Source organism: Alosa sapidissima, chromosome 1 (assembly GCF_018492685.1).
Source record: "Alosa sapidissima isolate fAloSap1 chromosome 1, fAloSap1.pri, whole genome shotgun sequence".
NCBI classification, from domain to species: domain Eukaryota; kingdom Metazoa; phylum Chordata; class Actinopteri; order Clupeiformes; family Clupeidae; genus Alosa; species Alosa sapidissima.
Genome location: NC_055957.1, coordinates 42,643,499 through 42,715,587, shown reverse-complemented (window position 1 = coordinate 42,715,587; position 72,089 = coordinate 42,643,499). Strand labels below are relative to the sequence as shown.

At 44.2% G+C, this 72,089-nt stretch overlaps 3 protein-coding genes across 6 annotated transcripts in view; all 3 read left to right on the top strand.

Moving 5' to 3' along the window:
- The first annotated feature begins 11,667 nt into the window (after positions 1 to 11,667).
- ralbp1 (ralA binding protein 1) lies at positions 11,668 to 23,854 on the top strand. Of its 2 annotated transcripts, none has more exons than XM_042095943.1 (10): positions 11,668 to 11,729; positions 12,919 to 13,282; positions 15,265 to 15,753; positions 16,387 to 16,736; positions 17,319 to 17,480; positions 17,706 to 17,837; positions 18,046 to 18,156; positions 19,231 to 19,352; positions 21,023 to 21,143; positions 21,353 to 23,854. In XM_042095943.1, the coding sequence occupies exons 2-10, from the start codon at positions 13,036 to 13,038 to the stop codon at positions 21,659 to 21,661; spliced, it is 2,043 nt and encodes a 680-aa protein (XP_041951877.1). In that variant the 5' UTR covers positions 11,668 to 11,729; positions 12,919 to 13,035; the 3' UTR covers positions 21,662 to 23,854. The 2 variants fall into 2 exon arrangements, with proteins under 2 accessions (XP_041951877.1, XP_041951868.1); XM_042095934.1 differs by having other exon boundaries at positions 20,918 to 21,143.
- Positions 23,855 to 25,104: 1,250 nt separating this feature from the next.
- LOC121712362 (ras-related protein Rab-31-like) lies at positions 25,105 to 44,638 on the top strand. 2 transcript variants are annotated; one of them, XM_042096624.1, is made up of 7 exons: positions 25,105 to 25,300; positions 26,014 to 26,093; positions 30,120 to 30,201; positions 35,147 to 35,218; positions 38,727 to 38,833; positions 39,251 to 39,360; positions 41,117 to 44,638. In XM_042096624.1, the coding sequence occupies exons 1-7, from the start codon at positions 25,262 to 25,264 to the stop codon at positions 41,212 to 41,214; spliced, it is 588 nt and encodes a 195-aa protein (XP_041952558.1). In that variant the 5' UTR covers positions 25,105 to 25,261; the 3' UTR covers positions 41,215 to 44,638. The 2 variants fall into 2 exon arrangements, with proteins under 2 accessions (XP_041952558.1, XP_041952549.1); XM_042096615.1 differs by having other exon boundaries at positions 39,251 to 39,423.
- An 8,498-nt stretch (positions 44,639 to 53,136) lies between these two features.
- Positions 53,137 to 72,089, top strand: part of LOC121712433 (vesicle-associated membrane protein-associated protein A-like) — a 26,617-nt gene continuing 7,664 nt past the window's right edge. Inside the window, exons 1-3 of one of the 2 annotated variants that reach the window (XM_042096641.1) lie at positions 53,137 to 53,359; positions 69,556 to 69,708; positions 71,727 to 71,830. In XM_042096641.1, coding sequence (XP_041952575.1) covers positions 53,302 to 53,359; positions 69,556 to 69,708; positions 71,727 to 71,830 — 315 coding nt within the window. In that variant the 5' untranslated portion in view covers positions 53,137 to 53,301. The remainder of the gene's footprint in view (positions 53,360 to 69,555; positions 69,709 to 71,726; positions 71,831 to 72,089) is intronic. The other variant, XM_042096642.1, reaches the window with a different exon arrangement.

The window sequence follows — 72,089 nt, the reverse complement described above, 5'->3', positions numbered from 1 at the left end:
TATACACTTAGCTGTGGTCCCACCCATTTTTAATGATAGGTCATTTTTGACTCAGGAACACCAAAGATACAAAAAAGTTGAAAATGTAAATTATCAAAATTTACTTTATGTTCAGATGCCCTGTGTGAACAAAGTTGTAATACGGTTCCCAGGACAACAATCATCATATCAACTTCTTTGTTCAAAGGTCACAACATGTTCTTCTAAAAAAATGTTGTCTTGTTCCTTCTGCTAGATGCCATCTTCCCTTCTGCCAGATGTTTCAGGTTACTGTGTCCTGAGGATGGCTTTGTGTGTCTTCCTCCTGGCCCTACTCCTCCTCATCCTGTCTCTGGCCTGCAACAAGACCCTGTGTGCTAGTGATGTTAGCAAGCGTGTCATACAGGTGATGATACACATACACAGACAGGTTCAAGTTCAAGGTGTTATGGCATAAATGTGACATGTTTTGTGTATGCCATGTCACTAAAACTGAAATTAATTGCACTCACAAGGCCCTGATGTTTCTTAGAAAGTGGCTATTGCCGTTAAATCCACACCCATTCTCTCTCTCTCTCTCTCTCTCTCTCTCTCTCTCACTCTCTCACTCTCTCACTCACTCACACACACACATACACACACTCATTTATGCGTTCACTCTCTTACACACATGCACACATTATTCTTTTGAAAAAATATATAATGTCCGCAACACTGCTTTTGACTCCCAGATATTTAATGCACAACAGGCAACGTTTCGACCCTGCTGGGTCTTCTTCAGGCAAATGGTGGACACATTTGATGAAGGGATACAGTATATGTAGGCCTTACAATCAGCTGACCTACCATGTGATATCAACTGGTATGATTGGGTCTAAGAGCCCCACTAGTCACTCAATTAAGAGAACACTTACATACAGGTATTACACAAACCTATACATTTCAAAAAGGGCATAGAAAAAACAATAGCCGCAAAGGAGTACATGGCATTGCTATCAACAGAAAAGAAAGAAAGAAAGAAAAAGAAAAAACAATCAGTGGATAAACAGTTCCATATGTACAAGCCTACCCAAACAATGAAAGGACATTACCCCCACAGTCATAAAACCTGTAAATACAGACAGTTTCTGACCAAAATATACTACTACTATAGGAACGTTTTTATATCAAATTCCTCATTAAGACCATGGGGAGACATTGTATTTAAAAAAATGAATCCAAAAGGTTTTGTGTTGGAGTAACCTCTTGTCATGATCACCCCCTCTAGGTGGTTTATTGACCCGCTCCACCACAATATATCTGAGGGCGCTGACATAATGTCCGGCTAGTTTAAAATGAGCAGCAACAGGACTGCGCTCATCCCCTGTTCTAATAGTGCTCCTGTGCTCACTGATCCTGGTCCGAAGCGCTCGCGTTGTTTTGCTCACATATGCTAGGCCACAAGGGCAGCGAATCAAATAAATAACATGTGTGGTGCAACATGTAATGACACCGCGAATGGATAACGTCTTGCCAGTATGTGGATGATTAAAACTTTTACATTTATGTGTGTACGAGCACTGGGCGGAATTGCCACATTTATAGTTAGAATCAGGCATACTCAGAAAGGACGTCATGGGTTGCGATGTCATTTTTGACTAGGCGGTCTCTTAAGTTAGGAGCACGCTTAAAAACCAGCTTAGGTTTTTCTGGAAAAACTCTCATAAGTTTAGGGTCTGAATCAATAATATGCCAATGTTTGTGGACAGCTTTTCTGAATTCTGACACAAGCGGAGAATATTTTATGCAACATAAAGGGGACTTACTTGGATCTTTAGTGTGCTTTTTTGATCGAAGACACTCCTCTTGTGTTGTGTGATCAAAACGTATTTTGGCCGAATCAACCCAGTCTTGTTTATAACCTCTATTGAGGAATCTTTTAGTCAAGTCTGCAGCCTGCGCAGAGTAGGATGTATTGTTGCTGCATATTATTCTTTCCCACATGCACATGAAGGGAACATCCATCAAGTAGACCTTGCTGTGTCCATCACCACGGGACTGGCTACCAGCATTTTGAGGCATGTTTGTGTGTCTAGTCCAAAGAACACACACACACACACACACACACACACACACACACACAGAGAGAGAGATGCAGAGGGAGAGAGGTTTCTGCTCAACATCCTGCACACACACACACTCGCACACAGCTTTCTGCACACACATGCAGTTTTTTTGCTGAGCTTTACACACACACACACACACACACACACACACACAGAGGTTTGTGCTCAAAGTTCCCTCCATCTTTAGGGTGGGACTGAAAGCTTTACATCTTTACATTTGTGATACATAATGGTATATTTACTCCAATCAGTACCACTTCTAATCTCTGATAGATTCTTTCTATACAGATGTAAATATAGAGCTTCACAATTCCATGGAAAATGCAAAACAACTATCTAATCTCAGACATAAACTTGAAAGTGTCTTTTGTTCAATTTCTGTAACAGAAATTCCTGTAGAAATTCACAAAAGGCTCAACCATGAGATCTTCTGATCTGGCTCAGGTATACTGTGCTGTAGAGTCAGTGTCTGTCTGGGGTGTTGAAGGAAACCAGCCCAGGTGTCTGAACAACAGGAGCCCAGCTGTAGCTACAGTGGAGAACCTCTGGGAGGCTGTGTCTGTGTCACACACACTTGTTTTCCTCAGAGACACACACACACTTGTTTTCCTCAGAGACACAAAAGTGGTGTAACCGTTGGATGGTCAGAATTATTTATTTCAAACACACACACACACACACACACACACACACACACACACACACACACACACTGTTGGATGGTCAGAATTATTTATTTCAAACACACACACACACACACACACACACACACACACACACAAACACACACACACTGTTGTTCCATCTGTGATTTTCTGTTCTCTCCTTCAACCATCTCTTCCTCCTCCTTCTTCCCCTTCTGTGTCCTTTCATCTTCAACCAATTGGCTTCACATACCATAAACATACACACATTCTGGATCTCTCGCTTTCATACACACACATACACACACACACAGATACTCACACACTCACTCACACACACAAACACACTTACTTATACACTCACAGACACACACACACTTACAGAACAGATACAAACATACACATCTAGCAGCTGACCTCTATTTTCCCCAACCACAGTCCCTCACCATAATGACATTAAAATGTTCCACACACGTCCCATAATCTTCTCCTACATGCTGTCATCTACATGCTATTTTGGTAAATGTTACCGTATGTGGTGTCTCTCTCTCTCTCTCTCTGTGTGTGTGTGTGTGTGTGTGTGTGTGTGTGTGTGTGTGTGTGTGTGTGTGTGTGTTCCACTCAGTGGCTCAGTGTCAAAGGTTAGGTTTTGGTGTGCAGCAATGCAATATTGCTTGACATGAAAGTCTACAAGAATACTCGATTGATTTTGTTCCATTTTTAAATGTTTATAAATGACAAAGTTGCCATTGTTAAGGCATCAAGCAGCATATCTTCACTAAAAATGTAGTAAGTACTTTTTAAATTAATATAAAAACTGAGTGATTATGATCACTTGCTACACTTACTGCAAAATGTTATTGTATGGCCATGTAAGTATAAGCAGTAATGCAAAGGCAAAGCGCAGTATAGCCTATAAAACTACCAAATTCTGCCTAAATGTCAAAAAACTAAATGTTTAATATTCACCTCACTTTGATCTATCTAATGATACCCCTTGTTGTTGAATATAATTTGATGCTTATACTTGGTGTAAGAAAAACACAAAAAGCTGTTTTTCTCAGTTTGGCATTTTTGCAGATACTGCTCTTTAGCTTTGTAGGGCTGCTTGCCACATAAGTCCCTGCAGTTGTTGTATTTTGCAAATGTCATATTGTCGCATGTTTCATTTCATTCGGGAAAACTGAACAAACAAAACCGGCTTGAGCTGTACTGGTGTCGATAGAGAAAACCACTGAACAGTGGGAGCCACAGATAGGTGTCCTTTCACTAGGTTCCGCCAGCTGACACAAGAACACTGTCATCCGCTCAGGTTAAGACTTATATCTGATGAGGTGATGTAGGCCTAAAGCATGTAGGGCTAGTGTATAGGATTAGAGGTTAAAGTATTCTAGAAAAGGGGTTTTGTTAAAAATCTGACCTTGTTAATCCTGGGATGAAGGAAACTCTGGACTTTCTGTTCCAGTATGAAACTTAACTCAAACTCTGGGTCAGTTACCGTGGTAACTGACACTGTGAACCTAACCTGATTGCTAGCAGGATTTCTTTAATAAACCCAGTGTTGCTCTGTATCTCCTCCCTTCTGATGAACAGCTATTGGACATGGGTTGTCATTTTCTCATCTGTCTGTCCGATGCATTAATGCTTTATGCATTCATTTGCATAGTCTATACCCGGGAAGAGATTCCAAATAGATATGCCGCCATCCATGATAACTAATCAACGTTACCATTTGTAAATTGAAATTTACTCAGTAGCTGAAAAATGTCACCACTGTAAACTGTTCATCCTGTAAACTAGTATCCTACTAAAGCTATTTGAAAAGAATCTACTGCATTCAAACTCATTGACTGGCACAGCAAATTAATAATCGTAGGCTATCTTATTACAATTTGTGCTGGTTTGTGCCATAATAGGGTTAGATTTTAAAACAATTAACAGCACAAATGATAATTTTTACAGCACAAACAAATAGGAATACTTTTAATAATTTTCTGGTGATATGGAAAACCACTAGGTCCATATAAGTCTGAACTGTAAAATTGAATAAACAAACAATATCCTAATGGCACTGTACCTTTGAACCTTATTGTACTTGAACTGTAACTTTATTGTACCCTTATTGTACCTTGAATGTTGTAAGTCGCTTTGGATAAAGACGTCAGCGAAATGACGAAGCCCTTATTTGGACCTTCCTGTGACTGCTCCCCTTCTACCTCACTCCAGACAAAGATGCATATTCTATCAATATATCTGACCACGAGTCCTCTGGCTCTTGGTTCATTGTCTTGGCTTCACTTTGCGCTGTGCTGTGCATGGAGCAGAGGCCATAAACTTTGCTGTAATGATCTTCATCATCTTCATCATGTCTGAAGAAACATCCAATGGGGAGGGGGTTTAGAGAAGGAGAAGACACTGTGCCATCAATCCAAGAGAAGATCTTTCAACCAATTGAAGAAGCCCATGTAGACCAAGGTCTGCAAGCACCCTCAGGGATTATTCACCATGGCAACTAATGATTCCTGTTACAGTGCCGGATATGGCCGGGACATGCAGGAACCCCAAATGCGGTACGTAATCAAAAGATTGAGGAACTACTCACCGTCTTGGTTGTTCTGCCTGTGTGATCTGGGTGTGCCGTTGCCCAAGGCACAGTGGTGAAAATTAAGTATTAAAGGAATTATCCGGAGTAAAATGCACTTTAGATCAATTTACGGATGATTGGGAGTACATACGTTGAGTTGACATCAAAGTCATTCGGATGTGTTTTGAGAAAGTTCGATTTTACCGTTTTTAGTCAAAACTCGTTAGCCTGGAAGTGACCAGGTCAAGTCATTTCGCAGCTACAAAACGCTATTTTTATACGTCTTCTACAGTTCCAAACAACATTACACTTACGTGGTAGTGAGTAGAGGGTCCCTAAAGCCAAATCGAAGTATCCCGAGGTCTTTATGTGGTCAGATAGAGAGTCCAGAATGAATTTCATCAAGCCAGTACCTTTCCGGAAATGTTGCTGCTGCAGCTGGCGTCTTTAGGGGAAAGTCCGTAGGAGTCGATTGCCGAGTGTGGAGTAACACGCTCTGGAAATTCACAATTTCGTTGCCGTTTTAAAAAAAAAAAAAAAACCCATAGTCCAGTATTTCTTTCAAAATTGAAATGAAGTTGTATGGACTGGACTATGTTTTTTTTTTTTTTAAATGGCGACGAAAGTTCTCAAGTTCTCTCCGTCCTCAAGGCACCACCTCCTTGCCGCTCCACCTCTGCTCTGCTCCGCAGCCAGGGCCACCGCCAACTCCAGCCTTAAGCTGTCCGGCGGGGGCAGGGGCTCAAGGTCTTGTGTCAAAGTCAGTGCCCAGGCCAGCGTCACTACTTTATTTTCCAAGGCCGCTTCCTCAGACCGCTCTCCCAGTCGCGTGAAGTCCTTCTCTGCCGTGGCCACTGCATCGAGACCCTCTTCAGGCAAGCATTTCTCCCGTAGCTAGGCCCAGGCGACGGCTCGTTTCCTCCTGCGGCTTCTACTGAAGGCCTCTGTAAGCTTTTTAGTACCCCTTACAAGGGCTCTCTTCGGATCCTTTTGCTTGGGCCTCCACCTAGCGGTGAGCATGGACGGATTATGAACTTTCAGGCCCCTGGGCCCAGATGTATTAAGGGCCCCCCATTAATTGTCGCATATGTGGAAGGGGGGTTTGGAGGTCCTTCCTCAGAAATGTTTTAATTTGTTTGATGTGATTTCCTGTATTCTGGTGCATTTTGGGGATGGCCAATACTAAATTCAATCAGATTCATAGCCTACATCCTGATGTGTTGATATTGAGGCAATGATTTCATGCAAAGGCTTGGGCTTCAGGGCCCCCTGACCCCTTGGGCCCCTGGGCCGGGCCCGGTAGGCCCATGCAGTAATTCATCCCTGGCGGTGAGGTCTCCCACTCTCCTCCAGCACTGAAGACACTGTCTCCTACAGAACGCAACTTGCTCCTCCATGGAAAACGTGCCCATCTACAGGTGCTGCTTTGGAAAGCAGCAGACCGTCCTGATCCACCGGCTGTGGATATAACCGCGTTTGGAGGGAGTTAGAAGACAGGTATGAAGAAAGGAGAGGAACTTGCCCACCCTCGATTCAAGTCCTGTTCCTCCTCCTGATTTGTTAGATGTTATCAGCTGTAACTGCAAAGCTGGGTTAACACTGTGTATACATGTATCTGGAAAGTGCAGCTGTGCAGCTGCAGGCCTGGCCTGTACTAATTATTGTTTCTGCAAAGGCAGTGATGTTACATGTGGCAATATATTTACACAGCAAAAACAGCAGAAGGACAGGGATGAAGAGTCTGGAGAAGATGGCGACAGGACAACGGATGAGGACAGTGAGGAGTAGTAGAGGCTAGTTCTTCCCTTTGTTACTCAATTGTGGCCAGTGAATAGCTATTTCCAAAATGATTGTGGAATTCAGAAATAACTTGAGGATCCAAATTATTCCTAAACACTGAACATTTTTATCCTCCAAAAATCCGTCTAAATCGCCCCCGAAAACTCAGCAAAATCATCTAAATGAGAGTAAAAACGTGACCAAACCAAGTTTAAATAGTGATTTTGAATCTTGAAAATGTCAGATATGGACTCCCTAACCCCTAAAAACATACTAACATGGTCCATTTTGGCCAAGCAGCTCTTATAATATGATCAATATAGGTGATTATGCTAATTTATGCTAATTAGCTCAATTACACAAATTGCCCAACATATGCAAATTAGCATCAGGCAGTTTCTGCATGCTGGGAACCCATACTATATATTTCCATCATAAAACTTTGGTGTACTCAACATTTCCGGGTTCACCTTTCTGTCCACTGGACTACTATAGTGTATACTGGAGCAAGCTCTGTAGTGGTTGATCAACGAAAAATATGGTCTCCACGGCCTATTTGATGTGTTTTAATGCAAAAAAACACCCTTGGGTCAATTTTTGTTGCAATTACACTTTAAGCATGACCATAAGCTAGAGTCATGGACGAGGGGTGACCATATCCAGACCAGACCCATTCCGCACTTAGCCAGTTTTTACCGATTCTTCCATAGCGCTATTAGCGCTAGCAACAGGGCAGACTTATCAAGTCTTCAATTCTTCATTCAAAATGGCGTTGCCCTGAAAACAAGTGGAAAAGTTACTTCATGTAATACAAACTGTCTTCTAAATAAACTGTCAGCACACTTATAATGTTGCCAATGCCTCGTTTTAAATGTTAAGAACCTAATTACACTGTGGACGAAGTGTGGAGCTCTTGTTAGCCTTGTAGGTTAAATAAAAGATTTATGTGCAGTAGAAATGCCCTGTTGCTAGCGCCAATAGTGCTATGGAAGAATCGGTAAAAACTGGCTAAGTTCGGAATTCTTCAAGTCTGGATAGGGTCACCCCTCGTCCATAACTCTAGCTTATGGTCATACTTAAAGCCCCCCTGTGTAAGAATCTAATTAATTAATTAATTAATGACATACTCTGTGATTAATTCATCTAAATTAATCACATATATAATTTTTGCTGTGAAAGTATTTTAAATATTTAAATTCAAATGAATCATTGAATAATTAGCATTAGTGACATTAAAGTTCAAAAACTCTTTTATTATTATTTTAACTAGATGTACCGCATAGCGGTACAAAATATGACCGCCGCTCAGTCCTGTACATCCATTCCGCGAAAATAAATCATATAAATGAATTTGTCTCCATCTTCTACTCCATCCCCCACTCTTGAAACTTTTGTGTATGCTTGTTTGGAATGTGTGTTTGCGGGCCGCACACAAAGTAGCCTACTGGCGCTGCAAAGGTGAATAGATTTGTAGCACTTGCCAAAAAATGTGTAGCATTGTTATAAAACCTTTAAAATATCTAAACAATCACAAGTAGGGCAGTTCATCACAGTCCATCCATTGCAACTGGACTGATGAAAGGTACACCTTTAGGCTACATTGTATTTGGGAAAAGCAGAAAGTAGCAGCATAATGTATTTATTTATTTATTATTAAACAAAACAATCCCTGTCAGTTCCATGCAGTTTTCAACAGCTATCAAGAAGAGAGGTCATGTTATGGATTGTTGTGAATGTTTCTACATATGCATAAGTTTAGTCATCTAGTTCATATGATATTAAGCTTTATTGTCAATGCACAAATTAAATACCAGTAGTCTAAAACAAAATGCCGTTTTACCCAGTGGTGCAAATAACTGACATGTCCAAAAGGGCCTTCATGAAATGCGTTGCTAGACTGTTCATACACATTTTAACGGGCCAAGTTGAAGAGCTACTGTCCGTTATTGTTTGTGCAAATAATATGCTGATTCATGTTCCCTTGCATTTTGCAACTATGAGGTCCATGGTTAGTCTGGCTTTTGCCAGACCAAGCTCAATCTTTTAAGAAATTGAAAAGGAATCGCCGGCAGATCAGGCTGAGTTCACCCAGCCTAGTCCATTGTAGGCGCCCGATAGAAATATTGTTTAATTTTGCAATTGAGATATCCACGCACTGGCGCCCCCGCGGTTTCAGAGCTATTCTAAATGCAAAAATGCATAGAGGGAGTTATGACAAAACCGTGACTGTTAACAAACTATAAGCTATATAAGGTAGGCCCTATGCTAGGCCTATTATACACAACATAAATTGTCACTAGGCTATGCTGGCGACCCAAATAAAATCTCCTTTGGGAACCAATGGCTTACAGTATCAAGCGGACTTAAGCTGTCACCTCTTAGCGAAAAGTTAATAGTTTTGCATATCAGTAGTAATACATTTCACGCAGCTGTGTGAATCACGGAAAGCGACACTTCTAAATGGAACCCATCCCACTGTACAGTAGCTCAAGGTCTATGGCTAAAGCAGCCATAATGAAAGCGTTATCATTGTTTGGATACTTCACACACACGTGTTTTTTAATCACATAGACTACTACTACCAAGCTGGAATCAAAGCACATCGACTCCTCTCTCACACCCTAAACACGCACTTCGAACAAACAAAAAACGTCTCAGTCTCACGGTATAGCAATAGGCAAAACTGTATTGGACCGGTGTAACGTAGATCACGGGTGCGTTAATAAATCTACATTGCGGCGAGTTGACACAAATTATTCACTTTGACGAATTGATGTAGTTTCAGTCCTAGTTCTATCGAGCTGCCATTGAGAGTGCTTTCTCAACAGCACATACTGCAGAGCCATTAAATCTCTAAACAGCTTTCCATCCCTGAACCAGTATACCTCATGAAAAAAGGTTCTCCTAACAAGCCTAATTTGCACATCTCTTTACACTATTTTTACAATACTCTTCTATATGTTTTTATGCCACCCATAGTTTTATTGATCTATTTATTGTAGTTTGTGGATTTACGCTCTGCATCCCTATGCATCATGTCACTTTAACCTGACATCTCTCACTCTAGCCTCCTGGACTGTCATCCAGGTATGTTGTGAACAGTGTGCCTTTTTTATCTGCCTGTGTCAAGTGTGATCCTGTGTTGGATACCGTATATTATTTATATGTTCTATGTCTTTTTTTGTGTCTTTGTTGATGTCCTGAGCACACTGAAGCCAATCCTTAGCAACTTGCACCCAGTTGTATGGCAATAAAGTATTGAAAAATGGGCAAGCGTAAGGATTTGAGCGACTAGAAAAGGCTAGAAAATATGCATTCTGACTGTTCTGACTATTTACATTTTATATATAGTCCCATAATAATACAGATCAAATGTTTATTCATCTCTTTTTCGACTTTGACTTAAGTACTGGTTCCAGTAAGAGCAACTTGAGTGGCTTGTGCCATTGTTGACAACTTGTCTGATATCAAAGCATACAGCTGCTGACATCTTGGAAGTTTATTGTGATAAACACCTGTCACACAGGGTCTACTATGTAGCAGCGACTTCTGATAACATGTAATGGTATAGTGGTCTCATTTCCGAGGGAAATATTTTCACCCCTACCCCTTGCCACTTAGTTTCATGGGATTGGCTCTACGAGGTCTGATGGCCTTAACATTGCAAGCACTGAGTGGTCGGGGGGGATGTTTGGGGGCCCTTGCACAGTAAGCGCTAAAGGGGTCTTGGGGCCCTAGGGTTAGCTCACGTTAGAAGCACCAGAGGCCTTTCGGGCCTACTCAGAGCCCCGATGTTCAACCTCCTTCAGACAACTTGGGCATTTCAATGCTTGCGGCCTGTGGCTTGGAGGCCCTCTCCCAGATAGCAAAATTCGTCTGGCCCACATCTGGGCTACACCCTTGCTCAGTGTCCTCAGTGTTGGCCCACTTCTGGCTGGGTGCCCGGCTATATACACTGGCTCACTCACTGAAAACTGCCTCGCATGGTTTCTGTTGGCCCAAGTCCGGCCAATACACTGTGAAATGACTCTCATGGTGCTGGAGTTTCATTGACTGACATGGGATTTTCCAAATTAAAAAGCTGATAAAAGCCATTCCCCACTGGAACTTCACTTGCTTTTTGAACTGGCATACCACCCTAAAAAGTAAAATGATCCGCTATGATGCCTAATTCTATAGGTAACCTACACATGCTGCAGTCTGTTGAATGCAAATTAACCAAAACTATGCATAACACTATTAAGTGCATTAATTATATGTCCCAAAGTGTGCACATGTTGCACTTACAGGTACACTGTGTGTACTAAAAATTAACTTGCCCCTCATAAGATACCGCTAGAAAGCGAACCAAAAAGTTCTGAAATGATGTTTCAGTCTCTGGATACATTTGTTTCTTTCGGCTTACAGTTGTTACTTCGCTTATAACTCCTTGCACCAATCAGAGACAGTTTAAATTAATAATGGATGAAGGGAGTTGTAGTTAAACATGGCGACGGTGTGGTCTGATAATAGTGCAACAAAGCATTTGAGGAACTACATTTCCCGAAGGTGATCTCGGGGTTGCGAACTGCTCACGCTCTGAACTGATAAGCACGTAAACAGGCGTCAGGAAGCTTGTCTTTGAACATTTCCTAACAGGTTCGTATTTCCATTTCCTAAACAGCCTCGGCTATTCACGAAATAATAAACCTAGCATCGAATGTATTTGTTTAATTTCAATAATATACAGTTTAAAATTACCTGTGAGTTGCTATTCCAAAGACATCGTACTGTTAAGCCTTTACAAATGTTGTTAGCATACAAGCTGGCTAGCTGACGGTGGCTTAACTTACTCATTGACTTGCCATACTTATCGTCAGCTAGACTGCCAGGAGGCAAGACAATCAGCATATCTGGCCATATAAAACGACTATGCCAATCTATGACTTCGTGCTATAGTATGCCAATAATATGTGCTCTTCTGTAGGCTAACGTTGCTTGGTCAGTTACTCAGGCTCTCTGGGCATTTCCTGCATGTTATCGGACATAAAGCTAACATGCCTACGAATCCTGTAACACAGCATTTGCAAATAGCGAACCGAATTTTGGAATGGAATGAGTTATTTTCTATATGGACCGACACGTGTCGTGCTTGTTGCAATTCATTCAAGTCATTTTAGACCAATTTTCTGCACATTTGCTGGTAACTTAGCAAAAGCTATCACAAATGACGCTTAGTGGCTCTTCCTTTTGACGTCTCCATTTCCTCTTCAGTGACAGTAGAGAATTGATAGCAGGAACTTCCTTTTTAGCACTTAATGACACTGTAGTTAATAACGCATTCCGTCGTTATTACCGTGAGAAAATATTACGTAACTTGGGCTAGTTGTGTTTCCATTGAAATGGGTTGTTATATCAGGTACGCTGTGTGAATCTATCCACTGCATCTCTGGGAAAAGTATATACTGTAAACAAAGGATGCTAGGGTGTTGACATGTAGCTCCATCTGCTGGTGGAGGCATAATCATTTGAAACAGATGCAGGGGCTTCACACAGCACGGATAGTGGAGGGCTTAACACTAGGTGGCGATGTCGTTTCCTTCTGGTAGGCTTCAGGACAGTGGGTGTTTTGCAATTTTATGTTCCTGCTATTGGACTAGAAAGTTATGTACCAAATCTTGTCACAGTATTGACCTTAAATTTACTGATGTGTTCATGGCTGCTACTGCCTCTGCCTATTTGATCAGTGTGATTGTGCAAATACAGTATGTTGGTGCGTGGGCGGTGGAAGCATTCTGTATGTTCTGTGTTTGTTTATATTTGTATCCCTTCGTGATTGTGTCTCCAGGTGTCATGGCAAGGTGATGCCCTCCTCAACCCCCCCCTCCCCCTCCCCCGGTTTGAACCCTGATCTTTTGAATCAGCCAATCCCAAAGCAGCATCAGTGTCTGGCCAGCCAGCAGCCATGACTGAGTGCTTCCTGCCACCCAGCAGCAGCCCGGCGGAGCAGCGTCGCTCCGAGCACCCGGGCGGCGTGGCGCGCACGCCCAGCTCCGAGGAGATCAGCCCAACAAAGTTCCCAGGGCTCTACCGCACCGGCGAGCCCTCACCCCCCCACGACGGCTCCCACCACGACCCCCCTGACGCTGCGTCTGACGAGGACAAGGAGCACAGCCGCAAGAAGAACAAGTTCAAGAAGAAGGAGAAGAGAAGTAAGCAGCAGCAGCAGGGCTAACTCTGTGTGCCTTAACAGAGCTTCTTATGGTCTATTTAATGTTTTAAATATGACGTAGATCACGCCAGAACTAAGCATGTTGGTTGACAATGGAGTCATGACTCATGAATACGATGTGCTTACTTTTCACCTGTCATCTTTCTCCGGCTTGTTGGTACAGATTTGCAGTACTTTTTCTGGTGATAGTGCAACAGCAGTAAGATCACCGTAATATATAGACTGCCCTGACCAGGCATGTCTCAAATGGCTGAGTGATTGCTCCAGAAGATCTGTTAAAGACAGAAAATAATACATACTGTATAGTAATCTCATAAGAAAAAACACACTTGTTGTACTGTAAATGCAAGCTATTTTTAAAAACAAACTAGACAGCTAGACACAAGCTGACAGTTTGGTGGTTATGTGAGCAACACAACACAGAAACACCATACTGACTGAAGCTTATGGGGACGTGGACAAATCCTCTGTTTATGTGAAAGCATTGAGTACTGGACACTGGCACATGTTTACTACCACTGAGCCCAGCAGTCACACTGGGAAATTCTGTGGTTATCTTAAAGGTTGTCAAAGCATTGTGCGCACATTGCTCAGTGTAGGTCCTGTTTATCTTAGCCTTATCCACTGCCACAGAGTGTTTTTACATTTGGCCAATTCTTGTGCTGTGGGCTGCCAGCCAGCCTGACTGTAGTACACACCATCCCCTCTCCCCAAACATGGGGTTAGGCTCCCCTCCCTCTGTGCAGGTTTGCCTCCCAGCTAGCCAGCATTTCCTGCTTTATCAGGCTATTAGTTTCTACAGCTTTATTTAGCCCTTACCCCCTCCCTACTGCAGCCAATGGCGTCAAGGGAGGAAGCTGATTGACGTTTTTGGGGCACACCCAGGCCCCAGGGCTGCAGAGACGCTACAAGGTGTGTGTGTGTGTGTGTGTGTTTTGGGGGGGTGGGGGGGAGGGGTTTAGAGGCTTGGCCCAACCCAACCCAAACACAGGGATACTGTTTGGTCCAGCCCTGCCGGGTCCCAGCCCAGCCCCCGCTGGACTCCTGGACCAGCAGCCGTGAGCGGAGGATGGCCTGAGGCAGTGCTGGGGCTCCTGCACTCTGATTAATATTACTGATCGAGTCTGCAGCACGGCACAGCAAGACCTGCAGAGTGAGAGAGGGAGAGGGGGAGGGGAGGAGGAGAGATGGATGGATACAGGAAGATAAAGAGGGAGGTAGTGAGGGATGAAGGATGAAGGGAGATGGGGGGGGGGGGGGGGGGGGGTCAGGCTATGGTGGAGAGAGGATCACTATAAAAAGGACTCGGTACTACAATGTGGGCCCTGGGAATAGAGCTAAATTTAAGACTGACCTCTTTTTGCAGTATTCCCTTCTTTCTCTCTCTGTCTCTCTCTCTTTCTCCTTCTCTGTCCTACTATTGTGCCCTTCTCAGTATGTTTATCAGCAGATGGAGAGAGGGAAGGACAGAGGTGTGAGGTAGAGCATCTCTTGCTCTCTTTCTCTCTTCTCTCCTCTCTCTTTCTCTCTGCTTGGTTCAGAGTAGAGAATTATTTGAACACTTAACTTATCTTCTCTCCTTTTCTCTTCTCCTCACCCACAATCTCCTCTCCTTCTCTTCTTCATCCTCTGTTCTTCACTCCTTTCCTTCTCTACTCCTCTTCCTCCTCTCCTCTTATCCTTTCCTCCTCATCCTCTTCTGTTTTCCTCTCCCTCTGTCTACTCTCCTCACCTGCTATCTCTATTCCTCTCATTTTCTCCCTCTCATTACTCTTTCTCCTTCTCTTTTCTCATCCATTCCTCTTCATCCTCTCTTCTCCATTCTGCCTCCCCTCCTGACCTGCTATTTCAACTCTTCCTCCTTCCTGTCCTTTTCTCTTCCTCTCCTCCTCATCCTCTCTCGTACTCTTTTCCCCGTTTTTCTTTACTTCTTTCCCCTTGTCTCCCCCTCTCCCACCTCAGCGGAGGGCTACGCAGCGTTCCAGGAGGACAGCTCGGCAGATGAAGCGGAGAGCCCGTCCAAGATGAAGCGGTCTAAGGGCATCCATGTGTTCAAGAAGCCCAGCTTCTCCAAGCGCAAGGAGAAGGACTTCAAGGTCAAGGAGAAGCTGCCCAAGGACGACAAGAAGGACAAGGAGAAGGACAAGGACAAGAAGTCCAAGGACCTGACGGCCGCCGACGTGGTCAAGCAGTGGAAGGAGAAGAAGAAGAAGAACAAGAACAAGAGTGGCAGCGGCGGCGGCGGAGCGGTGGTCAGTGGAGGCGAGCCGGAACCGAGTGCCCCGGAGACTGTTGCCACAGCGATGCGGCCCATTTTCGGCGCGCCACTGGATGAGGCGGTTCGGCGTACAGCGCTCTATGATGGCATCCCGCTGCCTGCCGTCTTCCGCGAGTGCATCGACTATGTGGAGAGTTACGGCATGAAGTGTGAAGGCATCTACCGCGTCTCAGGTACACAGCACATACACACACCACATCTCTGACTACATACAGACACACACACACACACACACATAGTCCACATTGCAGACCACACACACCACACCACATTACTGTAGCTGAATTGATTTGTTTGTACAGTGTAGTTAAATGTGTATAAATGAACCCCTGCTTTGCTACTACTACGTTGTTATGATATGCTACAGTATAGTGCTGTAATATTGAGAGCTGCTGGCTTTTTTTCGTGAAGTATTTTCTATTCAAACTTAGTTCAGGATGGAAGATGCCACATTTTGTTTGCACTCATAATTCACAGAAGCACAGTGTTATTTTCATACATTCGTTCATGAAAAGAGTACGTTTGACTAGCATGACTATAAGACGACTTGACTACAGAAAGTCACAATTTATGTCTGGAGTGTTCTTGTGCTCTCTCAGCTCATTCTATTAGAAGTAAAATAACACGTTGGGCTGTTAGCTTCACTATGAGACTACTTGACTACAGACTACAGAAGTCATTCATACAACATTGATTCATGAAATGTGTTGTTGTCGTGGTGACCTGCTCATCCTGCTATGACTGACTTTTGATCTCTGATTAACCTCTGACCCCTCCCTCCCCCCCACCCTCTGGTTCATCACAAGGCATGAAGTCGAAAGTGGACGAGCTGAAGGCGGCGTATGACCGCGAGGAGTGCCCATGCCTGGAGGAGTACGACCCGCACACAGTGGCCAGCCTGCTGAAGCAGTACCTGCGCGAGCTGCCCGACGGTCTGCTGGGCCGCCCCGCCGCCGCCCGCCTGGAGGAGGCCTGCGGCCGGCCCGCCGAGTCCGAGCGCCTGGCCGAGTGCCAGCGGGCGCTGGCCGAGGTGCCTGAGCCGGCGCGGCTCTTGCTAGCCTGGCTGGTCACGCACATGGACCACGTGATCGCCCGCGAGGCTGACACTAAGATGAACATTCAGAACATCTCCATTGTGCTCAACCCCACCGTCCAGGTACATGCCAAGGGGGACGACACGCATACATACATACACACACACACACACTCACACACACACACACACACACTCACAGGCCAGTGAGTCAAACAACGTCCAGTCTGGGAGGGATGTAGAGAAACTAGATATCACCTTCACTCAGAGAGAGGGGGAGAGAAAGAATGAGACAGGCTGAGGCTTAACCCAGTATTTATGTGTTTAACCACTGCAAAACAGTCCACAAGTATTACATCCTCAACCTAAAAACAGACAGACCATGTAAGCATACAGATCATAGTGCAGCAAGAGAGAGAATGCACAACTCGCACCAAAAAGTTAACCTGAGAGACAGAGAGAGAGAGAAAGGAGGTAGAAAAAAGAAATTGGAAAAGAAGGATCATTACATGTAAATTTCTGCAGTCCTTAACCTTTTTCTTCACTGCCTTGTCCACCCCATCTGCCATCTTTTCTCTCTGCACTCCTTGCATCTCTCCCCCTCCCCCCCCTCCATCTCTCCCCCTCCATCTCTCCCCCTCTCCATCTCTCCCCCTCTCCCCCTCCATCTCTCTACCCCCCCCCCCCCCCCCCTCCCCGGTGTAGATCGGGAACCGCGTTCTGTACCTGTTGTTCACACATGTGCGGGAGCTGTTTGGGGAGGTGGTGCTGAAGCCCGTGGTGCGTCCGCTCCGCTGGTCCAACATGGCCACCATGCCAGCGCTGCCAGAGACGCAGGAGAGCATCAAAGAAGAGATCAGACGACAGGTAAACAAGCACACGCAAACTTACACACAAAAGCTTACACACATTCACACACTTAGACTCACACTTAGACTCATACGCAAACTAACACACGTACACACACTTCACTTAAAGGGAAAGTCAAATTTTGTCTCAGTGCCCATCTTGCGTGTGTGTGTGTGTGTGTGAGTGTGTGTGTGTGTGTGTGTGTGTGTGTGTGTGTGTGTGTGTGTGTGTGTGTGTGTGTAGGAGTTCCTGTTGAACTGCCTGCACAGAGATCTGCAGGCCGGAGTGAAGGATCTGTCCAAAGAGGAGAGATTGTGGGAGGTGCAGCGTATCCTCACTGCACTCAAGCGCAAGTTACGAGAGGCCAAAAGACAGGTACACATACACACACACACACACAAATACAATCAACCCTAAAACGAGTATGGAAAGAGAAGGTCAACAGAAGGCTATGGAAATACAGAAAAACAAAAAAACTAAAAGTTACAGTGGGCACTACCCTCTAGGTATGGAAATATGCACGAAAACACGCACTGTGTCCCTCATTTCCTGTGTGTGTGTGTGTGTGTGTGTGTGTGTGTAGGAGTGCGAGACTAAGATCGCACAGGAGATCGCCAGCCTGTCCAAAGAGGACGTCTCTAAAGAGGAGATGACCGAGAACGAGGAGGAGGTCATCAACATCCTGCTGGCGCAGGTCAGGACTCAGACACACACACACACACACACACACACACACACACACAGCTCTAGTCTCTTCCCTTCTCTTTTCTTCTATTCTCCTTTTTTCTGTCAGTCTGTGTGTGTGTGTGTGTGTGTGTGTGTTTGTCTTTTCAGCTTTCTCTCTCTCTCTCCTTTCCTTTCTGCACCTCTCGTTTTGTTGATGTCCTAGTTTTCCCACCTCTCCTGTTTTCTCATTTCCACTGTCTTAGTTATGTCTGTGATTCCCAAAGAGTGTGTTGCTCTTGTGTTCAGTTTCAATGTGACCATACTCCATAGATATCTGACGGTACGTTTCCACACAGCGAAACACCTTGCAAATTTCACCCAGTGAAAGGGCGAAACAGCAAAACAGTATTGGCTGCAATCGGTGCCAGGCAAGGTATCAGCTCGTTCAAAAGTTACAGGGGTCTTTATGCCTCAACTAAGTTTATGTCGCCTATAAACATCAATTCATGTTCATAGAAACAACGTCACAAACACAATATATTTCATACCTGTGTTGTAGCATGTAGCCTAGCCACCTGGCCAGGCTTACAATGAAATGCAATGTCCGGAAATGCTAGCGGTTGGCCTGTCGGCTACCTGGAAAGTTTTGAGTGTTTAACTAACATCTAGAGTGGTTTATTAGCCATGACTAAGTTTGTGTGACGTATGAACCAGAATATGTCTTGATACAAGCACCAATGTTCGTCCAGAAACCTTTTAATCACATAGCCTACATGTTTTCATGTTACAGCTGTGGCAGCCTCCAGTTAGACTCAAGCACCATACACAAACATGCAACTGATTGGTTCTCGAGTGGTCCTTTCGCCAACTTTGTTTCGCTTGCCTCGGCCATTCGCTCTCATTTCGCCCAATCAGGGTGAATTTCGCCTCCATGCAATCTCAATGAGAGCGAAGCGAAATTTCGCTGTGTGGAAACGTACCGTTAGATGCTGTAGGCAAGGCTCCAGGGTGTGGTTTATATTGGCACTGCCATTTATGTTGGCATCACTAATGTGTTTGTGTGTGTGTGTGTGTGTGTGTGTGTGTGTGTGTGTGTGTGCAGGAGAATGAGCTCCTGACAGAGCAGGAGGAGTTGATATCTCTGGAGCAGGTGCTGCGGCGACAAATCGCCACGGAGAAGGAGGAGATTGAGAGGCTCCGTGCAGAGATCGCTGACATTCAGAGGTACCCACAAACACACACACACACAGAGTTGGGGATGGAGAGAGTTCACACACACACACACACACACACACACACACACACACACACACACACACAAAGAGTTGGACAGGGTTCTCACGGGTCATGGAATATCTGGAATATCATGGAAATCTGATGAAGTCTATTCCAGACATGCAAAGTCAAGGAATTTTATCATTTGTGGGGCAAAGTCATGGATTATCAGGGAATTTTGTTGTAGCAGTTTTAAAATGTAAATCAGGTCTTTGAACCAGAATTATTTCCCAATTGGTTTGTTCCGAACAGAAACAGTATTTTAACGTTTCCGGTTTTCGGTTCAACCCTAAAATGGACGTTCCTGAACCGGTTAGAACAAAAAATAAAGTTCCCGAACCGGTTAATAACGTTCCATGTCAGCTGCGGGACATATAAATAAGTAGGCTGATCATTAGGACTTTAAAATTATATTGTTAGTTTACATAATTTTCCTTAAGTCTCTGTCCTGTCATCAAACAATAAAAATCACTATAGGCTACATTATGTAAGCGGCATAACTGTAATTCTGGCATGCCTACATTTCAGTATTAAAGCCTACATGAAGACAAGGAACATTTCTGCCATGTTGTTTATTGGCAAACAACTGAACATACCCATTATACTTTTTACATAGCTCAATTGGTGCAAATGACAAATAGGGCAGGCTGTCATTGAGAACTTGACCAAACCTGGCCAGGGCCCAATCAATGCATTTGTTTCTCTTGTGTCATCAAACAATACAAAACCACCAAGCATTACAGAAGCATCACTGTAATTCTTACATCCATCCAAAATTCTGTGCAACTCACTTAGCTAAATCTATGCAAATACTGTAACTGGATTATGGTAGGCTGCCATTGTGAACATCAATTGGCCAAACCTGGTCAGGGCTCAATCAGTGCATTTTTGTCTCTTTATGTCATCAGACAATATAAAACCACATTGGTGTGTACATAGCTGCCATTGTGAATATCAATCTTATAAACAAATGCCTAAAACCATGTCAGGGCCCAGAGGGAAATGAAAAATAATTATGCCTGTACAGCTGACGGCAAGCTTCTCTATAACATTTCTCTCGATGAGTGAACGACCGGAAGTGAACCTCACCAAGTCATATTGCACAGAAATCTTGTCAAAGAACGAAAAAATAACGGTATTAACCGGTTACCTTTATTTTAGATAAACGTTTCTGTTCCGGAACATAAAAAAATGTAAAGTTTCTGGGTTCGTTTCTGGTCCTAGCAAAACATCAACGTTTCTGGTTTTCGTTTTCGTTTCATGAACCGGTTCAAAGCCTTGATGCAAATATATTTCCACACATTATTGGTGTATATCTGGTAATTAGATTTACTGCTTGCTTAAACTTTGTTTATTCAAAGCCCATTTATTCATCTCTCACTCTAAAAAAAAGTCAAAGATTCTTGACCGCTACGTGGCTGGTATGTTGTATGATTCATTCTATAGTAGGTCATGGAAATTCAGGTTTTTCGTCATTGAAAGGAAAAAGTCATGCAATTTTACATCTGACTTAGAGTGGGAACCCTGGTTGGAGATGGAGAGAGTTCATGCATGAGATTGCACCCAGAAGTACACAGACACTCACACTCATGCCCTCCCTCCTGTCTACACACACATAGTCGTCAGCAGGGTCGCAGTGAGACAGAGGAGTACTCCTCGGACAGCGAGAGTGAGAGTGAAGATGAAGAGGAGCTGCAACTCATCCTGGAGGACCTGCAGAAGCAGAACGAGGAGCTGGAGGTGTGTGTGTGTGTGTGTGTGTGTGTGTGTGTGTGTGTGTGAGAGAGAGAGAGAGAGAGAGATGGTATCATCTGTGTGACTGCATAGGTATGTGAATGGATGTTTAGGGTTGCCTGTATTTGTCTCTGTCTGACTGTTTGTGTGTGATGATGATGATCAATCTGTTCAAATAAGTGTTCTGCTGAATGACTGACTTTCTGTGTGTGTAGAATAAGAACACCCATCTGAACCAGGCCATCCATGAGGAGCAGGAGGCCATCTTGGAGCTGCGTGTCCAGCTTCGTCTCCTCCAGAGTCACAAGCCCCTCTCAGCCGCTGAGCAGGCCCCACCTACCCAGCCCAGCCCTGATGACGCCATCGCTGCCCCATCTGTCGCCATGGCAGCCAGTGCCACCCCAGGGGTGGGAGGGGTGGTGGGCGAGGGCGTTGTGGCAGCTGTCGCTACGGTGAATGGGAAGCCAGTGAAAGATAGCCTGAAGCCATCGCCTAGTAAGGACAGGAGAGAGAACAACATGTGAAGCACTTCAGAAACTACAAGACCCATCATGCCCCAGCTTAAAAAAAGTTCCTCACCTGCCTCCATTCTCCTGCCAAGCCCCTAATACACACACATACACAGTGTTTTGTATAGGAAGGCAGAGATGAATGGGTGATTACACTGATGGCCACCTCCTGAATGGAGTGTGTGTGTTTGTGTTTGTGTGTGTGTGTGTGTGTGTGTTTGTGTGTGTGTGTGTGTGTGTGTGTGTGTGTGTGTGTGTGTGTGTGTGGAAGTAAAGTGATTATCACTGTGTTCACTCTGTGAGTGCAGGTGTTTTGGAGGGGACCGATCCAACTTGTTTATGTTGGGTTAGGTGGCCTGTGTTGGTGCCTGTGGGTCCAGCCTCGGGGTTGAGACTACACCTTCGAGCTCTGAGATTCAGCAGCTCACTCTTGCCTCCTAGCACTGGTGCATCAGCATTAGAGCGCCAGAGAATGGCATCTTTCCCCCAATTGAAATACTTCCTGTGATTCATTGATTAGCTCAGCTTGCCTGCTACAGTGGAACTCACTTCTTTTTAGGGTCAGTGAGTAGTACCCCCACCCCCTGTGGCTCTTTTAGCAGAATAGGCCTGATCAAGTGATCACAGAATTTACAAACAGACAAAGCTATGAGATCCCCTTATGATGATTTATGTAAACCACTGTGCCATAAACAATGAAGACAGAGAGAAAAAAATGCACAATAATGACCCTTAAAAACAATGAAGAGATCCTTAACTGACTGCAATATGTACTTAATCAAAGTAATCTAAAGATAAATCAATTTTGTTGATGTATTTGTATAAAATAACATTTTTAGAAGATATATATATATCTATATATATATATATCATTAACATATATGAATATAACTTGCTGTATAACCTATATACTTATTTGGCGCCATTCCTAAAGTGAAATGAAGCTCCAAAGTGAAATGGGGCCATTTGTAGTTTAAGATCTAAATGATCCAGGAACAGAGAACTGATGTTTTTCTTTTGTTTTTTTGTCTGGCTGCATACCTAATGTCTCACAATCAATGTGTCATTTGTCATTTCATGTGTTTCTGATGCACTAGCAGCATTTAAAGTGAGAAGTAGTGCAGTTAGTAAGAGCATGAAGTCCGTCTGTGATTATCTTCTCATCTTTACTGTTGACTAATGATGACTCCCAGATAGCTGTGACCCTTGGGTAGGATCATGTAAAAGTTAACTTAGACTAAGTGGTTATCTGAGTTAACTGAATTAACCAGGCTTGTCACTGAACGGTATACCTGGAATACTCCCAGAACTTTGGGCTGTCCATACGAGCCTGGTGATCATCTCAGCTGTTACAGTGCATTAATGCATTGGTGACCAAGTCCAGTACAGTTTCTGCTGCACCTAAAAAAATCTAATCCTTTCAATGCTTTTCTCACACCTGATCAATCCTGCACTTAAACAATATCCTGTGCTTTTCCATTATGATTTTCCATTCAAAGGGCAGCAGTTGAAATGATCAGTCCTGGCTTGGCCTGGATGTGCGGATGAGAGATGGCTACGCCCTGTTTTGTTGTGTCCATACATTTGCTTTCTTTTGATTGTTTCTGTTGTTTAGTGTTCCTTTCTCTTTTTTTCTTGCGGGTGAGCATGCAAGTCATGAAGTGCGCCATGACTCTGCCTGTGTTTCTACTGGAAGATATCAAACTAGAATGATGCTTTGTTGTCACTAATGCTGCGTAGCCTGCTGAAGAATCTCCTGTATGTATGTATGTATGTATGTATGTATGTGTGAATAAATTGACGCAAACTGCATGGCTGAGTGGTTGACTTAAAATGGGTCGATTTTCTGATGCTGGTCCCGAAGTGGATCCTGGATGGATCAGAACAGAATTCAGTGTATTGCTGCCATTGTATGGATATCTGTGTTAGAGACATACTGATCGACTAACTGTTAAAAGTATTTTTTTTTTGCTAGCCCATCTGGCCGATAGAATAACATTGTCCATCTCTGACAGAGCCCTTAAGAACCCTTGATGTTTGTCATGGTGATTGTATGACAACTCATTGCAACTGAAATTACCTATGCTGTGTTAAGATCTTTACTTTTTTTAAATTAATTTTTCATAATGTTTTTACTGGCTTTTTGTAGCTTCTCTGTTTCCGGTGATGACTTTACAGAGCTGATGAATAAAGTGTATGTCTGAGAAATGCTGTTTTTTTGTTAAGTTTAAAAAACAAAAACAAAAAAAAAACAATTAGATTGATGACAGTGGGTTTGAAAGCTGTTGTATTTCTGTGTGTACTGTGCTTAACTATAGCCTTCTCTTGCAAAGGCAGACCTATCCAGCACATTGTCATTGAATCTTATTATACAATGGCATGGGGACATGACTAGATCCAACAGCATACATCTGTTTGAGTTTCATTCAGATTTACTAGGGAATGGTCGCCATTATTGTGTTGGCCTTTGAATGAACCCAAAGAATGCTGCACCCAAAGGATAACCAGACCAGTGTGGGGTGCTGCACTGCACTCTTTGATGGCTTTCATGGCTGCTGACTATCAACATGATTTATTTGTGAATCATAATCACCTTTATCTATGGAGAGCCTCCTTAGTAGGGTAGACCTGCAGTATGTGAGTTTATATGAACTCACTATATGGCTGTTATAATCTGTAATGTTCAGCTACTCTAACTGTCTTATGTTTTTATAGTTTATAAAAAAAGTGGCAGTAATATTGATGCTCAAATGCATTGCTAATGAAAAACGAAATTCAACCCTGATTGAGAACTAATATTTGTATTTGGTGGTGCTAAAGATGCGTCAACCACTCTAAAGGTAACTAGGCTACTCTATGGTGGGATGAAGACATGGGGACACATTGATGTAAATCCATTATTGAAATTCCTATCCAAACATGCTGTCATGCAACTTTTACGAAAATGACCCCTGATACCCATCCTATCTAAGCTGATGTATGCGCTTTGCGTAAAAGTTGGCCCACATATGCGCGCATGGGTTATCCAAAAAAGTGATCAATTGCAATCGAAAAAACACCAAAAACAAACAAACCACAAAATCTTTCTGTAACTGACTGAGAATTTTCACCTGGCTGCATCACACGGCCCTTATGTGACCTACTTTTATTAAGGCTACAGCCTGCTTTATGTCTGCATTCCATATTGCTGACCGCTCTAACCTAGTGAGACGACCCGCCGCTTAGGAATGCGGAATCGGCGCTCAGGCTAACTAGGGTTGTCATATAGTTAATGGCAGAAAATAATTCTAAGACCAACAGAACTTCTGTATAATTGCAATAGGTTTTCTCTTGCTTTTAGACCATTACCTAATTTTCCACTATGTCGCCCGTTTATCTTTTTTCTGACTAGTTCTTTAAGTTGGAGAGAGGAGAGGCACATGCATCACGTGACTGACACCGCTTCGAGTGACTCCAACTGGTTTCCGTTATATTTGGGAAGATGGTCAGACAAGTCGCTCAGGGGCTGGGTTTGTCGTTTAATAGCGAAATGTCGTTGTATGCATATTTGCACTGAACCAATAAAACGTATACAACGCGGACGAAGAATGCGCCAGTCTTCGCAGAAAGTCTAAAATGGCCATAATAAGGGAACTTAAAGTCTGCCTTCTCGGGGTAAGTCGAGAAAAAACTTCCTCCGCCGGATTCCTCGCAGATTTCCCGAGTCTGCGGTTCTGTTGTTCGTTGCGTCAGGCAAACATGAGCGAACGCTGAGCTGGTATTGTTCTCGGGAAACTGGTTAATTCGGCTATTCTCTGTTTTACTTGTAATTTAAGATCAGAAAAAAACTTTAAGACTATTTCAAAAAATCGTACTGTTTACTGATTGAGTATGCTATTTGGTAATACCCGGTCGTAATTTCCTAACGTCAATCTATTTTTGGAAAAACATATTTGCTTTCCGATCCCGTGTAACATTCGTACACCGCACAACCAGTAATCAAAGCCGGTGTCTCTCTGCTAGGCCCCGACATGTTTCTCTGTTCATTCAGATGTCATTTTCTCCGATTGCATAGCGATGCCAATTCAACATCCACAGGCAGGCATTACGTCACATTGTCAGGCTGCTGGTAAATGGACAGCAGCTCTAAGCGCATAGCGCTTTTGTCCCCATAAATCCAACATTTTAGGAATAGTTTCGGAATTGAAGTGTTTTGTCAACATTGTCCTTCTGACTACAATCTACAATTAGGCTATCCACATATTTTCCGGTCATTCTGAAAGTGTTTGTCCCCGGATGCTTGGATAACGAATATACACGTAAGAATATTTGTTAGGATTGGCGAAATTACTTAACCTGAAGCCTACTCTTTTCCCCTTGTCTCATAGGATACGGGAGTCGGGAAGTCTAGTATTGTGTGCCGCTTTGTGCAGGACCACTTCGACCATAACATAAGTCCAACTATTGGGTAGGTCACACTGTCAAATTCACATGCGAACTAACTGTCTACACATAGTGCCAGCTCATTTGTAATTTAAAAGCAGAATATGAGTCAGTTGTGGTTTTGTCTAGGAGCGCGAAAGAGCTTAGCTCATCTTTTTTAAGAGGGAAAGAATGTGTCTGAGGCCCTTGAGACAGCACTTCACCAACTGAATTGTTATCAGACTGTAAGACCGCTGGCCAACAAGGCAAAGTACAGGATTCCTTTGGAATTGAAAAAAAAAAAATGTTATTCACTTTTATTTCTATAATAGCCTGTAGGGATCATGGCAACCCAATGTCAGGGGCTGTGTGACACTGTCTGGTTTAAAAGGCCTTTGGCCTAATTTGCAATGGAAAAGGGAAGATTATTTAAGTCACAAGAGGGTTACTGTTGTTGATGATGCTGCAATATTCAGCAAGTAAGCAGCTTGCTGGAGTGATGTCGTCTTTGTATACCATGGCTGCTGTTTTAGCCTAATATTGGTGTTATCTTGTGGTATCAAAACGTCTACTAAGTGACTAGGTCTTGGACAGGTAGATTTTGATTGGACATAATTTAAATGACCAGTAGATTAGTAAATCCTAAGAAGGGAAGCCTCTAGATTATTGTTTCTCTGGCAGAGATTCCCCAAGTAAACAGTTCAGGCCTGTTGTAGAACCCCTGAGTTGATGCGGCTCTAGGAAGAACAACAGAATTGAACAAACAGAATTCTGGAATGACTGTTCTGTAGGACCACAGAGCAGTGGCGGTTTTAGCTTGCATGATACCGTTGGCGAACCCCCCAGCACACACACACACACAAAGGATGGTATATTTGTTGCCCCCACCCCCCACCCCCAAATGCACACTGAACCAATATGTGATTGTTTGGGTGAAATTAGATCTAATTTTTGCTAGTTCAGTTGGACTGATAACTGAATACTTTCCTATAATACTCACAAAGATATGACATAATAAAGCATTGCCTTTGTGTTTTGCTGGTTTAGACCTTATCTTGTCCGTTTGTTTTAATTTGGCACTAGAGAATCATCTCCCAGCACTGTCAACCAAGAGTTAAGACTAAACCAATTCACCTGGGTGGTGTGCAGACTAAAGCTGTTTTCAGACACGTCCTCCGAGGTACATGCAGAGCTTTGTCAAACGTAGGTCCGACCCTTCTGGTCATTCAGATATGATGCTGACATTATGCGGTCATGTAGATAGATAGATAGATAGATAGATAGATAGATAGTTTATTGATCACCGAGGGGAAATTCAAGTGTGTGAACGACACCGACACACATTAACAGAATCTCCGTGTGGTTGAACAGGTTGAACGTGGTTGAACACGCACATGAACAGAATCTCAGCATGTTCCTCGCTTCATTCAGACAAAAGTTCATTTACATAATGTCCGTCAGAAAGAGAGGGGAGTAGTGTAACAGCCGGCTAAGTTCGGAATTTCAAATGGCCGAAGGGTGCCTGCTCAGACCCACATGGTGACCAGATAATTAACACGAGGTGCAAATGACCGATAGAAAACCAATTTCGCACAAATGAAAAATAATAAATATTCAGTGTTTTAGCTTCCACACACACACAAATACACAGGGCGGGGATGACACAGACCCACATTGGGCAACTATCACACACACACACACACACACACACAGACACACACACACACACACACACACACACACACACACCAGAGGCGGACAGAGTACACAGCTTCATTACTTGAGTAAAAGTACAGATACCCTTTGCTAAATTTTACTCAAGTACAAGTAAAAGTACAACAGTCAGATGTCTAATTAAGTAAAAGTACTGAAGTAATTGTTTTTAAAAGTACTTGAGTATCAAGAGTACAAGAATACATTTTCTAAATATTGCATTACTACTGGCACAGTGCTTACATTTATGTAGGCTACAGAAACGTCCTACATGGAGTTATGAAAAATGTTAATGTTAATACCTTGGAGAATGCAAAAGGAATTGAAAGTAAAATCAAGTCATTTTCATCTTTTTACCATGTTGCCAGGGATGGGCAGTATTTCTAATACATGTATTTAAAATACGTATTTCAAATACAAAATACTATTTTGTAATTGAAACACTTGAAGCGAACACTATCATTAACTTGTTCAGAAAATTGAAATAGTCTGGCGAGGTGGGGCCACGGGTTGGCACATTCCCGGGATGGACCTGCTGCGTCTTCATCCATTGTTTCGTCCATGGTTTCGTGTCTTATCTAAATCTGACCATGGAGTTGACTTTGGTGGAAAGCTGAAGGGGATTGCTGATAGGCTGTCCCAATCAGTGGCGCCTGCACAATCCAATCACGTTTGAGAGGGAAACAACAAATTGAGGGTTTCCGAGATTTTTCTTTTTTCCTTTTTTTTTTTTAGAAGAAGTAACAGGTACTCACGGTTATGGATAGAAATGTAGTGGAGTAAAGAGTACAATATTTGCCTCTCAAATGTACTTGAGTAAAGTCATGAGTACTCCCCAAAAATGATACTCGAGTAAAGTACAGATCCCTCAAAATTGTACTCAAGTACTGTACTCAAGTAAATGTACTCTGTTACTGTCCGGCTCTGACACACACACACACACACTCACACTCATCCCATGCTTCTCATTTGCACACACACACACACACACACACACACAAACACACACATGGGGCAGTTCCAGTGGGGTTGGGTGTGGGGTGGCGTGGAGATGTGATGTGCTGCCTCCCACCAGATACTGCCCTGAACGGCCGCCATTAAAACACACTTCTGCTACAGAGGTTCCGCTTGGTACCTATTTCAGGCTATGCTATTTGCATAAGCAGAGATCTTGATTATTAACAGGAACATCTGAATAGCAACATATTCCTGGTTTGCCTAGAAAAGTCTAGAGTTTAAAGTTTTACAAGTGTGTCACCAGGCATTTTTTGTGGAAGGAGGTAAATACATTATTACTCAAATATAGTGAGCAGCTTACACCAACATTGACACTGTCAGTTAACCCTGAAGCATGTGTCTGGCCCACAGCAGGCATGACATGCTTGTGTTTAAAAAAGTGCCTATTTGAATTCCAAATTCACCACAAACTCACGGTTCAAGCCTGACACATTTCACAGCTGTGGACCATTCTGGTGTACGAGAGACAAAATGAGGAGGGTAGAGAATGAAAAAAGCCCTATGTTGTTTTTGTCCAACTCATTTTGATGGTGCACTAAATTACAACAGGGAGAATGGCGCCTCTGCCATTTCCACCTGGACCGCCTGGTGTTGCCCCTATGTAGCACTGCTACACTATTGCCCCTATGTAGCACTGCTACACTATGACCCTTTTGCAGAACTCTTTTCATTACTTTTTAATGCCCTAGGTACCTGTTTGCCATCTTTATCCAAAGTGCAGGGCAGGCCGATATACCTTCAAGGAACACTGCATGTTGAAAAACAATGCCATAAAGGTTTACCCATTTCATTGGAGCCAATGGCAAAGGGGTAAACACCAGTTAATACACTGTGTTGCTTTCACTATGTGGGTGACTTAAGTACCCCAGTCTGATAGTGTTGGCATTAATTTGCTTGCGTTACACAAAGAAGGGCATGGAAGCAGCTTAGCGTTGATCCAGCAGTAAGGAGAAAGGGGCTGCAATGTTAGGAGTTATTTAGGGCTAATCAGATTAGAAACTAAAATAAAACATTTGAGAGGAGAAAGGAAAACAAAATGAGATTAGCATGAGGAAGGCGTAGGGCAGCAGTGTGGGCACTAATGCGCAATGTTCACAGCTTCTCTCTGCCCATCCACCTCAGACACTCTCTCTCTTTCTCCCCATCTCCCTTTCTCTCTCCATCTCTCTCTCTGTTCCCCATCTCTCTTTCTTTCTCTAACCGATTCTCTCTCCCCATCTATCTCTGTCACCCATCTCTCTCTCTCTCTCTCTCTCTCTCTGTATGTCTCTCACACAATAATGTGTGTGTTTGTGTTTTGTCTGCAGTGCATCTAATGTGTGTGTTTGTGTTTTGTCTGCAGTGCATCTTTCCTGACTAAGACTGTCCCATGTGGGAACGAGCTCCACAAGTTTCTCATCTGGGATACGGCTGGCCAGGAGAGGGTGGGTAACAGAAGAGCACACAACAGACAATCCACAGACGGGGCACAGACACAGCCCCCTAAGGCCTGGAATGCAATAACAGTGCTAAACTAGTTGGGCAATTGGAGAGTACAGACCTCCACCAAGGTCAAGTGCAATATCTCGCAACAGTAGCGAAATTGAAAGTACATTTGTAGAGGCAGCCCATGAAGCTGATCCACTGAAAGTAAATCCATCGCCTTGTAAGCCGCTCCATGCTACACCTTTCCACCACAGAGTCATGAAAATAGGACCGTCATTTTTGCACAGTTCTGTTTACATAGAGACTACCAGTCAGGATGCACTGAAAACATAGCCTCCTTGGCGTAAAAGCAATAATAATATCACTTGCTGCCCTGCTAGAAGCTGATTCCAGATCAGATCTAGCCTAGAAATCTAGACGCACCCTAGCGGCGGCAAATTAATTTGCTCAGCCTGTACGTCTAGTAGCAAACCATAGGAATTTCTATTGGCGAACATTGTCGATGTTATCCAATCACAGCGCTCTATTTTGTTAGAGAGTCTTAAGGCGGGCTTAACAGGATAACGACAGTCCTGCGACGGTGAACAACAAGGAAGGTGGCTATGGCGAACGAAGAGCGGTTGTTTGAATCGACGTTGGCGTCAACTTTGGAGGAGTTGCTTTTCTTTGAAAGTTGAGCAACACAATGCACTTAAGTCATTCCTTTCGAAGAAGGATGTATTTGCCGTTTTGCCTACCGGATACGGATATGGTCGTAGCGCTGGCCTATTGCATGCCTAGGCAGTTTGAAAGACAATTCTCTGCCCGCCCCTTGGATTAAGCGAGGTGAATGGCTCGATTCCAGACTATACATTTCAGTGATATAGGATGGCCCGCCAGGCTAGATCAGATCTAGTTCTGATGAGAAACAGCAGCTAACAGGGGACAGCAGTGATGACCACAGATGCAGTAGCACCTTTTATCTGATGGATAGAATCAACAGCACTGCATATTCTGTATGAGACAGCATAAAGTCAAACAAGCCTTACGGATAAAGACTACTCAAACAAGCCGCAATTCAAAATCCATTTTCAGACAGGAAGCGACTAGCAGCGATGTAGCGATGAGAGACCAAGAAATTAATAAAATTCACAGATTTGTAGCAATGATAGACAAAATAGATATTGATGAAGTGATGGACAAAGCGAATACAGCATGCACACACTTCCATTGACACACTGTCAAAGACACACACCGGGTTGGTGGTGAGTTGAATACTAAAGGTGAACATATAGTATACTGTACACTGTATAAAAAGTATAGAATAGTCAAGTCAAATCAATCATATTTATCCACCTTATTCATAAGCCATCAATGGGCGTCGGCAGTATTCAGTACTCTGAAATCCGGTTTTCTGTTTCCAGCCGAAGCTGATTTTAAGCTGCTTCATATGATTGACTAGTTTGACTAAAAGACAGTACCTGATGCATCCCAACTAAGTTAAAAGTTATAAACAGAATGGACCGAAAATGAAAACCTGAATGGAAGTAGGTTTCTGGAACAAGGTGGATATAGCACATTTAAAAACAACATGAGTTCTACATAGCGTATTTCGAAAAAGAATGGACTTTGTTGTTGAAGTAGATTTGGTGCTGTCGGTGCGGTTGCATCTGCTGGCCCTGGGTTGCTGGGACCACCCAGCAGGCTGTCCTGCACTCAGAATGTATGGACTGTCTTTCCAAGTCAGACGACTGACCTCGTCACACCTCCACGCCACCCCCACACCTCTGCCCAACCCCGTGTCTCTGTGTGTGTGTGTGTTTGTGTATGTGTGATGTCGCTGCCCTCTGTGTGTATGTGTCATCCCCACCCTGTGTATGTGTGATATAGCTGCCCTCTGTATGTGTCATATCCCTGCCCTGTGTGTGTGTGTGTGCGTGTGTGTGTGTGTGTGCGTGTGTGTGCTTCCTCAGCTTTTGTTCCTCCTATCTTCCCATGTGTTCTGTCACACTACCTCTCTCCCCTTCTTGCTTGTTTTTCACTCCGTTGCTCACTCTCTCCTGCTCTGATTTCTGCCATGATCTCTGTACCATTTCCCTTTGTTTTCACTCTTTTGTTTCTTTCTATCCCTCTGTCCTTCTCTTCTCTTCTCTCTTTCTCTTTCTGTTTTTCACTCCCAGTACTCCCTCTCTCCAGTCTCCATGTTCTCTTTATCTGTTATTTCTTTGTTTCACTGGTGTACTCTCTCTCTCTCTCTCTCTCTCTTTCTCTCTCTCTCTATCTCTCTTTCTCTCTCTCTTTCTCTCCCTCTCTCTCCTCTCTCTCTCTCTCTGGACAGTGTGCACATCATTCTTTCCGCTGCCCTGTGTTCACACAAACAGGGTCACTCTGTGATGCAGGCTCTGTGTGTGTGTGTGTGTGTGTGTGTGTGTGTGTGTGTGTGTGTGGTGTGTGTGCGTGCGTGTGTGTGCATGACACCCGGATGTCAGGACAGGGGTCACTCACAAGTGTAATGACTTGTGGGATAACGTGGAGTTGTGTGTGTGCGTGGGTTTAGACAGTAGATGTGTCTCTAATAGTTTAGTCTAGGCTAATTAGATTGAGGCTGATTGTGGTTTTACATATTTTTCATTACTTCACATTACTTATTTTATCCCCAATCTCATTGTGAGCAGAAATTTTAAATCTGTTTATTTAAATTAGACAAATGATGTGTCTTTTTGTTTAGGACATTTCTGTGTGTGTGTCTGTGTGGGAAGTTTGTTGCTGAATGAGCGTATGTGATGGTATGTGTTTGTGTTTTGTCACTGTGTGTATGTTTGTGTGTGTGTGTGTGCGCGCGAGTGTGTGCGTGGGTTCATGTTGTTTTTGTGTGTGTGTGTGTGGCTGCCAGTTGTGTTTGTGCCAGTGTGTGGGAGGTTGCTGAGCGAGCATGTGTGCCATCACTGCATTGCAGAGCTTTTCTGTGCGTGTGTGTGTGTATATATGTTTGTTTGTGTGTGTGTGTGTGTGTGTGTGTGTGTGTGTGTGTGTGTGTGTGTGTCAGTGAGTGAGTATAAGCCATAGTGTGAGCGAATATGTTGCAGTGGTAAGGGATGTGTGTGTCAGTGTTTTTACATTTGACACACTTTGAATGTGAATGTAAATGAGAACCATGGTGTGAGAGAGTGAGAGTGTACTGTGTGTGTGTGTGTGTGTGTGTGTGTGTGTGTGTGTGTGTGTGTGTGTGTGTGTGTGTGTTAACCTGGCACTGCCAAACATGCAGTCAGGAAAAAGTGTGTCACCACTGCCTGTGGGTCAAAGTGGCCTTAACATTTGGCCAAGTTCCCTGTCCCCATGGTGACATCACTTCCTGTCTGTTCTGCCTCTGCTGCCTGTCAAAGGGAAGAGAGAAGGACCACTCTGTGGATGAAGGCTGGAGGAAAACACTCTGAGGAGTGGATTTTACTCATTACCCCAGTTAGAAATAGATCCTTACCCTCACACATGAGTGGGAGGGAGAGTGTGCTTTAATCAGGTCCGTGTGTGTTTCCATTTGCATTTCTGACTGGTCCTATTTACTTCAAATTGTTGAACAAGGTACCATATCTCAGTGTCCTACATGATGATAGTGATCCAGATCAGGATTTGGATGCAGTGAGGGACTGCAGTTGCAGTCATGGCATTCCTGCAGGACAAAAATATCCCCATTTCCCTCATTGTTCTCACGGCTCAAAAAAGAACGTACAAATGTAATGGCTACTGGAATAGCAACAAGAAAGCAACCATGGACAGATATTATCTAACTATTAAGGGGTCTGGAATAACTACCAGTTTCTCCCTTCGGTTACTTTTACTGTCTGCTTGTTTGGGCAACCATTAAACAGTGACAAACAGTGCTCGAGGAACAGTGTATGCTGCCTTTAGTTTATAGTAACCTCAGGAAGCATTCGAGTTACACAGTTAGAACAAGTTTTGTGCCCAACAGGAGACTCTGAAATGTAACTCATTCTGGACTCTGACGTAATGACCGACGGAAGACAGACATGACCCACCAGCTATAGTTTACCTGTGCAGACATGTTTTGAATAAGGAAGGCCCTGGGATCAGCATATCTGTACCCTGTACATTTCTGACGACATTGTTAAGACTTGCCTGCCATACCATACAGGTTTCCACTGTTTTGGATTCCCTGACACCATTTTGAACTTAGCCCCAGGCTCATTGTCATTGTCAGCGTTTAGGATTTCGAGTGAAACCAGGCACACTGTCCACACAGCCTACAGCCAGAGCTGAGCACCAGAGCATGGGCTTCCAAAGGCACACCCAAAAGCAGCACTTAAACTGGGAGTCTGGATGTGAACTGGCTGATTAGAGTCCAGCGGAGTGCTGGTGTCACCATGGTCACATGGCACTGGCTGCTTACTGACTCATGGATGTCTGTCCCCAGGCTGAGAAAGGCCAAGCCAGGTCATTTGGGTGTAGCTTATAACTTTATGGCAGTGAGATATTGTGTGTACTATGCAAGTTTCTCTTCCTGATTTTAATTGCTAGTGAGTGATGGTTGGTGTCTGTTCAGATATGCGCACTGGCACTCACACTTATACATGCAATGTTAAGGGTTATTTATGTCAAGTCAAGTCACTATTATTTATATAGCGCTTTTGTATGCATGTGTGAATGTGTGGGTGTGCATGTATGTGTGTTTGTCTTATGTTTGTACTTTTTATGTAATACAATAAAATTGACTAGAAACCCAAGTTATGGAGCTGTAACCAGTTTTATAAGCAATGAACATGTGTTTTTAGGTCCCTAGGAGTCAAATGCAAAACAGACCATGTGAAACCATATTAGAGCAATATTACACAAGTGTGGTATTAAAATAGGCTCAAAGCTAATGGTTTCCTGTGATTATAACGATTATAGCTTTTTGATCAAAAAAATGAACTGCCATGGCTAAGTGTTGATTAATGTGATTGGTTTCAGTTCCACTCCCTGGCGCCAATGTACTACAGAGGATCCGCAGCCGCAGTCATCGTTTATGACATCACAAAGCTGGTGAGTTCCATTCCTTTGAACAGTCTCATTTGGAATGTTGAATGTGGAGGGAACTCAGGCTTGGGCTACGCCGGGTCCGCAACTGAAGCGCAGTTTGCAGAGTGTAAGAATAGCTTTAGAAGAGTGGTCTAATTTTTTCGAAGGTATGTGTGCTGCTACCACATCTGGTTTAGCCAGTTCCATTGATTATAGTGGCTGCTAATTGTTGCAGCAGACACTGTGAATCGTTTCTAGCGGTATTAAGCCAGACAGACACTTTTTGTGTTTGTCTTTCTTGTTTTTCAGTCACATACGACATGGTAACTCACACTACATGTTTCAGATACGAACACTGTGTTCAGACTGTATGCTTGACTGCTCACACAGCAAGACAGCTGACAAAAAAAAACATGCCGAAAAACGAATTGGATCAGATCAGAGCTGGAACGTTGATTCGTCTAATTGGGTGTCGTGAGCCTGCTCAAAGTACACAACAAATCGGACACAAATTTGGCCTGATTAAAAAGTTTGTCGGACTAATTCGGGGCTAAATCATGTCAAAGTCACACAGGTTAGCATCATATCTGAATCATCCGAAGGGTAGGACCTCCGTTTGACAAACCTCCTCATATACTCCGGAGGTTATATCTGAAAGTGCTTACAGTGTTTGCTTGCCATTAGACACTTTGTGTCAGTCTGTGTGGCTCCCAGGAAGTGAAAAGTTGTCCTTGATATTCATACAGTAGCACACTGTTCTGCCATACCAAACCAAAACTTTACTCTGTTCAGGTGGAAAGTTTGTTTTGTTATTTTTATCCACCTGACAACTGACCTTACACATACACACACACACACACACACACACACACACACACACACACACACACAGGGACGGGCAGATACATGTAATTAAAATACGTATTTCAAATACAAAAACATTATTTGGTAATTTGTATCTTATGTGTGTGTGTGTGTGAGGGGGGGGGGGGGTATATTAATTGGGCCGGGGCTGTCCGGGGTCTGTGCAGCACATCTGCTGTGCTGCAGTTGCAGCAGATCCAGGCAGTCTGCCTAGGCCATCACGAGCAATGCTATCCTACTCATTTACCCTTTTCCCATTGAATATTAATGATTAATGTTATTTTATAATAAAACAATAATCAAAATAATTTTGCCTAAAACAACTAGTTCAAGCACTTTTTCAGTAGCAATTGTCTGTCGCAATTTGACGCATTCGATGGCTGTCTCGCCTCGGGCTATATCTGTGTCAGGAGATTTTTCTTTCTTATTAATAGTCTGATGAAATCTAGACATGTCATTAAAAAAATCCAGAAGATCTCCAGAACTTATTTTAATCTTTTCATAGTCATGCACAACATTCTAGACAGTTTAGCTAACAATTCTAAATGCACCTTGCACAATGGGCCACAGGTGGACCAAGAGGTCAGAATCAAATCAAACCTGAGCCACGAAGGCTCAATTCCTCTCTCTCCATGAAGCTGCACAATGAAGTTTAAACATGACATAGTCTTGTTAGGCTACAAATCAAATTAATTTGCGACTGGCCACCCATGCGCAGGCAATTTTCTGACACCTGCAGAACTCGGTAAATAAGTCAACATCTACCAGATTTTAATGCCATATCACTTCAAAAGTCTAAAAGGCCTATTAAGAGGCAATGCAGTTCAAGCGTATGATAAAATTGTCCACACCAAGCGAGACAATATAGCCCAAAGCTGTAGGAGGGACCAGGTTCACCTGCCCGGTTTCCAGCGGCTGGTTATATTTCACCTCTTCAAGCTGGGCTATTTAGGCAAAACATATAGGCCATCAGGCATCAGCCTACTATTAAAAACAACATAGCCTGGTGTAAACTATATAGTTTTAATTTCAGGTCCTAAATAATGGTAGGGATAGGCTGGCCTAGAAATCTCCTGTGCTGCAGCAAGTCTGAGAAGTAGGCATATCGCGCAGCAGCTCCCCCTCCCCCTCCCTGCTAGCAGACATCTACCGGTGAATGGCGAGGTAAGGGCAAAAATTAAGGTGCACAGTATTTTGAAAGGTCGTCATCATCAATAGGCTAATATCACTAGATTTGGGCTATTATTGTTCATCCATGTCAGTGTACCTTAAATAAGTCAGCTCTTGATGTGATCTTATCTGTTCTTATAAAACTCAAAAAGAGAAAGAGAAAGTAGAACTTGAGAATACATTCAAAAGTACATTAAAAAATGTATGCCACACCAGCACACTGCAGTTGCCAGACCAATCCAGTCCACACCCCTCTGGGTCAAAAAAATAAAAATCCCAATTTAACCCATGCACATATGAGAGAGAGAGAGAGAGAGAGAGAGGGAGGGAGGGAGGGAGAGAGAGAGCAAGGGAATGCTGGATAAAGGCGCAAAGCTCTACAATGAAAGCTATGAAATGATTAAATTATTATCCAATCAGAACACATATGGAACCGGTTATAAGGTTGCCCTGTAATAGATTATTGCTCAAAAAATCACCTGAAGCAACATGATGAAAAATTCCTATTTATCCCCTTTGGCATCAATAGAACACCATTTAGTGCTAACACGGTACCTAGTTAGTTAATAACCAACTTAAAGGGTAATGTTTCCCCCTGATCAACAGCTTTACACAGTGCAATATCAAGCAATCTGGGCATGCATTGGTAATTGGTCCACTTGACAAGTTCAGTTGTGACTTTTTGAGTGCATTTCTGATACATTATTTAGGCTATCAGATAGTATAAGTAAGTATAAGTATATATACTTTTTTGATTCCGTGAGGGAAATTTGGTCTCTGCATTTAACCCAATCGGTGAATTAGTGAAACGCACACAGTGTACACACAGTGAGGTGAAGCACACACTAATCCCGGCGCAGTGAGCTGCCTGCTTCAACGGCGGCGCTCGGGGAGCAGTGAGGGGTTAGGTGCCTTGCTCAAGGGTACTTCAGCCGCGGCCCACTGGTCGGGGCTCGAACCGGCAACCCTCCGGTTACAAGTCCAGAGTGCTAACCAGTGGACCACGGCTGCCCCCTAGATGTAACAGGAAGGTCAGCTTAGTTGATCTGTCGACTGTTTGTAGATTTATGGCCTGTCTCATAGGCACGTAAAAGCTGTTGCTCTCAAACACTATCCACTTAATCAACAGTCAGTGTACTGATGAAGGAATAGATTAAATAAATAGATATGGAAGGTTTGCAAAGTGATTTCATGGTACCTTTAAAGATTATTGTTTTTATTTTTAAAATACAAAAATACAGTATTTTGTTTTGATACATGGCGTGACTACTGTATTCTGTAGTTTGTTTTTTATAGTCTTAATTAGGGTATTTGATATTTTTTTATTTTTTTATATATTATACATATTTTTGCCCATCCCAGCACACACACACCCAGATGCCTCTATTTACCAGTTTAGCTTTTGCATGGTCAAAGTATGCAGCTGCACTATAATGTTTTTATTAAAAAAATACTTTAAAAATTAAACTTTGCAATGTGTGTGCATTTGTTTGTACAGGACTCGTTCCAGACGCTGAAGAAGTGGGTTAAGGAGCTGAAAGAGCATGGCCCAGAGAACATTGTGGTGGCCATAGCAGGCAACAAGAATGACCTGGGAGACATTAGGTAACTGATGCTGCTCTCTCTTCTTTCTCCTTTTTTTATCTCTTTCCTCTTTTTTCTTGTCTTCTATCATCTCTCTCAATTTCTGATACTCCTTGCTGCTTGGACTTTCTTGTTAAGGACCTTTGCTGAATCACCTCAAACACAAACACTGGCCGGTACTCCACACAGTTGTCTGTTGACCTCAGCTCTTGCTTTATGGATCCCATCCCACATGGCTTCGTCCCTGAGTTTGGTTCTCACAGCCTGGACTCATGCCCCTCTGGGATAGTTTTCCTGGCACAATCTGTGTGTGTGTGTGTGTGTGTGTGTGTGCGCGCGTGCACGTCCCTGTTTGTGTTGTGTGTTTTGCCTATCTGTGTCTGTGTGTGTGTTTGGCCTGTGTTAACTCTCACTGTGTCCTCCTCCACCTCTTTACAGAGAGGTTCCTATGAAGGAGGCCAAAGACTTTGCCGAGTCCATCGCGGCCATCTTCATCGAGACCAGTGCCCGCAACGCCGTCAACGTGGAGGAGCTCTTCCAGAAGATCAGTGAGTGTCTTGCCGCGTCCCATCCACCTCGACATGCCTTCCTGTCAGAGTACAACAAGCAGAGTGAGGCCCCGTTCTGAATCCGCACGTTTGTCTCTCGCCTGTGCCCGACGCATGAGACGTAGCTTAGGATGGATATGCCGTGAGCACACGCCTGCACCGTTATTAACAGCCCACCGTGACCTTGTCTAGGCAGCTGACGGCTCTTTTAGCCATCTAGTCCTGGGGGATGCTGCCAGAGCCATCAAAGAATCAGCTGATTTCCAACTAGTAGCGTATTTGTTATGTGCATGCTGCATTTCAACAGCCTACCTGCTTTGTGTTTCCACAAATGCTTAGTGTGCACACTACACGTTTGTTGGCCAAGTATGTTGACTGACACACACACACAAAGAATAGGCTATATCTTTTTTTCCTTTTACTGCTACAGAGACACAAATGACCATTTGTGCTGAGTAACACTGACCTTTTTTATCACATTGAGTCAGCATATTGCACATAAAGGTGTAAGTGTGTGTGTGTGTGTGTGTGTGTGTGTGTGTGTGTGTGTGTGTGTGTGTGTGTGTGTGTCGCCACCTCTGGTTCCCAAGGTAGCTGTGGTGTGGTGTGTGTGGAGAGATCTCCCGGCAGGGGCGGAATAGATTTGTTTTATGTGTGACTCACACTGGAACCTGGGAAAACTCCAGAGTGCAAATCAGCCTCAGCAGTGGAGCTAATATAAAGATAGGACTACTCACTGGAGTTAAGGCTCAGCAGTAGAGCTAAAGACAGGACTGCTCACTGAAGTTAAGGGTCAGCAGGAGAGCTAAAGACAGGACTGCTCACTGGAGTTAAGGCTCAGCAGTAGAGCTAAAGACAGGACTGCTCACTAGAGTTAAGGCTCAGCAGGAGAGCTAAAGACAGGACTGCTCACTGGAGTTAAGGCTCAGCAGGAGAGCTAAAGACAGGACTGCTCACTGGAGTTAAGGCTCAGCAGGAGAGCTAAAGACAGGACTGCTCACTGGAGTTAAGGCTCAGCAGTTGAGCTAATGTAAAGACAGGATTGCTCACTGGAGTTAAGGCTCAGCAGTGGAGTCTTGGGTGCGCAGCCCTAAGCTAAAAAAGTGCATAGGAAAGGTAACGTCATGTAACTTAAACATTGTGTTTCAGTCTCGATTTTTGGTGGAAGATGTACTGTAACGTATGTGAAATGTGAGATATCAGACAAATTTGGATGCTAGTTTGGAACATTAAAATGTGTTGTGCCCACATCCAGACTTGAACTAAAATAGCAACAACTACCCGGCCGCTCCTGTCTGTACCAGTCTGTGTGTGCATCCGAGAGTGACTTTAATCTGCATTTTTGTCTGAGAGTGACTATAATCTGTGTGTGCGTTGAAGAGTGACTATATTCTCGCCCTTAGTCTCACTTGCAGTTAGGTCCATAAACTTCCAACATGATTTGGGATATATTAAGAATTTGGAGTAGGTTTTTTCTCATATTTTGTTTGGGGGATCTTTTATTGGTAGTTATGTTCCCATGTCATGATACGCTACAGTGAGCCAAATACATCTAAAGTGACTTGCTTAAAATATATATCATAATGCATGTACTTGTGTTTTGAATATTTCATTTCCAAATATGTCTTTCTAATAAAATAGTAAAATAGATCTAGTGCATGGTTGAGTGTGCTGAATCCAATGTGTTGTTGTTGTTATGTGTAATGTCTGACATCTGATCCTGGCGGTGACTTTTGTGTGTGTGTGTGTTCTGCAGGTCGTCAGATCCCGCCACTGGAGAACCCAGACTTGGACAGCAACGAGTCCTTTAAACTGACCCGTCAGGCCCCTCCATCCAGCCGCCGCTGCTGCTAGACACGCGTGCGCGCGCGCGCGTGTGTGCACACACACACACGCACACACACACACACACACACACACACATTTAGGTCTACACATATACTTTCACATGTAGATGCATGTATGCAAGTGGATGCAAACACCCCCCATACATGCAGGCATCCATCCATCCATCCACACACACGCAGGCTTTGAGCTACAAGTGCAAAAGCACCTAGCAGTCCCGTCCTTACACAGTGAAAGCACAACAGCCAGGCCTCTCACTGCAGACGACAACCTCAGTTCATGAGGCGTGCCCTTCACACATCAGCACAAAACACACACATATTTGCACGCACACACACACACCCGCCCAGACCAGCTTAGTGTTTCAGGCTGCAGCCGCACACCGGATTCCAGGGAGGACCCACACCATCTCTGCCCACCTGACTGGATGCCTCAGTGCCAGCCAAACCAACACTCGCTGCTTCCCATTCGGCACACAGGACCGACAGATGCAGGGTCCAGGAAGACTTCCATAGCACGGTGGAACAGTCTCATCCCCACCTGCCCACCACCGCACACCCACCCAACAGGAGACACCCAGCGCCAACCCCCACAGCTCATACCCATAGTCACACACAACTAGCTCCAGGAGGGAGCAGCAGGATGGGAGAGATGCCCCCACAGCACTATGTGAGAACAGTCTCACCCCTCCACCCACTCAACAGGAGCCCCCCCTCCAGCATCTCGTACCCATCCTCATGCACGGCCAGTTCTCCTGACAGCAGCAGTGTCCAAAAGAAGCAGTAGGAGGGAGAGACCCCCCACAGCCCTGCGGAACAGCAGCAACAACAGAAGGGCCAACATGGCATCACTGGAGAGCTGCTTCTGGAGGAGGATCGCTTGACTTGACTCTTTAGGACCCATCTGTGGTTTTCACTGTCTTTGGAGTTAGTTAGCAGGGCCCAAGCCCACACCCCGTCCTACCAGTGTTCTACACACACACACACACACATGTTGGCCTGCAGCGAGCTAGCCGTCCTCCCCAAGGACCTCCAGGAACCTCCAAGACCTCCAAGTCTGGACCAGATCTAGAAGGTCACCACACACCTTGTTTCCTTAGTAACAGGCACTAAGTGTGTTTTTCCACCTCTGAACCAGGAAAGAGGAACTGTGTGGGCCGGAGGTTCCTGAATCTGAGTCTGTGTGAACATGTGGCCCCCTCTCAAGCCTTCAGTTAGTGGTCCAGCCCACGTCTGGAGAAGTGGGGACGTTTTTATCCAGATGTCCATTGTTGACTTTCCAGAATTCTTTTAGAGGAACTTATTACCTGCTCATACCTTAATCCATGATTGTGTATAGGTACATTTTTTTCCCAGTTGTAACGTATGTTATGTAACATATACTAGGGAGACTGTGGTCACCTTTTAAATTAATGTTTGATGGCTAGTTAAATTTGCTAATAGATTTGATGCAGCATTTGCAAAAGTTCACTTGTATGTTGGATGTAAAAGAAGCTGTGCTTCGCTAATTGGGCCTGTATAGTAGACAGGCTTACCAACTCAAGAGCATTACCATGGCATTTACATGCGTTGTCCACTAGGTGGCATCCGTCCTCTGTCATCCCATGAAGTGCCTTAACCAGGAGTTGATGTACATGTATTTATAGGGTTATGTAACATATGTATGTAGCATTGTAGTTTAGACTCCTTTATTTCTCTCCTTCATCTGTGTGCATGTTTTTTCCCTTTGTGTGCAAAGAGCAGTAAGCAAAGATAACCGAGACTTCTAACTGCTTCATCTGCTGTTGGGTTCTGATTGGTTGATTGAGTGTGTACGCTGGATGTTACAAACACCCACCAGGTGAAGATCACATAGGTAGCAGCCCTGTACCCTTTACTATATTGATGGGGTCATTGGGCCATTGGCATGCTTCAGTGTATCAGGTGATGATGCACAAGGCAACTGTTCCAGTGTTACTCTGAGCAGTGTCGTTTGGGCATTCTTTTAATCTGGAAAACTTTAATAATCAGCGTACAACTTTGTCATGATCATCCTATAACACTATGAGTCATATGATTGCCCAGCAACATTGCTCAGATAGTTTCCCACTGCATCATCACCTTTACTTGTTGAATGAAAAAACACCTTGAATGACTGGCCAGTGGTTTTAAAGCAGTAGTAGAAATCTAGTCGTTGAAGGACAGGGAAGAAACTAAACAGTAAGTGAGTAAATGGTGAGAGTTGGTACTACTTACACGTGGTGCAGTATTACCTCTCCAAATGCATCAGAAATTACCATAATAAGTGGGTGAGATGCAACATCTGTAGTTTATTCATTTCTAGCACCTTTGTACATTACGTTTTTCGTATTGGCAAGAATGAAAATGTGGTCTTTAAGCAGAGCCTGTGTATTGTGTGCCAATCAGAGTCTCACTTCTGCATAGTGGCCATGTGTTACAGGGTGAGAGTAGTGTGCCTTCAATTCCCCTAGGCTCTGAATAATTGTAATGCTGTTTGAATTCTGTTTGAAAAGAGAACCTAATTGCTAAAGGAAACATATGTTTAGTTACTGTCTTCCACCCATAAGAAAAAGTTTTATTGTGCGATCTACCCGCTCAAGTGCCTTTGTGGTCTTATTGTCCTGGTTTCAGATTGATCGTGTTGTGTGTGTGTGTCTAAACACTAGTCATAAAGTCACTAGTCACTAAACACAATCATCGATAACCAGGACCAAATGTGCCTTCAGTCGATTAGATTATTTTCTGTAAAACTGAAAAAGAAAAAAAAACTATAAGACAAACCACTATTAATTGTGCATGTGTTTATTTGGTTACCCTAAATTGGTTAGAACTGTGGATGGACTTGGGACCTTGACACTGCTATGTAGCCATAACGTTTATTGTTCCCCTTCAATTGACTTCAGGTTACATGTGATTTGTTTTGTATCACAGTATCTCTGAAGCCAATCACTTTAAGTCTGAGTGGCCAAATTCCTCACAACTGCCAAAATCTGAGATTAAAAAACATCGGAATTAGCAGTGTTGTTTTGACCATATGGATCGAGTAATTTGACATACCTGATGCCCATAACTGCAGGCTATCTTTGCTAAGAATGTAACCATAAGATAGGCTGTCATTGATGGTGAAGTTGTTATTGGGACATTATACATACATTCGTGTGCTTTTTTAGCATTACAGAACTGAAGTGAGGAGTGTCTGTACTGACAATAGTTGCTTGGTAATCTGATGCCGTTTGCGCGTCAGAAGCGTGCATTCTCTCCGCCCTGGTTCCATAATGGTGGTTAATAGACCATCACAGTCTGTCGTGCTAGATTCTGGCTGCCAATGCCTTCAGCTGTATTTGAACCTGCTCGGTTTGTTTATGTATGATCAAGACAGACAGTGTTAACATTTTGCATTAATCCTTAATAAAGTCATACTTTGTCTACCTTAATTGAGTCAATTGCTGTACAATCATTACAGTTTCAGCTAATCTGGGACGGAACATTCCCCAACCTCTGTTTCTGTCCGAAGTAACATGAGAGAACATCTCGGCTCCCGTCCTAAGACCTGTCACCATGAGTTTAAGGGTCACAGCCCACGAACATGTGCGGATACATTTCATAACATTGTGTTAAAAAATAGCGGTATGGACACTATGATTAGAGCAAGCCATGTGGTACAAAAATACGCCGCTAAAAAAACACTCCCCAGCGAAAAGGCCAGGCGTAATTGAGAGCGCAAGGTGTAAGTCGATCTGTCTGTAAAATAATACGTTGTCCCCACCTTTGGCAGAAAAAGAATTCACTTCAAGCGGATACCTAACAAAAATAAGAGGAAATGTTTTACATAGGCTACTAAAAAACTCAGTAAAGTGTTAATCCTATAATCAATGGCATAGGCCTAAATATCAAGCTTGTGGAATCTAGCCTTCACACAACAACGCGTTGTAACCTGAGTAGTTTTTAATGCTGGAATGTCAGTAGGCTTACTAAATGTCAATATAAAAAAATCAGCATCAAAAATAATTGTTAGCCTATTCATTCACTGTAGTTTATTCTGTCAACACCGCCGTAGTTGACCTTTGAGAATGCTGAACATGGTGCGTTTTAAACGGGCATGGCTGTTTTTGCGCGCACGTAGGCTAGATAGATAGGCCTACTTTATTGATCCCCAAAGGGAAATTCAAGAACTCGGCTACTCGGCGGCGATGACACTGACCCCTGTGGTCTGCAGTTTTTCACTTGTCATGTTGGAGGCCCGTGTTTATCGCCGTCATACAGCGCAACAGTATAGTAATACCGCCACAGAAAAGCCCAGAAGATGAGTGCAGGTGTTAGCCTACATGGCAACTGGGCCCATGTTAACTGGCTGCATTGATGACGTTTCACGATTGATGACGAGTCTTTGACAGATGTGGCCGCTTTCAGATTTGTCACTTCCTGATATAAACTATAGACGAACATACAAATATGTATGACATGTTTAAATGTCAAAATTGCCTGTAGTTGCACTGGACCATGACTATGCCACCCAAAAAACAAACACCTAAACAGCATTAATTAACTCCACGTGGGTATCAAACCACTAATAAATTGAACTTCTTGCATAATAACCAGACGTCTACCTGCTTGCGCCACGAACCAGCTGACAGCACCTAGAGAAATTGACTTGACTTGTACGATTAAAAGAAGTCAGCTAATGTTATTATGATTGTAACAAGTTAACTCAGCTGATGTTATCTGGCTACCATGTTATCTTGCTATCGTTGCCCAATCCATTTAGTAGGCTTTCAAAGTATTAGGTATGAGCTACACCAGGCGCGTAACTGAAGCGTTCCGTTCGCGACGCGTAAAATCCATTTTAGATGAATGGTCTATTTTTTTCGAATGTACGCCCCACTGTCACGTCTGGTGTAGCCACTTCCATTGATTATAATGGAAGCTAATTGTTGCAGCAGACGCAATGCGAACGGAACGCTTCAGTTACGCGCCTGGTGTAGCTCAACCCTTAGGGTTAAGTTTTACAAAAGGTTAGGCTGTGACCGCCCCTACCTGAGGTGTCTGTAGCGGAGGCACATTAACGCCAGCAAATAAATTAAGTAAAAATGTGTTTCCTAATTGTTGTGTATCCTTTTGTCTAGTCTATCTTTTTAGAATTCAGTTTATGAAACACAGGCATTGAAACGCACACTGCAATGGGCAGGAGAAGTCTGTAATGTGTCCATATCCACACAAACTTTGCGCTCAGGGAGAGTCAAAACTCAGTAGGCCTATATACACTTAGGCTTATAAGCTATTAACGTTAATGTTGCTGACATGTAGCCTAAACGGGTTTGATGTTTTTTAAAAAAAAATATTTGTATATTTTAGCCTATTCAGATAGATAGATAGATAGATAGATACTTTATTGATCCCATGAGCATACAGACATCACACACGCACAACATGCACTTACAGCAGAAATGGTAAATATAAGTATACTTATATAAGTAAATATAAGTATAAACATATAACCAAACTCCACTGTACAATAGAGACAGTAGGAGATAAGAAAAACTAACAAAACTAAATACTAAATATACTATATAAATAAATGTAAAAAAATCCAGTGTGCTTGAGGGTGATCAAGCATGAGACGCTTGTAGTGACAGGGCCTGTAGTTCTGTGTGCATGGTGAGGTGCTTAAGAGAGTGAGTGTCATGGTGAAGGTGCAAAAAGTAGTCCAACAGTAGTCCTTTAGTTATGTGTGCATGGTAAGGTGCTCAAGAGAGTGAGTGTCATGGTGAAGGTGCAAAAAGTAGTCCAACATTAGTCCAACAGTGCAACAGTGCAATAATAAGGTCTAGAGACCAGCATAAATAATATGGACAAATCGGAGAGTAAAGTATAATGTAGACAAGGTAATATAAAATAATATAAATATAAATATTCATGCCTAATCATTGCTATTTTATGCTATACATGGGGTTCAATCCTCGCCCACGGTCCAGTGCATGTAGCCTAGGCTACAGACAATTTTGACATTTAAATATGTAGATAGATAGATAGATAGATAGATACTTTATTGATCCCCAGGGGAAATTCAAGGCCTCCGCATACAGACAACACACACACATTCACTAACAGCAGAAAAAGTAATTAAAAGTATATAATATAAAAACACAACTAAGCAATAAGGAGAGTAGAAGATAAGAATATACTAAATATACTAAAATACAAATTATACTAACTAACACTTAATCTAAATCAATTCTAAAAACAGTATCCACATAGTGGTGATTAATCAATCAAGAGGCACTTGCAATGACTGAGGCAGGGACTGAGCCTGTGATTCTCTGTGCATAGTACGGTAAGGTAAGGTGCTCTGTGTGAGTGAGTGTCACGGTGATAGTGCAATGGTGATAGTGGTCATGGTGATAGTGCAAATGAGTAAGTCCAACAGGGCAAGAATAAAGTCTATATATCTATATATATATATAACTATTTTAAGAAAAGGTATAAGTGTGGCCACAGGCTGTGGCATGGAGGGAGGGGTTATGCACATGTGCTAATGTGCTAATATAGCACGCGAACAGTGAGGCAGAAAGACAGTGGTAAAAAGTGGCTAGTGGACAGACAGTATCCAAACATGGAGGGGGTGAAGAGACAGACTATGCAGAGAAGTCTATCTCTCCTCTTCCCTTAAGTGAGACATTGAACAGTTCAATGGCCCTGGGGACAAATAACTTCCTCAGTCTGTCTGTTGTGCAAGGCAGTGAGCGAAGTCTCCAGCTGATCAGGCTCTTCTGCTCAACAATAGTGCTGTGGAGTGGGTGACACTCATTGTCCAAGATGTTGATCAGTTTGTTCAGGGTCCTTTTGTCAGATATTGAAGTGATGCACTCCAGTTCAGCTCCCACTACAGAGCCAGCTTTCCTTACCAGCCTGTCAATTCGCCCCGCATCCTTCTTCTTTGTGCTTCCTCCCCAGCATACCACTGCATAGAAGAGGGCACTGGCAACAACAGACTAGTAGAACATCCTGAGGAGCTTGCTGCACACATTGAAGGACCGCAGCCTCCTCAGGATATACAGCCTACTCTGCCCTTTCTTGTAGAGTGCATCAGTGTTGGCTGACCAGTCCAGTTTATTGTCCAGGTGGAGACCCAGGTACTTGTAGGTGCTTACCACCTCTACATTGACCCCATCAATGGGTACTGGTAGCAGAGTGGGCTTAGACCTGCGGAAATCCACCACCATCTCCTTTGTCTTTGAAGTGTTGAGTTGAAGATGATTGAGTTTGCACCATTGCACAAAGTCCTCCACCAGACTCCTGTACTCCTCCTCTTGCTCGTCCCTGATACACCCCACAATTGCAGTATCATCAGAAAACTTCTGCATGTGGCATGACTCGGTGTTGTAGCAGAGGTCAGATGTGTACAGGGTGAACAGGACTGGAGAGAGCACAGTTCCCTGTGGCGCTCCGGTGCTGCTGATCACAGTGTCAGAGAGACAGTTCTTCAGTCTGACGAACTGTGGTCGCTCGGTCAGGTAATCTGTAATCCAGGTTACCAGGTGAGCGTCCACACCTATCTGCAAGAGCTTGTCTCCCAGTCTGAGGGGTTGGATGGTGTTAAAAGCACTTGAGAAATCAAAGAACATGATTCTCACAGCACTTTTCCCCTTGTCTAGGTGAGAATGTGTCCTGTGTAGAAGATAAGTGATGGCATCGTCCATGCCCACTTTCTCCTGGTATGCAAACTGTAACGGGTCTAGTGCCTGGTGCCAGTGCGTACCTGGGGTCTGAGCATACCTAAGACCAGTCGCTCCATTGTTTTCATCACATGTGATGTAAGAGCGACAGGTCTGTAGTCATTAAGCTCACTAGGGTGTGGCTTCTTAGGGACAGGGGTGAGACATGATGTCTTCCACAGTGTTGGAACTTGTCCAAGGCGTAGGCTCAAATTGAAGATGTGCGTCAGTGGCTGCCCCAGTTCAGCAGCACAGGCCTTGAGTAGCCTTGGACACAGTCTGTCAGGCTCCGCTGCTTTATTGATGCGCGGTTTCTTTAGTTGGGCTCTCACTTGATCTGTTATATGAGATAATGGGGGGTGTAAGGGGAGGGGAGGAGGAGGGGTGCATCTGGGATCTGTGTGTCTGATGGCTGTTGACTGAGGTCGTTGTCACCTCATTGTTCGTGATCGCCATGTGGGGGAGGGGTGCAATCCAGTGATGGTGGGGGTACGATAGCCTGTGATGATGGAGGTGAGTGTTGCACTGGTATTGAGGGGGTGTGGGGGTGGGGGCTGGGGGATGACCACCTCCTTGATCTCCCTGTCAAGGCTGCCAGAGTCGTGGATACCTCAACAGGCACAGGCAAGGAGGCGTCAGGCGGGGGCAGGGCGTGAGGTGATGGTGGCTTAGGTCGTTGGGTGTCACCGGGATGCAGAGCTAGAGAGACTGGGAGGTGGGGGTAGAGCAGGCACGCAAACAAGAGCCGTGTCTGAGTCAGCTGGGGGTGGTGGACAGACCACTGCCATTGGAGCTGGAGCAGGGCAGTCAAACCTGTTGTAGAAGTGGTTCAACTGGTTCGCCCTGTCCAGGTCCCCCTCCACAGAGCTGCTGCTCTTCTTCAGGCCAGTGATAATCTTCATGCCGTTCCATGCCTCCTTCAAGTTGTTTTCCTGCAACTTCTGTTCCACCTTCCTTCTGTAGACCTCCTTAGCCTCCTTCAGCTTGACTTTGAGTTCCCCTTGCACGCGCCTCAGCTCTGCCATGTCCCCCTCTCTGAACGCCATCTTTTTCCTGTTTTCCTGTCATGCATGTTGTATTTGTTAGTCTCCAGTTTCCATCAGAAAGTGATAAATCTGCAAGCAGCCACATCTGTCAAAGTGTGATCTGATGAAACGTCATCAACGCAGCCATTAACATGGGTGCCAGTTGCCATGTAACACCGCCCCAGCATTCATGGATCCAGTTTCAGATTATAGACCTCTCCGGAATAAGTCCCGCCTCCGAAACATCCGGATCCACCCAACTTCCAGTTGTCGAATGTCTATGGGACATAACATGGCGTTTCGAAAAATCTTACCTGTCAAACTCTGTAGGTGGCAAAGTAGAAAAAGCTGGTGGGCCGATTGGCCTACATACTTCTGCCATCTGGTTTCCACTGGATTTTTTGATTGTCAGTACCGTTAAAGTAGTAAACGATTATTAATGCTAACCGGGAGCTAGTTCCGATGTACGCGGGGGGAGGAGGGAGTTAGATCTCGCTCACAACCAGTCACAACCTAACGTGATGGCCATTTTCACGTGTGATTCACGAGTGATTTTAGTGGTCTATAAAAGTAAATAGTTTGCAAGGTTCAACCTCTTTTCAACACGACTTAACTTTGGTTTGACTGTGCTGAGAGTTTGTTGGCTGTTATTGAGATATTTGAAAAAGAAAGAAATCGCCGACAAAGACACTAAAGACATGACGAGACAAGATTTTTTTTTTTTCACGAAAAACAGATAATGATAAGCAGACTAGGAATCAGAGGCAGAGTCGTATTGAGTCGATAGCTTTATTTTGCATGACCTTGATCAGAACAGTAACATTTTCAGAATGTATTAACAACTTATCAAACATGACGATTTCATGCAGGGTTAGTGCCACCTCCGTAGACAGGGTCTAGTGCCACGAACTCCATTTAGGTGAAGACAAACTATGAAACATTGCCGTTGCTATGCAACCTTGACTCAGGGAGTCGCGGCGTCCGAAGCGTGCGTTAGCTTAGTGCTTCTTACTGACATATCTGATATAAATCCAGTGGAAACTAGATGGCAGAAGTGTGTAGGCCAGGGGTCGGCAACCTTTTTTGCCTGGAGAGCCACTTTTACGAATTTTTTTTTTTTTTAATCTCAGAAGAGCCACATAAAGACGGTTACAAGAAAAAGTTTGGATATTTAACGTACAGTTAGGCTACTTTCATTCAACAGAGGATTTTTAATACATTTTCTACTAGTTTTAAAAGTAATGTGCAAGTAACTTGAAATGTAAAGTGGAATGACAGAAGTATAGGCCTTAGGCTTCCCATGTAGGCTAAACACCACCCCCTATTTTCCCAGTGTCCTTTGGTATGCAAAGTGGCCTTGGAGTCTGGCTGGCTCATATTCGGTGAGGTGAAATTCCATGAAAGAATTGAGGCTGTCATCATTTAAGGGCAACTCCACGCAGAACTGTAATATATCCATAACGCCAACTAAATACCATGGCATTGTGTTGGCGTTATGGATGTGACAGTTTTGCGCGGAATTGCCCTTAAACGTGAGCACAGGTTTGTCTTTATATTTTTCATAGGCCTATGTGAGAAAGATTTCTCACATGCAAGTGGAATAGGGTTAACACAGCAATAGGCTACTAACTCGTTGCAGTGTGCGATATATAACGGGCAGTTCATTTCGCGTTTCTAGAATCAGTCTTCGGATGGAAACTTTCCCATTTCAGCCCGCTTGTGTTCGCGCTCGCAAGCTGTGGTCGCTGACGTTTCCTTTTTGACATTTTCCTTATCTAGCCTACAGCCAGCACACACATCAACAATAACAATTAGGCTACAGTGTTCTCGTTGACTGGAATGGAGGGAAATCTGTGATTTTGTTTGATATTGACATGGCAACGAACCACGAATGTAGGCATAGATAGATAGATACATACTTTATTGATCCTCAAGGGGAAATTCAATGCATATTGTGCAGGCTACGGTTACGGAGTCAAGTGAGGTGGAAAGTTATATAAATTAGGCTACTTAGATAGAGCTACATTTTAAAATGAATGAACTAAAATAAAATACATTTTAATTAAATACTTAATTAAATATTTTCAAAAGCTGAGCCGCATCAGAGGGATCAAAGAGCCGCATGCGGCTCCGGAGCCGCGGGTTGCCGACCCCTGGTGTAGGCCAATCGGCCCACCATTTTTTTCTACTTCGCCACCTACAGATGTTTGACAGGTATGATATTTCGAAACGTCATGTTATTTCCCATAGACATTCGACGCCCGGAAGTTGGGTGGATCCGGATGTTTCGGAGGCGGGACTTATTCCGGAGAGGTCTATTAGGCCTATACCAAAGTCCTTTTAGGCAAGTCCCTCCACTCGGCGGCCATATTGCAACGCTTTTTGGGCACTCATAGGGCATCCTATTCAGCAGAAATGCACGTGCGCAAGGCTTCACGACACCAATTATGCTCCAGCTACGAGTTCACAACACATGATTGGCACGATGTCTTCACAACACACCATATGATTGGCTCAATGTATTCACATCACACCACATGATTGGCTCAATGTATTCACATGTCGACTTTTTGCCGAGGAAGGGGTGGGATATGTGTAGACACGGCCATATTGGCGTTACAAACTAACCCCATGCATTTCTATGGAGGATTTTTTGAGTGCTGTGTCTCCACATTAGAAAGTCTCTGCCTATACTCCAACAAGTTCAGCGTAGCCTTGGAAAGATTTAGAAAGTTTGTTGTGTCAACCTGTGAGTTTTCTCATTTTCATATGGTACAGGCTAGGTAGGCCTATAGGCCCATTTGAAAAACTGATATCAAATATTGCGGTGTGGCCCACACACACACAGATAAAAAAAAAAATCAGACAGCGAGCATGTGCGTTCTAGAGAATACAACTAAACGGCTCTCTTCCTGTCACCACCCAGAGTTGTATTCACATGATCAAAGGAATTTGGCAGTAAATGTACCTAGCTCAAGTTTACCTATCTGGCCACTACACAGAGCTTGACCATTTGGGCCAAGATGTTTTGAGCACATGTTCATCAAGCCTGATTTGCCACGGGGTATAATTGTGATCTAGATTGGATTTATAATCTCCAAGGTCAACAAATTGAATTTGCTAAAGGAATAAACAAGGATAACCCACCAATTAACCTCCAAGAAGTATCATCGACTGCAAGCATCGTTCTTGCGCGAGTGCGCGCTCAGTCGCGCGTTCAAGTGCCTGGATCCTTCTGCTACTCGTTCGCTCGCACACAGTAGGCTAGGCAACGTTCCGTCAGTGGCTTCAAACAGGTTTGGGATTTCTACGCTCGCAGTGACACCCCGGAACCGTCACCTAAGCGCATCCCTGGCAAACATGTCCAAGTTGGAGCAGATTCTCATTCTTGATCCACCGACCGATCTTAGATTTAAAGGTAAGGGAATTATGGACTGTCACGAAATGACTGCAACTGAATAGCATGCTAACATGATTATTTTTTAAAACGACACGGATAATTTCACACTCCCCGATTAGTTCACTACACTCCAAAACCGCCATTTTGAGGTAGAGAAAACGAGAATGTATGGGCCACTGCAGATCTCCGCACTGTAACATTAGTGACGTTTCTGTAAGCGGCATGTGTTTGGCCATGGCAAGCTAACATACCTGACTGGCTGGTTAGCTAGCTAATAAACTGACAGTTCTGTCTGGCAGGCGTTTTGACAGCGAGCACGTTTCATTCTTGTGACTGAAGTTCCCCAGGGGGGCGTCGAGGCATCCGTAACCGAAAGCAATCATCAAGATCCAAAATAGTTGTCTAATTTGCCTTGTCACTTGACTCTTTGGGTTTGCTACCTCAATATCACCCACGCATTAAAGGGGCCTGGACCTTCAACATTACCCGGTTGCTTGTCATCCGTGCAACGAAACAGCCACTAATTTCCCCTCGATGTGGATGGCCATCATGTCCCTATGCCAAGAGTTAGCTAGCTGGCTAGGTTAGCTGATAACGCTAACACAGTTGAATTAGTTTGCCAATTTACATTTTAAAAGAGTAGTTGACATTAACAAGATGTTGTCAGTGGAATAATTAGGTCGCTGCTAAATCTAATTGTTATCATCAAAGCGCTGGAGAATTGTTGTGACTGATTAGCGGGCTGACATTCATTGTGGCATCTGCCAAGCTGACCGGTCAGTGAATTTACATTTACATTTATGTCTGGTCGGTCGCTAGAGAAAATGTCAATCATGCTGTCTCTTGTACGGCGTGTTTTGATGAACGGGAGGCTGTGTTGTATAGTGTGCTATCCACGAAATAACAAGGTATGCTACGCAATGATCAGTGAAGATCTTGGCTTGCGACTCGTAGCCTCCAGTGAGATCAACTGAGGGCGGGGTTCATGCTAAGTTTTCTTACGTGAAATTGCTCCCAAGCTCGCAATTTACTTGTGTTTTCATAACGGCAAGTGACTTTACATTAACGTTTGATAATTGCAGATCAGCAGATGCCGAATCAGTTACAGCCTGCATTCAGACAGCCTAACTTTGCAAGTGTTGCTTACTTGACGCAGCACGTTTCTATTAGGAGGTGTTAAGTTAACAGGAGATCGCAGTCGCTGAATTAAACATCTTGGCGAGATCTAAAAACTACCTGACCACCGTTCTGGTAATCTACCAGCATGTCAGGCCGCGCACGACGTGTGTTGTATAGCTTGCGGGATGTTACGTAACACGCGGCACACATCCATGTCTCACATCCAGAGCGCAAGAGCGCAAAAAAAGACATCCAGAGACTGCACACAGCACAAACCTCCCAACCGCTGAGAAGCGCCGGAGGGAAACATTCTTTCAAGGGTCGACTGCGTTTAGCTGGCGATTTGGTTGGATTGTTAGGAAATATACGATGGCTACCATAGTTTAAAATGAAGGGCATGGACTTCGAACCTACTTTGAACTTTATAGACTTTCACGAAAAATCCTATAGAAGTAAATGTACAGTAATCTGTTGGTAGATTGATTGATCGATAGAATTGAGCCAGATGTGAATGGGCCTTGCGTGCATCAATTGCAGGTCGCATGAGTCTCATTGGGAACTTTGGCAAGGATGATAATTGCCTAGATGTTTCTGATGAATTATCTCAATATAGAGATAATTCTTTAACCAGCATGGGACTGCTTATCTGTCCCCATTCTGTCTCTGTGACTGGTAGTCGCTGCCTTCCTGGGAAACTATCAGAGGCTCCTAGGCCTGCCTGTGCTTCACTGGATGTGAGGGAGAGGTGTGGCCCACTGGTCGGGGCTCGAACCGGCAACCCTCCGGTTACAAGTCCAGAGTGCTAACCAGTGGGCCACGGCTGCCCCAATCAGAAGGCTATGGCTACATGAAGGTGTACCGATCTCCCCCACAGTTCTGGTTAGGCAGCACGTTTTGCATGTTTGTCATATGAGGTCGTGTGTGTGTGTGTGTGCACCGATTCCTGTTCATTTTGTGTGTGGCCAGGCTTGCCCATTGTGTGCTGGGGTGGCGCTACCTTGTCCACTCTGTGTGTGTGTGGGCGTGTACGTAGAGAAGATAGGAGTTTTCTGTAAACTCACTTGTTGCCTACTGCTCAGTGTCGTGAGAGGTGATTGGGCAGTGTCTCGGTCCTCAGCTGATCCAGGAACAGCTCATCTGGGGGATGTTGTTATTAACTCCACACATAAATCCACCCAAGGAGTACAACTGACCCTCTACTCTTGTTTGTGCGTGAGAGAGAGAAAGTGTGTGTGTGTGTACTGTACCAAGGGCAACCCAGACACCTGCAGCTGGAGGGGTACACAGACATCACTGCCACTTGACACCTGGGTATGGGTATGATGGGCATAATGGGCACTGCTGGGCATGGTGCCACTGTCTCCAGTCCTGGCTCTCCCCCTGCTGCCCTCTCTGGGATAGGGGGTGGGGGGCACTGCAAGGCTGCTGATCTCTCTCTCTCTCTCTGCCTGGTTGCTTGTGGTTTATTTAAGACTGTTGGGACTCCAGTACCAACCCCCCCCCCCCCCCCCCCCCCCCCCTTCGGTGCCTGGCTCAGAGTGAGCTAAATGCAGCCGTGACGAGTGGAAGCTCTGGGCACTGCTCTGGAGCTCCGCTCTGGATCGGACCTTGCTGGGAATCTCCGACACAGCAGGACACACTCAGTCAGTTCTCTCTCTCTCTCTCTCTCTCTCTCTCTCTCTCTCTCTCTCTCTCTCTCTCTCTCTCTCTCTCTCACACTCACACACACACACACACACACACACACACACACACACACACTCTCTCTCTCTCTCTCTCTCTTCTGCTCTTCCTGTCTCTTTTTTGTCTTTTTTGCTCCTTATCTGTCTCTGTTCTCTTTATCTTTTTGTTTTTATCTTTGTACATTCAATAGACCTCAGATCTGTTTTTTGTGTCCCTCTTTTTTATTTCATTTTCACTAGTTCTCTCTCATTCTCTGTTTTCACTTTCTCTTTGCCCCACCCCCCCCAGTAGTATTTATAGTCTGCTGCTGGCCGTGGGGACCCGTGTCTGCAGTGAATGGGAAGTGCCATCTCTATCTCTCTCTCTCTCTCTCTCTCTCTCTCTCTCTCTCTCTCTCTCTCTCTCACACTCCCTCTCCCTCTCCCCCTCCCCTGCTCAGCTCCAGCTCTGAGAGAAAGTACAGGCCTTTCCCATCACCCAGCTTCCTGCCTCTGGAACTGGTGGGGCACCAGTGCAAACATTGGGTCCATGGACACCACCAACCCCCAACCACACACATTTGTGTAGCCTACATAGCCAATGCTTTCCCAAGGGATCTGATGGTTGGTGTTTTTCACCACTTATTCCAGTCTGTTCTGGATAGAGAATGATCCTACAGACCCTTGCCCCTCCCTGTTACATAGTATTTCCCAAAGTGAAAACAAATTCTAGCATCTGCATTCTGAGACAGATCCAGATAACCATGTTGTTGGAGGAAAGGTGCGGTACGTTGAACCAGTTCTTTCTGATTAGTGGTGTGGAACACACACTCCCTTTGGTTTGATTTGACTGTTCCATAGAACACTCACCAGAGGAATGGAGCAAGATAGCTCTGTTACATCATGAGCGTGAAGTATGCTCTGAGGAGTGGATGCCATTCTGATAAGCTAATTCAGACAGGTTCTAGGAGCCCACATTAAACGTCCCACATACTCGACGCACCCGACCAGTAGCGCGACAATGTGACGTCACAGAAGCGCCGTAACCATTTATACTCGTGCGTGGTGGTCGCAACACTAGTTGCAATATTCTCTTGAACAGAGGTGTCGCTGTTGTGAAAAGACTAACATTAACTACTTACACAGCAGAAGAAGCTGCAGTAAGAAACACCAGTAGCTAGCCTCTCTGATGGTACTTCAGACTTTGGTTGCTACTATTCACAACTATCATCATTATCATGTAGTTTCCAAGGTGTGTGCACAGATAGATAGATAGATAGATAGATAGATGGATATATAGATAGGTACTTTAGTCATCCCGAGGGAAATTTTAATAATTTAAACAGTTTAGTTAGCTGGCTAGCTAGCTAGCAGCTGGCTGAGTTTGTGTAATTTCCTGAAGTGGAAAGAGATTTTGTTCAGGCCTTAATATATCCTTTGTTTGAAAAGAAATCGTTTCTATTCTTTCCTCTTAATTCCATGTGTTGCAACTCTCACTGGTAACTTTGTTAACTTATCCAGCAAACTATTAAAAATTCACGACTGTAACAAAACACGGCAACTCGCTTGCCCTCGAACTAGTCCATCTTCCTGTTTCCGCCTTGTCGCGCTCGTCTGAAAAAAAATGAGTGGTGCGCTACCTCGCGCTACACGGCCAAAACCCTGGCGCGCCAGAGAGATCTACGTCATTTTGACGTCACATTGTCGCGCTACCGGTCGGGTGCGTCAGGTATGTAGAAGCCATTAGTACAGTAGGTATGCGTAGCACTCTAGAATCTTTGGTAGTGAGCGATGGTGTCCACCACAGAGCCATATAGAGAGGGCTATTAGTCCACTCTATTTGTGTTTCTGTATGGATTTGTGTTTGGGGAATGTGTTTGGTCAGGAAAGGTCCCCAGCTGCTAGATATAGCCTAATTAACCATCAGGAGGAGTAAAGCAAGACCTCTTCTGTGCTATCGGCCCACACTGCTGCAGAGGATCCAGCTCTGATGGAGAATCTAAAATGATGTGATTGTTGAATGAATGTTAGTCAGAATTTTGGCTGGGTTGTGTGGAACACTTGGTTGAACATGTATGAATGGAGAGAGTGAGAGTGAGAAAGTCTAATACTAATTAGTGTACTAAGACTAATAGCCTAAACACACACACACACACACAAACAGAGTGAGAGGGAAGAAGCTTGTCAGCTACCCGCCAGCTCTAGTAATAAGCCTACGCTCGGCATATGCTGGTGCTTATCACGAGACTACACACACATGCAAACTTCACACATAAACTCTACATAGGCCTAGTACACACGCATGAGTGTGTGCAAACACACACAAACAAAAACAAACACACACACACACACACACACAGTGTGTGTGCTCCCAGTGTATCTTTGACGGAGTGCTGGTTTCATAAGCACTTGAGGGATAAAAAAAATGTAAATCAGGTTTGTAGGCCAAGTATACTTGTGTATACAAGGAATTTGGTCTCTGCATTTATCCCATCCGTGAATTAGTGAACACACAGAGCACACAGTGAACACAGTGAGGTGAAGCACACACTAACCCGGAGCAGTGAGCTGCCTTGCTACAGCGGCGCTCGGGGAGCAGTGAGCAGTGATAAGCTCATGGAGAGAGGCCCTGCCCTGAACGGAGGAGATTGTGAGGTCTTGTGAAGCCTTGAGGTTGAGAGTCGTGACCGGCACAACAGGGATGCGGGATGGATTAGTCCCATCGGAATGCTGTGTCGGAATGCTGCTTAGACGAGCTCTTATCTGATTGATCTTTTCCGTGTCGGAGTCAGGTTAATGATTATCGTCTTTAACTTGAATGAGCACACACACACACACAGTCACACAGGTTTTCATAGTACCAGTTTGCAACAATTATTAGTTAACACTAAGTTGTAAACACTTCGGAAAACTGGGATATACCAAAAAACGTTGATGTAATCGCTTCCTGCCAGGACTTTTACGGGCTTTTCCCAAATCACGAAAGTAACGTCGACGCAGCGGAATAGTAGCAGATAGTCACATCCATCAGGCAAGTATTATTTAAATAAACTCCTGGTGTACTTACAAACCTTCCAATGCCTCGTTTTATAAGTAAAGAGCATAGTTGTACTACTGTAGAAGTTTCGTACCATTCAGGGCATTATTAGTGGGGTAATTTACGAGATAAAAGTTGGTTCCATTACGCCTGGAGAAACTCATTAGTTTCTGACAGCGCTACTCGACCAGGGTTCGACCAAGGGAAAACACGTTCTGGGAGGGTGTTTGGCTCGGGGTCATGGTGCAAAGGACCATAGGGTGAAATTACTCCGAACCATCGCTTTAAATGTGATGACCTCCCCTCCTCCCCACGCACCCCTCTCTGCCACAGTAGAATTAGAAAGAGGGACATTCTGATACCCAGGACCTCTTTGTCACATTACACATTCCCAGGATTCCCAGGAACACTACATTACATTACAGATTAAGATTCCCAGGAACACTACATTACATTACAGATTCCCAGGATCCCCAGGAACACTACATTACATTACATTACATTACAGATTCTCAGGAACACTACATTACTTAACAGATTCCCAGGATTCCCAGGAACACTACATTACTTCCCTCAGACTGCTCGCCTGCCCGACTGACAGGGGCATCTGCACATATATACTTAAATGATGGAGGGGGTTTCTGAGTGTTTGTTGAATGTCGAAAACGTGAGCCAACCTGCGCACCATCTCTGAGCTGAGAGGCGTTTCCCCTGAATGAAGCCGTTTCCGAGTGCCACACACTCCGCAGTCATATTTCTCATGCTCCTCTCTGAGAGGTGTGGTCATCGATGGGCAAAGTGCAGACTGGTCCTAGACATTCCCCTGAGTCACAGTCCTTGTGTCCCAAAGCTGGCGCCCGTTCCAAGTCCAGTTCAGTCCAGCCCAGCCGGGCCAAAGCAGGTTGAGCCCAGCTGACTGCTGTCTGTTGACTAAATTTAGATTAGACCTCTGGTGGAGTCATGCGGGAGGGATGGACGGTAATTTAGCTGTTGCCATCCCAAATCACAAATGAAGGTGACCAAAAATGTACCACCTTGACAAAAGATGTGGCGTCAGAGCGTTTGGAACAAAATCCAACATGTTCAGAATTCTTTTGAAATCAGAGTCTGTTTGCCTGTGATCTAATATTGAAACAACCATTTCTTGTGTTGTGTGGTTTTGACTGCAGCACATATGCAAGATACAAAAGGGATTTGGGAGCACTCAATGACGATGATTTTATTAATGTATTTTTTTAGGTCTGTGTTGGGCATGGGGCGAGTTAAAATGTGGTTAATTCATGTAATTGCCTGCACCCATTTCAAAGGTGAACGCCAGGATTCTAATCCAATATTTTTAATCAAATTCTGCTAATTTCTCCTCATGGTGTTCCAGCTGTCCATTTAGTGTCTGCTCAAAAAAACTGCTGTAGATACACAGTCCTGGCTCTGGAAATAGGAAAGCAAAAATAAAGGCCTGTACCAAGCTATAAACAACGCCAGCTAATCAACATGGTGCTGTAGTAGCACGGGAAAGGAGGGGTGTACAGTAGTTCAGATAGCTACATGCTTCATTGATCCCAAGGTCAATTTAGGCAGCCAGTAGGTTTTGACACAAAAACAGGAAAAACACACACACACACAAGTAGTGAAAGGATAATAGTAAAAATATCCAAAGCCTTTTGCATGCCTTTGCTGTGAATTTCACTTCAGAAAACATAGCCTGAAGAACTGCCTAATATAAGAGACAAGAAGGCATTCCTGGTGGCCTGTGTAACTTCCATGCCTTGCTCTTAACAACTCACCAGAGGTGTGTTGTAGCCATGGAGATGACTTGTTGACCGTGGCAGTAGGTTCCATATTAAGCATTGTGGTGGAATGAGTAAACATTCTAATCAAGACTGCTTGAGTGTGATGTGTTATCAGGGCACGCTTGTGCGCATGTCTCTCTCTGTGTGTGTGTGTGTGTGTGAGAGAGAGAGAAATTGTATGGTACTCCCCATGTTCACTCCCTAGGCCTGTAGTGTTCTTTTCTCCACGGCTGGTGGTTTGGGAGTTCACAGTGACCCATTTAGCCGACACTCTTTTGCTTTTCTGACAGAATGTAACACAGGGGAGAGAGAGAGAGAGTTTGGAGTGGGCTGACGCCAGAGCAGGGGGCTTGACCTGCCTATTACCTATCATTTTGCCTTGTGGCGCAGAATGCCTTCACTCAGTACTATTAGCTATTGCGGTGCCAGGTTGTCTTTGGCCGGACACGTTTCAGACATCCCTCTGGTGTCCAGGTCAATGCAATGTTGGCGTTGCCTCCTCTTGTGTTGTTACCTTGAGATGGGGAGGTTGGTGTGACTCTAGGACTCTGAAAACTGTACTGGCAAGAGTTATGTATGATCCCTGTACTGTAGGTTCAACCAAGCAGGACATTTTTAGGCCAGACCAGAGACTACTACTGGGTGTGGGGCAAACAACTCCAACCCATAAAAAGAAAGGCAGATTGAGCTCACTAGCAACGAATTGTAGTTGTCAAACAGGGCTCCAGACTAACTTTTTGCACTGGTTGCACTGGTGCGCCAGCACAAAAGTTAGGTGCACCAAAATTTTCAACCACATCGCATTTAACACCGCAGCAGGTTCACTTTTTTCCCTTAACTACTGTCCTATATAGGTTGTCCTATGACTTATGATTTACAATTCTACAAGAAAAGTAAAGAAGTGTTGGTGCTTTAAGTGCTTCACTGAGCTGAAATTTAAACTTAAAACATCTCAAGATGAATTAAATAAAAATAACAGTGAGTTAATTAACAGTAAATTAGGCCTTGGCTAAACCAGCTCGCCTTGCTAGCATCTTCCATAGAAATGTATTTGAGCACAATTTAAAGAGATGTTCCAAGTAGCCTGGGGGATTTTTATGTGAATTTTAGTATTTTTAAATTTTCAATAAGAACATCACTATGGTTAATGCAGTAACGAAATGCTAGGCCTATTATTATAGGCTATTGCAATGACTTGCCATGCTCGATCTAAATGTGTCCATTCAATTCACCATACACAATGACCACAGTTATACATGCAGGGAATATTCGGGCTTTAATTGTAGCAGCGATATTCGGTTTGCGCCAAATAACGGATTAAGTTGATTGATGCCATCAGAATGAGTTTACACAACTTGCGTGCAAAACGAATATTGCTGTTGAAAACCGGGTTACTCCCTGCATGTAACTGCGGTCAATGACACACTCCTTTTCGGCGATATCTGTATCTCTGTCGTTCGTGAAGGCCTTGCATGCATTGTTCGCAATTTTAAGACGTCTTTTCATCTGCAATGACTCCTATAAATTTGGCGCAAGTGGCATTCCTGTACGTCGGGTTTACGTTCAAACTATTTTTCTGGTGAATAATTATTTCGGACTGAACTTGGTGAAGGGAAGTTTCACTAGGCCTATCGTAGGCAACGATAAACTTGATCATCATCTCGGGATCGTCTGATCGGTTTGCTGCTGCCAGCCACCGAAAGGCAGTTGGGAGAGGGTAGGCCTACATTTATCTCGGCCTATGTGACCACACTGTAATGCAACTACCAGGGCTTGAAAACAAAATAATTTTTCAAACGTTCCGTTCCGAACGGTTCAGGTAGGCCTATGTTTAACGTTTTCGTTCTTGCATGCGTTCCGCCACCAACATATCGGTCCTGAACCGGTTCGGAACGCGAAATATCGTTCGTTCTTAAAGTTCCGGCAGTGTTTGGCGGGCCTATCAAGTCTATTTTTGTGGACTTTAGAATAGACGTACTCATTATTTCCCCTTGATTTAGCCTATACCGTAGCTATGCCCAAAAATAATAAATCACAGGCGGCATCCAAAAACATTCAGATGGGCTATCCATCCCATAGCCTACAGACTTACTGTAGGCCTAACCTATGCCTATAAATCATTTCTTATCAAATAAAATATTTCTGGATACGTGCTATACTCCTTACCTGGTTGTAGCCTAAGTTTTATCCATATGGAGATCTTCAAAGGCTTGCGCTATAATTCCAACCCTGTTTATAAACGAACCTGTCTGTTGCTGACAAGGCCTATCTCAAATTTCCCGTTAATCCCGTTTGCATAGAATAGGCTATAATTGCGCAAACATTTCAAATCCCGACTTTAAAACGACAAGGCGTGGACAGGCAAAATAGGCTATTACGCATAGGCTACAAGCAATTTCCAAATCAGTTTCAGTAGCCTACGCTACGAGCTGGCCTAAGATCCGAAGTGGCAGACGGATAGGTTACATTACAACAGCAAGACAAAATATACACATTTGGACCAAATGTCCATTTATTCGGGGTTTTTTTTTCAAACTGCAGAAATCAAATTATTAGGCTGTTCGCCTACAATCAAACGAGTAGAACACTTAGGATATGCTTTTGTGAAATTTTATAAAATATATAGAGAACGAAAAAAAACATTATTAACCGTTTTTGTGGATTTCAGAATAACGTTTCTGTTCCGGAACAGTTGAAGACCATTTTGTTTTCGTTTCCGTTTCCGCTCCTCGTAAAATTCCGTAAAATTCCGTTCGTTTTCGGTTTTCGTTCCTTGAACCGGTTCGGAGCCCTGGCAACTACATCCACTCTGTTTATCTGACGGGTCTCTGACCTCTCTCTCTCTCTCTCTCTCTCTCTCTCTCTCTCTCTCTCTCTCTCTCTCTCTCTCTCTCTCTCTCTCTCTCTCACTGTCTCTCTCTGCAGCACATGCATTTTCAAATTTACACACAGGCACTGGGCCACGGCCAATCAGAGGGGAGGTCCCGTCCTTCACTATCTATGATTTCTTTAGACCACGATATTGGCCAAATATGTGTCTGTTATTGAACCAAAGGTAGAGTTTCAATGCGGACACTTTTTCCTCTCGAATAGCTGGTCGCACCGGTGCAACCTCCGATTTTTTTTAATCGCACTTTTGAAAAATTAGGTCGCATATGCGACCAAATTGGTCGCACTCTGGAGCCCTGTCAAATGGAGAATATCCTGACAGAAAACTGGTCCACCAGAGTGCAGGTGGGTTGCTGGGCCGATCACCCATCACTACAAACAGTCTTAGATTACAGAAACTAGAAACTGAACAAACTCTTAGGGTGCTTGAGGAAAAATTTGCAAAGGTCTGTAGAAATGTGGGTGTCTTGGAAGTCAACTTTGGGAACAGCAGCGTAGCTGGCTGATGATCCGTTGGCCTGCGTTCGACTCCTGAACCCGCTGTTGTAAGTCTGTCGTGTAGGATGTTTGGATAAAAGCATCTGCCAAACATTAGTCACCTTTACCAGCCCTGGGTTACTTCTGCTGAAGCTGGCTGAGACATGCACTCCTACTGATGCTCCTCTGAGCAGCAGCACATCCGTTTTATCACCAGGAAGGCTGGACTGCACTTAACATGGAAATCAGATTAAGACGATGGAGTCCCTTAAGGTTAAACTGCTGGGCAGGATACTTCATCGATTCACCCTGCAGCGCAGACAGAAATAAAACATGCACTACTGTTACACACATAACGGAGACATAACTAGTGTGCATGAAGACATACTTGAGAGATTGAGAGAGAGAATGAAAGCTAATGGAATACAGAAGAGCTACCAGATACCAGAGTGGCTTTTCGAGAGTTCTAGTGTAAGCCTAGCTGAATAAGAGCCCATATGGAGACTAAAACAGTATACTAGAAATGCCTTCTAGCATTACATACTACCATACTACTCTGACTAAGACTAATCTCGCTAACATTTCAATAAGTACAACTCAAAAGAATCCAAACTTGATAGGTGGCCTTGACGGTGTGTGATGCACCAATCAGAGGGGTGTACAGTAAATGGCCAGGGTGGCTGTAAGCCCCCCCAAGCCCCCTCGGCAGTAACGCTATCTGTGAACACTGAAGACGGCGCTCTAAATAAAGAGTCTGGACACCCACACTGCCGCTGCCTTATCTTCAGTCTGCTGGGCAGGATGAAGGACAGGACACACACGTGCACACACATACATACACACACATATGCAAACACACACATATGCAAACACACACATATGCAAACACACACACACATGTGCTCTGCGCACACACACACATATACACATATGCAAACACACACACACACACACACACAGATGTGCACACATGACCACATACACACACACACATATACAGTACATACATACAGAGTAAGACATGAACTCACCCAAACACCCAAATCCCACACATAAGATGGAATGTTCCTCCAGAGCAGTGTTTCTCAAACTTTTTTAATGGGGACCCACTTTTTAAAAATGACCGACTATCGCGACCCAACTCGTGACTGTGGTAGTTAAACTAGATCAGTGGTTCTCAAACTTTTTCTTTCATTCCCCACTTTGATCAAGGGGCATTCTCGAGCCCCACCTGTCCCTCTAAGAAAGTGGTAGGTCAAGCTTAAAATTGTCAAATTTATTGAAATAATGACAAGTTCTAAATATATCCTCTTCAACAGAGTTAAAATCAGCTGGTGCTGCAGATATAATAATAAATAAATACATAATAACACACATATTTCTGTTTTCCAGCAACATATTAGGAAGCATAGGCCATTTTACAGCATTGTACTATATATTCAATGAAAACATGCTGCATTAAATGGATCCATAATCCAGTCATACTGAGCACTGCTGGTTGGGAAATATTTTTGAAATAAACTTTGCAGGGATGTGATGTAGGCCTACTGTTTAATACATGGGATCACAAGAGTGGCTCCCGAATCAGACGTTTCAGCGATTTCGCTCAGAAATCTTAAAGGCATAATACTGTCGCGATCGAGGCGCCTGTCCCATACCTCAAGTGTTTTTGGTGAATGTAGTAATCTTATTTGCTAGGTGAGGTAGGTGCTTGTCTTTGCCTTGTAACTGGGCATTTAACTCAAATGTACCTATCGCTAAGATATATCAAATATATCGCTAAGATAGGCCAGCTTCGTCAAGAAATGTTCATTAGTGAACGTGCTTGCAGATCCAAACATGCGCTCTTCCTTCCTCGGAGCTCAAACAGGCGCGACAGCACTTTACCTCGGCAAAGCCACCTTGCCTCGCTGTGGAACAGTACAGCCTTTTGGTCAGCTACCATCTCTTCGCAAAGTGCGGAGAATAGACAGGCTTTTAAGGGCCGGGTTTTGATAAAATTCACCACTCAATGTTCAAAATCTCATGTAGGTCGGGACTAACTAAGCTGCCTTGACACGAGCGCTTCCCTATGAATAACACAGTGCGTCCATTGCGCATCGGGTGCTACCTGGGCCCAGGCTACAGATAAAAAAATTCTCCTGTTTTTCACGTCAGTTCGCCTGGCATGTCTCCGCGACCCACAGTTTGAGAAACGCTGCTCCAGAGTGTTCCAGTGATTGTGGTTAGAGGGGGGGTGGGGGGGCTTTTCCTGCCCTTTATGAAGTTAAGTGAGTGCTGTGATCTCTCTGAGAATGTACGTTTCAAAGCCTGCTCAGCTCTTTGATCTTCCGGAGAGGACCCCCCCCCCCCCCCTTACTCAACCCCCCCCCCCCCCCACTTACCTTCAGGCAAATGATTCTGGTTTCCTTGCTGCTTCAGTCGCCTGGGACCAGGGGCTGGGAGAGAGACCCACCTGCCAGAGCTTCCATAGCCAGAGCATGTCCATAATGTACGATTCCACCTTAAAGTCCCAGGACTCCAGAGTGATTTTAGCTTGAGATAAGAAGTAAAGAGTGAAGTGTGCGGAATTTACCCAATGTGACACAGGCACTCGCTCAGGCACCAAACCCAAGCCAACTGTTTCATTACTGCTGTACAGATACTGCTGCTGTTCTGCTATGCTCCCATGTGTGCATACAGTACAGCTCCAAGGTGTCACAGTGGTTACGACGAATAGTCACTGTGGTCACCAGGGGTGTAGTGGTAAAATAAGAGGTGGGTAAACTAGGAATTCTGTGATCACGGTAAGGTGGACTGCGCCATGCGGTATCGGATTTTTATTAGAATATGTTTGATGATGGTGGAGGTTATTGTCCAATTCTTAGAACAATACCAGTGGTATTAAATGGTGAATACTACAGTGTGATTTTATTAATGTTAAACGTTGCATTTGGTGAATAAACTGTTTTGAAAGGTGGATAAACTCTAATAAGAGGTGGATAAACTATATCTTTGAAATTTCAGAGGTGGATAAACTGCGTTTACTTGCGTTTAGCCTCCACTACACCCCTGGTGGTGACATGTCCAGAGGATAACATTAACTTTTTGGTCTATCTGCCAATGGCAGGTAAACAGAAAAACTTAGTCAATCAACTTCTGTGTTGTAGTCAAAGTCCTTATAAGGTCTCTGTTGTGGTGGTGAGAGTTTGCAGTGAAGTAAACTCATGTCAGCGACCCGCCAACAGCGTCTCACCTTGTTTATTATATTCGAGAGTGCAAGAGTTTTTATTTGCGTTTGGTGAGTTGCACATGCTAATTTTAAACCCTGGCTAGCGGGCACGGCGGCACTGTCATCGCAGTAAAACTAATGGAGGTTGGTCCAGGGCCCAGGTGCTTGGTCCACTCCACTCTGGAGCCAGCTGGCTCGGGTTGGTCCGGCCCAATTGATTTTTCCAGGAAAGTGATCCTGAAACCCAACCCCTGGGCTCTACCTGCACCGAGTCCAGGATCAATAGTGTAATGGCTCCATGGAGTCGCCAAGCACCCCGCCCCTGTGCCACGCTGTAGATTACCCTCATATGTTTCGTCCTCCACACAGGGGCAGCACCAGGAGAGTGTGTGTGTGTGTGTGTGTGTGTGTGTGTGTGTGTGTGTGTGCGTTTGTTACCTCATCTCAGGCATTCTTCAGGGCTGTCATTTGCGCGCTCCAGTGTCCAGCCCTGAAATGCTTCTGCTGGAGCTGACCGGTACTCGCATCTGATGCCTGTCTGATAGGCAGCACATCCATTTCATCTCCATCATCACCATTACCAGCAGAAGAGTGCCAGGAGAGTCCTGAGTCTCACGCTGTAAAGTAAAGCAAAATGGCTGGTATTTAACAAGCGCTTTTATCCAAAGCAACAGACTCACAGCGGCAGGATCGGTATTCAAACGTGGGCCGACTGATTGTCAGGTGGCGTCCCGGCCTCTGATCAGCCACGGCCGGTCGCGGCCGTGTTTGCGTGCGTGTGTACTTGCGTGTATGAGTTCGTGTGCATGTCAGCGTTCCCATCAGATGCTTTCTGTTGCTGTTGACAGTAAACAAGTTTCCCTGCACAATCACCCAATGGGGTTTGAACTCTCGACCCAGAATCAGGAGTCACAGAAGCCATCATAATTTTTCTGTTTTTCTAGTTATCTGAATCCATTCAGACATATGGGATTAGGATTGGTGAATGGTTGGATGCAGGTAATTGTGTTAGGTGTCTGAAGGCCGGCTCTGATTGGCTGATGGCTGGTGGGATGGATCGGTTATGTGGCTGATGGAGCTGCTGTGATTGAGTTTGGACTCTACTGGTCGGCCAGTGAGCCGCACCATCATATGATCTATGATTCCATTAGAGTGTTGTTCATCATGCCAATATAGTGTACAGCCATTAGGTCCATCAGCAGGAGGGATTAAGTGAGGACACACACACACACAAATACACACACACACACACACACACAGATAAAGATGCACGTACACACACACATACATTTATAGGCATACACTCCCACAAGCAAATTCTCTGATATATCATCTGTACAGTATATGCACGTACACACAGTGCTTGCATGTGTTTGTGTCTTTATGTTGGCTTGATAAAAGTGGGGTGGCATGATCAGAGAAGGATGTCCTATCCGAGTCTAATGTCCTAATGGACAGCGTGTCCAGTCATGGGACGGTGTTTGGCCTAATTGGGCCCCTCTGTCTTCCCTGTAACCTGCTGAGTGCATCATCTGGGGCCATCACACACACACACACACACACGCACGCACGCACGGCATTAAGGACATGAACACACGCACACACCTGTAACCTGCTGAGCACATTATCTGGGGCCATCACACATGCGCGCGCACACACACACACACACACACACGGCATTGAGGACATGGACACACACACCTGTAACCTGCTGAGCACATCATCTGGGGCCATCACACATGCACACACACACACACACACACACACACGGCATTGAAGACATGGACACACACACACCTGTAACCTGCTGAGCACATCATTTGAAGCTCTGGTACCATCACACCATCACACACACACCAGACCACTCAACAAATACAGGTGCCCCCGGCACCCCCTTTAAAACGAGATGCTGCATCTCAGGGGGTTAACCTTAAAATAATACATTTCTTGAAAGGTGCACACTCTTTAACATGAACTCTCTCTCTCTCTCTATCTATCTCTCTCTCTCTCTCACACTCTCACTCTCTCAGGTCCTTTTACAGATGTGGTGACCACTAACCTGCGTCTAAAGAATCCGTCCGACAGGAGAGTATGTTTCAAGGTGAAGACCACAGCGCCGCGGCGCTACTGCGTACGACCCAACAGTGGAGTCATAGATGCAGGAGCCACTGTCACTATCTCAGGTACACACACACGCGCACACACACACACACACACACACACACACACACACACACACACACACACACACACACACACACACACTACAGCAGGTGGCACAGTCACTTGGTACTCACACACTCCTTGTCCCTCTTTCTCTCTCTCTCTCTCTCTCTCTCTCACACACGTACACACACACACACACACACACACACACAGTCCTTCACACACACTCCTGTTAATACCACACGCTGCACACTAGGGTTGGGCACTGAAACACGGTTCTAATATGGCACCGGTGCCGACACAAACGGTAGTAACTGCATCGAATAACAACGTGGATTTTGGTGCCTCATTTCGGTGCTTAAATAGATTATATTTATTTATTTTTATTATTATTTTTTTTTTAATTATACGAGGCATCACTGCATGTCATGCGCCATCTCTAATGTCTTGCTCTGATAGCAACACATCTAGACACAGTTACCTAACAAACACTGGATGTATAAACCAGAGGGGTGCACCACATAGGCGAGTGGACAGTGTTTGACAGCTTGCGTGAGCCCAAGTAGCTTACTTTAACATGATATTGCGAGCTCCTGTCAAAATCTAGCAATGGGCCTGCCTAACTACACACAAGCAAAAGGCTATGAAACAACAGTAGCCTACAGTATGTGTTACACAATATCCTTGCTAATGCGCTAACTGGCATTTATTTGAAATGTTATCAGCAAAGTTGTAAGGTGAAAACTTTATTTCACAGTGTGTTCTAAACAACATATGGCATGATATTAATCTTTCATGTGCATGAGGCCCATATAGCATCACAATGAATATGAAGATCATGTTAAAAGTTTGCTGGCAAAAACATAAGGTTAGGCTACATACCTGATGTCACTGAGCTGTCAAAGAGGCTACAAAACCATCTCCGTACGTAATTAAACTCAGCTGACTGGTGTTGGCGCATAGCCTTAGTTGCTGTTAAAATGCCTACTAGGCTAGCGCTGGGAATCTAAACACTTCAACACCGACATGTAGCCTAACTATTGCGTGTTATGGGTTAAGACATGAAATTTCTTGAAGCATTTGGGAACACACTGAATTAACTGTTAGTCCCTGTTCCCTGTTAGATTAGCTTGCTTGCAAATGCCATTGTCCATGGCCTGGCAGTTCTTTAATAAAAAAAAAAAGCAATTCATGCTTTAGACCATTTTAATTCAAAACATTTTAAAAACAAAGTACCGGTTCAGGCACCGTTTCGGCACCGGCACCGTTTTAAAAGTATCGATTTAGCACCGGTATCGGATACAACCCAAACAATACCCAACCCTACTGCACACTATGTATGACTGCAAGGCCACTATGACTACATCACGCACACACATACTTTTAGTTATGCTTTATAACACATTCACACACTAGAATGCGATCACACACACATATTTAATAAGAACACATGTAAGACCCCCTCATTTCTCAATAAACTGAATCTGCCAAGAGCCAACACACCACTGCCAGTGTAAGCTGTGTTTGGAAACCAGAGACAGTAACGCCTCAATTGTAGAGTAGTAACGACTGCTATATTACACCTTAGTCTCAGAGTGCTTTGTGGCGTTTATAATGCCTTCATTACCCTTGTGTCCAGTCTGATCAGTTGCTTCTGTGGGGGGATATAGGACTTCTGGTCTAAGGGCTCATGAGTGCCCTCCAGTGGCCACTAGGGCAATTTCACCACTGGATATTTTATCACACACTGGGATAATAACCCCTCTCTCTTTCCCTCCCTTCATCTCCTCTCCTCTCTTCTCTTCTCCTCTCTTTTCCCCTGCCTTTTCTTTTTCTTTCCTCTCATCTCCTCTCCTCTTTTCCTCCACTCAAATTCCCTTTTCTTCTTTGCTCCTCTCGCCTTCACACACCTCACTTTTCTCCACTTCCCTGATTCTCACTCATCCTCCTCTCTTTTTGTCTTTTTGCCTCCTCCCCTCCCTCTCTCTCTCTCGTCTTCTCCTCCTCTCCTCTCCTCTCCTCTCCTCCTCTCCAGTAATGCTACAGCCGTTTGACTACGATCCCAATGAGAAAAGTAAACACAAATTTATGGTGCAGACCATCTACGTTCCATCCAGTGGCACTGACATGGAAGCTATGGTGAGAAGTTCCTATCTCTCTCTCTCTCACTCTCTCTCTCTCTCTCCCTCTCTCTCTCTCTCTCTCTCTCTCTCCCTCTCTCTCTCTCTCTCTCTCTCTCTCTCTCTCTCTCTCTCTCTCCCTCTCTCCCTCTCTCTCTCTCTCTCTCTCTCTCTCTCCCTCTCTCTCTCCCTCTCTCTCTCTCTCCTCTCTCTCTCTCTCTCTCCCTCTCTCTCTCTCTCTCCCTCTCTCTCTGTTTGTGTTACTGTTTGTGTGGTTG

What these genes read in the sequence shown, in the direction of transcription:
- ralbp1 (XM_042095934.1), top strand. Translation starts at nt 13,036, where the DNA reads ATGACTGAGTGCTTCCTGCCACCCAGCAGCAGCCCGGCGGAGCAGCGT. An exon ending in AGGCATCTACCGCGTCTCAG is followed by an intron (nt 15,754 to 16,386) that starts GTACACAGCACA and finishes GTTCATCACAAG; the next exon opens with GCATGAAGTCGAAAGTGGAC. An exon ending in GAGATCGCTGACATTCAGAG is followed by an intron (nt 19,353 to 20,917) that starts GTACCCACAAAC and finishes CATCTGACTTAG; the next exon opens with AGTGGGAACCCTGGTTGGAG.
- LOC121712362 (XM_042096615.1), top strand. Translation starts at nt 25,262, where the DNA reads ATGGCCATAATAAGGGAACTTAAAGTCTGCCTTCTCGGG. An exon ending in ATACGGCTGGCCAGGAGAGG is followed by an intron (nt 30,202 to 35,146) that starts GTGGGTAACAGA and finishes GATTGGTTTCAG; the next exon opens with TTCCACTCCCTGGCGCCAAT. An exon ending in TTTATGACATCACAAAGCTG is followed by an intron (nt 35,219 to 38,726) that starts GTGAGTTCCATT and finishes TTGTTTGTACAG; the next exon opens with GACTCGTTCCAGACGCTGAA.